Raw genomic sequence first — 72,089 nt, 5'->3', positions numbered from 1 at the left:
CTGGATGCAGCAGTTGTAGCTAAATCCTTTAATTGGGGCCTTCTTGAGTGACCAATTCATACTCTGACAGCACCCCTGTGTCTGGCTGACTCAGCGCAACTTTTTGGCTGTTAAGGATTGGTCTCTTGGGGTGCCCAGTGGCAGCTAGCAGCAAATATTCTGTGGTGGCTAGTAACTCACCAGTTTGGGCTACTTCAGCTCTTTTGTCCATGGAGTTAGTTCTAGGGAGAGCAGCAGACTGATTCTTTGAGCCACTTCTCTTGTCTGTGGATCAAATGTTTTCCCAAGCTAGGAGCCACAGGCACAGTCAAAACTTTGCTAGCCCAAAGTGCAGGTGCAGTCCAGAAGATGGCGCAGCCTCTCTTTGCGCAGTTCAAAGGGCAGCAGGGCAGTCCTTCTTCCGTCTTCTTTCCAATTTCAGTGTGATCTGAGAATCAGGGTGCCAAGGGTGCCATATTCATCCCAGAAAAGTGCCCAGAGAGGGCCACACAGTCACTAGCCAAAGGGCTACCCGGTACCCTCCCTCTGGTAACAGCTTTCCAGCAATGTGATGTACCTAACAATCCCATTGTCTACTATTCTGCCCACTCTCAAGATATTGGCAGCCTTCCTTGGCGGTTAGGAGCCTGATATCCCACACTAACGGTTTGGTACCAGCACACACTAAAGCTGGTTTGGACACTGGTTTTCCCTCTATGTCCCTAGCTCCAGCTGTCTACCTAAACAGAGAGCAACCCCTCAGGGGTGTGAATACCATTTGCCCACCAAATGTGCCTTCCCTGTCAGGTCCGAGAGGAGAGAATCGGCATGCAGCCCGCCTCCTGTATTAAAAATAAAATGCTAAAAAGGCTGGGCCTTGGGATGGAGCCACACAGCTCCCTCCCCTATAGATACAAAAATATAAAAAGCCAGGCCCCAGAGGATGGGGTCCATGGATAAAATCGGCCAGGGAGGGGGGACCACGCGACACTCCTCCCATATTCAAAAAAATTATTAAAAGGACGAGCCCCAGAGGATGGGGTCCCCAGGGCCAAAATCAGCATGCGGAGGGGGACCATGCGGTCCCTTGCCTCATTTGTATATGACTGGGCCCTGGGGTATGAGGTCCCCAGGGCTGAAATCGGCCCAGGGAAGGGGGAGGCATGGCCCCCTCCCCATTTGGCCACATGCCCACACCAGCAGACCCTCTCAGGGACTTACACAGTCACTCCCAGACCCATTTAGAGAAGTATGCACCCCCTCACAAACCCACTCAGACACTCACGCACCCACTAACAGACCTGCTCAGAGTAACACAGCTACTCACAGACCCATTCAAACACTCAAAATCCCACTCACGCACCCAGTGAGACACTTATGCAGCTACTCCCAGACCCATACAGACAGTTACACACCCACTCATACACTCATTGAGACACTCACAGACCCACTCTCACACCCACTGATACACTCATTGACACACTCACAGACCCACTCACACACCCACTCATACACTCGTTGAGACACTCACAGACCCACTCACACACCCACTGATACACTCATTGACACACTCACAGACCCACTCACACACCCACTCATACACTCATTGACACACTCACAGACCCACTCACACACCCACTCATACACTCGTTGAGACACTCACAGACCCACTCACACACCCACTCATACACTCGTTGAGACACTCACAGACCCACTCACACACCCACTGATACACTCATTGACACACTCACAGACCCACTCACACACCCACTGATACACTCATTGACACACTCACAGACCCACTCACACACCCACTCATACACTCATTGACACACTCACAGACCCACTCACACACCCACTCATACACTCGTTGAGACACTCACAGACCCACTCACACACCCACTCATACACTCGTTGAGACACTCACAGACCCACTCACACACCCACTGATACACTCATTGACACACTCACAGACCCACTCACACACCCACTCATACACTCGTTGAGACACTCACAGACCCACTCACACACCCACTGATACACTCATTGACACACTCACAGACCCACTCACACACCCACTCATACACTCATTGACACACTCACAGACCCACTCACACACCCACTCATACACTCGTTGAGACACTCACAGACCCACTCACACACCCACTCATACACTCGTTGAGACACTCACAGACCCACTCACACACCCACTGATACACTCATTGACACACTCACAGACCCACTCACACACCCACTCATACACTCGTTGAGACACTCACAGACCCACTCACACACCCACTCATACACTCGTTGAGACACTCACAGACCCACTCACACACCCACTGATACACTCATTGACACACTCACAGACCCACTCACACACCCACTCATACACTCGTTGAGACACTCACAGACCCACTCACACACCCACTGATACACTCATTGACACACTCACAGACCCACTCACACACCCACTCATACACTCGTTGAGACACTCACAGACCCACTCACACACCCACTGATACACTCATTGAGACACTCACAGACCCACTCACACACCCACTGATACACTCATGCACTCATTACAGGTTACATTTAAGAAATGAAAAAACCTAACAAATTCACTTAATAAAACAAGGTTACAGATATGTTATAGTTAGGAAATGGAAATAAAAAACATTAGACATTCACTACACAAAAAAAGGTTACAAGGACGTTATAGTTAGGCTCAGATTTCATTCATGCAAAACCAGAGAAATTCCGCAGATAGAGTTACCTGAGCTAATGCTAACTTACGCCTCTGCAATGCACTGCTTATAACCTCACATATTACATCACTCATGACATGGTCAGTGACATCACTTGTGATATCATTGATGACATCTCAAATGACATCACTGATGACATCATCCACCAAAATATTCACATACCCACTCACACCCCCATACAAACCACTCACAAACTCATACACATACTCACACAACCACTCCACTCACTCACTCAAACAGGTACTCACACAACCACTCACCCATACAGCTACTAATACAACCATTTACTTACCCATAAGCTACTCACACAGCTTTACACTCACCCATACAGCTACTCACATACCCACTTTCTCACTCATGCTGCCACTCACACACCCACTCATTTACTCATACTACCTCTTAACACAGCTACTCACACACCCATACAAGTACTCATACACCTACTCACATACCCACACAACCACTTCCATACCCATTCACACATCCATACATGTACTCACACAACCACACACTCACCCATACATCATTCAAACAGACAGTTACTCTATAGTACAGCCATTCACACACCAACTCACTTAACCAAACAGCCACTTACTCACACATGCAGACACTAACACAGCCAGTCACTCACTCATACACACATTTAGACACCCATTCACTCACCCGTATAGTCACTTAAATACCCACTAACCCACCTGTACAGCCACTCATGAGCCACTCACTCACACAAACTGTAACTGATGCACCCACTCACTCACCATTATCGTCACACACAGCCACTCACCCGCCCACACACCTACTAACATACCTACTTATACACCCATACAGCCAATCAGACATCCAATCACACATGAAGACAGTCACACAGCGATTCACGTAAACTATGTAAAAAAAAATCACTGATTAGTAGTACACAGGTATATTAATTGGAGTTTTGTGGTACATTAATCTATACATTTTACACACACATAAATGTGAGGAAAACACCCACAATCACTGGATGATGTCATCAGTGAACTTATCAGTGATGTCACTCACCATTTCATGAGTGATGTAATATCTGAGGTCATAAGCTGTGCATTTCTGGAGCGTAATTTATAATTAGCTCAGGTACCTATAACTGCGTAATTTCACTGATTTTGTACAAGCGAAATCTGAGCCTAACTATAACAACCCAGTGTTTCAGAAAGGTAAGGAGCAGTCAGAGGTTTACTTTAAAAAATGTATTAGCATATATTCCATACAGACACATTTCAGTGGTATACCTTCTTCCCTGCTGGGAATGCAGATCATTTATCCTACAGTACCTGATTGGTTTAAATGATGTGACCACCATTCTGATTGGCTATTGTCTCACCAAATGGGAGGACTGTCAAAGTCTTTCTATTTCATTTACTACTGCCATTATGATGGTCTGGTGCTGCTGTGTCATCTGCCATTGTACAGCTTTTGTTAAAGGCTAAATGCACCAACAACCAGTTTATCCCCATGGGCCTATTCAATACAGCCACAGCATGGTGAGCCTGCTCCATAACAAAACATCACAGCTTGTCCACTGGCACCCAGTTCCAGAACCACTCCTCCAAAGGCCATCCCTCTCAGGGGTCTCCACCCCCTCTGGGAAACCAATGAGGCACACGTTGTTTCTTCCATATCACTTCTCCACATAATTTGCTTACTAACTGTAGGACAGCTGTCTTAGACACCAGCTTGGAAACCTGGCACTTGAGAGTCACCATCTCATCCTCAGCTGTTGAGACCCGGACTTCAGCCTCCGTCTCTCTCGGAGAAAGTCCTGACGCAGGAAGGAGACATCAATTAAGACACTGTCCACTTTAGATTCCACTGCCTCTCTAGATTCCTGAAAGGACTTAAGAATGGTTGCCAGGTAAGCATGGTTTTGGGCAGGCATGGCATAAGGGGGTAGCCCCACAACCCCTCAAGTACTCAGCACAGAAGAGGTGTACTGGTTCATCTTGGTCTGGTTTGGTTTCGTCATGGAGGCTTAGCACAACCAAATTCATAGTTGCAAGGTAATTGTCACTGTGGAGGACAGATATACACACTTCCCGGCCTGCTTGCCTCAGGGCATCACTAGCAGCTAGCAGAAATGGAGACAAGATGTACTCCAGGACCGTGCCCCCACAGCTAAGTAGTTCAATGATGAGCCGGTGAGTGGCCCTCTTGCCTCAGGGCAGCACAAGCAGCTGTCCTCAAAAGTATTGGAACCTACCCCAAGGGAGCAAAATCTCTCACACACGATACCTCAAAATACTTTCTGTCACAAACTAGAATAATACACCCACTCCCAAACTCCTGACTACACAAATAATACACACCCTACACCAACTCTACTGCCAAGCTGTCTTTCCTCCCCCACGCCTAACACATATACAGCAACACAGCAACTCTATTTCAATTCCCTCTCATCCATTGGACAATATATAATCTTCAACATGACACATATGATGCACCACCACCCCTAACTCATACACCTTCCACCCTAAACAGACAAAAACAAAATAAACAGCATGCCACTCTTCACAACTTTGCATCTCCATATCTACTGCACAAAAATACTACTCTACAGAAACAATACAGCTCACTCTCAACCACCATCTCCACCACCTAAACATGCAGACCCAACAAAATGCCTTCTGAGCCTGCTGAACGAGGAATACAATACAGAAAACCTATAATCTTGTTATCCGCATACAGCTAATACCAGCAATAAGAACACACCTGCTACAAGTTCACAAAATACTACTCACTCTTCTACAAAACAAAGTCACACCATCACCAAAACACATTCTCTAAACTGCCAACTAATTAATGCTTGATCACTCTCTAAAGAAACAAGCATTACATCTACTGACACATAACCTGACTTACTCTTCATAACTGCATCATGGTTGGCAGATGACATGGCTTCAGTGTTGCTTGAAGCTGTTCCTCTAAGCTCTCAAACTATTACACACAATCATACAGGCAAAGGAGGAGGGGACTTAACTGTTTTATTCAAGCAAACATTAAATATCACTGAAGCTGACAACATCTCCATTCAAGGTTGTGAGGCCCTCTTCAACAGATGCAACCCTACAACATCTTTCGCCTGTAACTTCCTCCTCCTTTACAGATCTCCACCTTGCAAAGCAACATCCCTAGATGCACTTTTAAACATAGTTTCAAACCTGAAAACACTACACTCCAACTCATGCATTCTTGGAGGCTAAAAAGTTGGTGTGAGAAACTGAATATGCCACATCCAAAAACAATCATCGCTGGCCTGGATGCACTGAACCTACATCAGATCATCCACAAACCCGCACACATTTCTTGACACATCCTAGATGTCAATTTTGTAAATACAGAATTAGTTACCTCTCAAACAATGACTCCAGTCACATGGTCACATTAACATTTGCTTGCTTTCCAATATAGTGCAACACAAAGCAACACACCTAAAACCAACTTACATGCATCCACAGTTTCGAACATGGAACAAACTCCACAAGGAACATCCATTACAAATCTAGGCACATTAATTTCCATTCAAAAACTATATGAGTGGCTACAGGAAGCTCTTGATATCCTAATTCCCCTTAGAACAATAAAACAGTACAAAAGAAAACAGGCGCCTTGGAGAAATACCGAGCTAAAAGAGATAAAGCAGCAAATTGGAAAGCTGTAATGCACCTGGCTCAAAACAAACACCAATCAAGGCAAACTTCACCCACGGAAAATAAATATATTATACACGTCAACAATCAAAAAAGCAAATAAAATATACTATTCAGACAGAATTAAAAATGTTAAATGTACAAATAAATAATTCTATTATATTCTGACTGAATTTTGTAAACCAAATCGCCTAGAACTGAATCATCCCATTAGTCAAGAATTCACGGACAAACTGGCAAATCATTACACAATCAAAGCAGACACATTAGATTTCTATTTAAAACAATGGAAAGACACCAGCATCGACCCTGTTCCCAAAAACTTGTATAAGAGTAGGCTAACCCAGCCTCTGCAGTCCAACAAATATCACACATTGAATTCATGGATCTGGTCAAAGCAATCAAGCATGCGGGCAGTCCTTCTGACCCACAAACCTTCAAGAAAATTATTCTAACTACCTCTGCTGCCACACCAGTAAGAAGAATCATTAACAATTGCTTAATTATGTCAATTTTCCCAGAACACCTCAGAAAGTCATACATACGCCCATTACTAAAGAAAACAAACCTGGACCTTCTTACCCCGGCAACTACCGACCCATTACAAATGGAACTTTCCTGGGTTAACTGATAGAAAGTGCGACATTTACCCAGATGTCGCAATTCATTGAAGAGAATGCCATACATTTAGACTTCCAAACAGAATTCCGTCCAGGATGAGGAAACTAATCTGCCCTCATTGGCATCTAGGATGACCTGAAGGACACAGTTGACTGGAATGGGGTTGCTGCACTGCTCTTGGATTTCTCTCTCAGCTACCTTTGACACAGCTCACCATGACAGTCTAATACAAAGACTCTACAAAGCTGGCATAGACGGGACTGCTCTCGAACGGCTCACATCCTACCTTCAAAATATAACAAATGTCCATTCTGCCCCATTCTCATGCAAACCATACTTCACAAGATCTGGGGTCCTTCAATGCCCTATCATCTCTCCTATTCTTTTCAACATCTCCATCAAGTCAATACCCGGACTGATCAATGATTTTCACCTCAAGTGCTACAACTATACAGATGACACACAAATACTCCATAAACTGTAAATCCCCAAAGACATTAGAAACTTACACATTTTCAGTTGCCTCAGAGCCATGGATCAGTTGATGACCTTTAGCCATCTTAAATTGAATGCTTCCAGAACAGAAATACTCACATGTGGCGATTGGAAAAATGATTACCCACTAGCGGCCTGGCTTGTAGACCTGGGAACACTGCCTAAAGTATCTAAGGGAGGAAGAAACCACAGAATAACCATGGACTCCAAGCTATCAATGAATGCCCAAGTGGACAAACTAGCAAGATGAAGCTTAGTTACTATAAAATCTCTGCGATGCATCTTCCCTCATCTGGGATTCCCACAAACGGTCCAGGCTACTATCTCTCTTGTACTGTCTAAACTCAACTAGGCCAATCACTTCTACCACAGATAATTTTTAACAACTATGAAGAGACTACAACAGATTCAAAACTCTGATACCAGACTACTCCTTCATGTCAATCAATCAATCAGGTACATGTTTAGCGTGAATAGTCACCCGTAAGGGACTTAGGGCGCTGGGGAGTAGGGCGGGGTGCAGGTTCCAGTCCATAAAGGAGGAGGTTGATCGAAAGGCCAAGTTCTGAGGTTTCGTGTGAAGATGGGGAGTGGCTGTTCCAGGCTCTGGCCACGAGGAAGGAGAAGGAGTGGCCTCGCAATCTGGTCTTTCTGGCAAGGGGGACCACGTTGTAGGGGTCTGGTTGTAGGGGTCTGATCATAGGGTCCTTTGGGGTGCGTGGAAAGTGAGTTGGCTGTGAAGGTATTCTGGTCCGACGTTGTGGAGGGCTTTGTGTGTGTGGTTGAGGATCTTTAAGTTGATTCTAGCCTCGATGGGGAGCCACTGGGGTGTAAGCAGGTGCTGGGAGAGATGGCAGTGTTTTGGCAGGTTGAGGACCAGTCTTGCGGCGGAGTTCTAGATGAGTTGTATCACCCACAAAGTGATACATGGAACAGGACCTCTCTTTATCAGAAATAAAATCACTAAATGCATTAAACAAAGGAACTTCCGCTTTAGATTGGCACCTTGCCTCAAAACCCCACCATGCAAGAAAAAAACAATAGGAGACACATCCTTTTTTGTTCAAGCAGCCAAACTATGGAACTCTTTACACCCAAGCATAAGATCCACGGATAACTACCTTACCTTCAGAAGACTACTCAAGAGTTGGCTCTTTCCCACATACTCACTTTAATCCAACATAAATGTACAATACATTCCTGTGTATATATGCATTTCTTTGCATTATATGTACGTATCTAGATATGTCTATTCCTTTGTATAAATGTGTATAATAATTATGTATATATATATATATTCAGTAGGTCTGCTTAACAGATGAACATATTGCTTATAGTTATATTATTCTATGTTTAACATGTATATAGGTCATTGCATAAACAAGTAAATTTTTATCATAACTATCTACAATAGTTTCACTATTGAATTATTAAAAGGAAAATAAATAAACAAATTAGGTTAAAGTACAACAACACATAAAAGTCTGAGTTTATTAAATACAATTTAAATCTAGGTATATTACTTTCCTTATACATATATACCTCCCATGTACTTATGCATCTTTATATTTATTACTTAACTCTGAATTCAGCATCTCCAATGATCTATCCTATATCTCACCCTATACCTCTCACAATATATCCTCTAACCCCACTCGTTGACTGATCCCAATTCTAATTTCACTACACGCTCCAATACACTACCCTATTTTTCTCCCTATACCTCTCTCAATATATCCTCTACCCTCACTCTCTGACTCTTCCCAAATCCCATTCTACTACTGTGAGCTCCAAACTAACTCTTTCTAGACTCCTCCCTCTTCTGTCCCTTCTTTCATCATCTCAAACCTCTTTTAATACTCAGAACCTTCAAAAAATCCTGTTTAAACCCTTCCCTCATGTATCCCTCCTAGACTCATCCAATACCTCATCTCTCCTCCATGCCAGATCCTCCCTGGACCTATGTGTGCCGGGTATGCCCGGGCGTGGATCCTGGGCTCACTGTGCCACTGGATTCAAGCTATCATGACTGATGAGGGGAGAAACCCAGAAATTGGTCCTAGGATATTTGTTTCCAGCCCATGGAGGACCTAGCTTGGCAGTTCGGGCTGGACTGTTCCCATGAGGCACAGGGTCAAGACTGAATAGCTCACGCCCAGTCACAGATCTTGGGTGAATCCATTATCGTTCTTTAGCTCACTTTGCCACCTCAGTTCAGACCCAGCTATATGCAAATCAGTCTTGACTCTGTGCCTCATGGAAACAATGCAGCCTGAACTGCCAAGCCAGTAATTCCCTGAACTAGAAAAAAGCATCCTGGGACCTGTTTCTGTATAACACCTCTCATCAGCCAGGATAGCGTGAATCCAGTGGCAAAGTAAGCAAGGGACCCACGGCTGGGTATACCCTGCCAACTTAGGGTTAACAAAGCAAACACAAGGAGATAATGGACGGAGCACCGAAACTTTTCAGGCACTCACCCCCAGTCACAGATCTGGGTTGAATCCATCATTGTTCTTTAGCTCACTTTGCCACCTCAGTTCAGACCCAACTATATGCAAATCAGTCTTGAACCTGTGCCTAATGGGAACAGTCCAGCCTGAGCTGCAAAGCCTGGTCTACACTTAACCAGAAACACGCATCCTGGTACTGGTTTTGGGGTAAGACCACTCATCAGCCAGGCTAGCTTGAATCCAGTGGCAAAGTGAGTCAATACCATAACACAAGGGGATATGAAAATCTATACATTTAAAAAGTAACTTTTCGCTATTGAAAGAGAAAGGAGCAAAGCCATGCTATCCTACAATTCCTCTGCAAAGAAACCTTGTAGTGCAAATTTGTACACAATGATAATGGTCTATGCTTATAAATTCAATACAAGGGCTTAATGCACTTCTGCTGCTATTAATAATTGTGACATCAAATGACAAAACTGCACAAAAAAGGGGCGTATCTATTAGAGGGTTGCTTCACGTTTGCCCCAGGCTACGTGGTACATAGATGACACAAACTTGTGAATCAGACTTTGCATGGCTCTGAGTGACTTAAAACATTTGGGGGCAGATGTAGGTAATCCCAATTTACCTATTCTTAAATTCCGAATTTTACCGATTCGGTATTTAAGAATAGGTAAATGGGATGGTGATCAATTTTCGGTAAAAATTACCGAATCTGTAAGATTCGGTATTTACCGAATCGGTATTTACCGATTTGGTAATTGCCGTTCATTCCTATGGGCCTGGAGGCCCATAGGAATGAATGGCAATTACCGAATCGGTAAATACCGATTTAGTAAAATGGGGGAAACATTCAAGAGTGCCAGGGTGTCACTTTGACATCCTGTTGCACCCCTGAATCGTGGTTGTGTGCAGATGTGGCACGCATACATGCCCTAAGGGCATGTATGTCTGCCACATGGCACAGTTGAAAATGCACAGATTTGCATTTTCAAAGGTATTCGTTATTTACTACCAACTTATAGTTGGTGGTAAATAACGGATCCTTACAGGTGAAAAGCACTCACTTGAGTGCTTCCTACATTTCATATTCGGTAATTTACCGAATCTGTATTAAAGAATTCGGTAAATTACCGAATCTGAAATGTAGCCACCTACATCCCAAATGCCTAATACCGGTCGGTAATGGCCGAAATTCGGTAATTTCGGCCGTTACCGACCGGTATTAGGGTTCCTACATCTGGCCCTTGGAATATCACTGCGCAAACCAAACATCTTTGCCTTAATCTGCATTGGGAAGGTACTCCATGGGCATTGCACAGGTGTCCCCACACAACTTCTGTGGATTTTGACGTATTCTCAGCTTTACAAGAACGTGTAAACCTGGGGATGAGCCAAAACCTTACACTTTTGCAGGAGAGATGGAACAAGTAGAACTATCTCAATTTCTCCTTGTTTTTTTCCTCTTCATACGTGTGCTGCATTCAGCAGTACACACAGACAACGGATTCTTGCACACATACAATCCTGCATGCAAGACAGGAACCCTTGCACCATGGTGCAAGGGTGGCCGCATTGCCGTTGGGCTGCCCAAAGGGCGCCAGCGCCTATGAAAGGACAGATATACGCCCTATTGCCTTAAATGCGCTGCATTCCTGCCCTGTCACGCAGTGCAGCCAGGTGACTTGCTGTGCTGCACTGCGTCACCATCTCATCGATGAGACCCTATATATAGAAATGATGAAAACAGCAAGTGATAACAACATTCAGGATCTCATTGTGAGTTGGGTTATTCGGTCAGGAGGAATAACTCCGGCTGAAATGACTCAAGTCCCCATCTGCAGTGCGTCTGGTTCTAGAATTATCAGGTGTAAAAAGTCTGGACCTGATAGTGCAGGTCCTAGAGATCCTGGGGGCTCATTTTGAAATGGTTTACATCGTGTTTGCACCACAACACCTGGTACATGCGTGATGCAAACCTTAAGTAAGATTGAGGAGTGCTAGAACGCCGCTTTGCGTGACGCTGAGCGGCTCCATAAATCTGGAGTTAGCCGACTCAGTGGGAATCGCTGCGTTGCCTTTCTCTGCCCTGGGAAGGCGTTCCACGCGTGTTGTGCACAAGTCCCCACACATCTCCCATGGTTTTTGACGCATTCACAGATTCACCAGAACCTTTAGACCTAGGAATGCGCCAAAAAGATACGTCTCCCCAGGAGAGGTTAAATGAGGAGAAATATCTGCATCTGGAAGCACACGTATAAAGAGGAATACGACTCTCAGGATTGTTTTTGTACAGGAAGGTGTTATTTCAATCAATCCTGCATTCGACACAGGCACCAGTGCAAGGGTGCCTGTGCAAGGGTGCCTGTGCAAGGGTGCCTGTGCAAGGGTGTCTGTGTTGACAGCTATAAAGTAGCAAGCACAGAGGAGAAGGCAGGAATGTGCCACATTGCACTTTCTATCTGCTGTGCAGCACTGTGTGACACGTTTGTAAATAGGCCCCTGGGGCTTTAAAAGTTGTGATGGGGCTCCCAGCAGAAGAGACACAAGTATGCCCTTCAGCATGCCGACACTTTCCATCTGCTATGAAGAAAATTTCAGTTTTTTATACTAAAACTGTGAAAAATGCAAATCTGAATCTGACCAGATTCTTAAATTTTGGGAAAAACTCATAATAGTTGAGTGCATAAGGGGAGCTTAAGGAGGGCCTAAGGGCAGCCAAAAAAGAAGTGAAATCACTTCTCATGGCTAAATTCACTTAAGTATGAACTACTGTTATAGTGCTACCAAACGTATCTTCTACATAGATCCCTTTGTTGTCTATTGTCCTACTAGGTCTTGGATATTGTACCTATATTTTGCTTGATATATATTGAATGTTTTGTGATGTACCTTATTCCCATGTAGTTGTGTTAGAAAATGTATACCATCACTGACCAGCATGGAACCTATGTTATTTTCTTGGTATTTATGTAACTTTGACACCTACCCTCAAAAGCGCTCTGATACCCGCAAGGGTCTGGTTTGCGCTATATAAAACTTTCAAATAAATAAATAATAAAAGGAAAGGAGCGCGGATTGTGAAGGACACTTTAAACAGGGTATTTGGTAAAATAACTTTTTATTAAGACCTTATAATCAGACGAGAGAGAGTGTGTGTCTGTTTTGTTCTGAGTGAGTGTTTAAAAATCAGAGGTGACAATGCCAGACTGAAAGCTCCTGTACCCCACAGTTTTGTAAGTAATACATTTATTGAGGGGATGGAATGCCCCTGGGAGATATTGACTGGTAATTGAAATATCTCTTCTTCAAAGTCTGACAAACTCATAAAAAGTCCCTAAATTGTTACTGTTTTCTAAAACAATCCATGCATCCCCAGAAGAGCATTTTTTTGTAATTTGTAGTCTGCTGTGGGCATTTCTAGGGTGGCTAGAACTCAAATACAATTACTGTCACTCAGGTTTGGGCAGCATCATCCCTGGTGCAGGGAGTGAACATTCACTGACTGTGGCTTCACCTCTGGGAGTGCACACAGTGCATAAAAGCACCAGGAGCAGGCTGTGCTGAGGTCGAGCAGCTCACACGGTGGTGAGAAGCATTTTCAGGGAGCAGACGAGGTTCTTCAATGCTGCAGTGATGACCCTCTCATCAGCATCCCTTCTTAGCTCAGGCCTGCTCCAAGAACACCAGGTGCCCCCATATCATGAGGACATGGGGTCCAATCATGATGACACTGGCTCCTCTTTGCATCACTAGCAGGACTCAGCAGTTCACGAGCCCGAGGAACCTTTTCTGCTGCTGGGAGGTGAGTACTGACGCATGGGTGCATGAATGTGACAGATACAGTCACGCCCGGATGTGACGTATCAATAGTGACCGCCCACCATCTACTGCACATCAAGAAGGCTGCTGCTGTGGGGTCTAACTGAGTGGCAAACAACTGTCCAGCAGGAACACAGCCCCCATGTTCTGAAGAGTAGAAGTGCTTGTGTTTGTGAACCAGTAAAAGCTGGAGCTAGAGGAGTTGGTATTCTGGGAGGTTTCAGCAGAGATGTGTTTGATAAATGGATGAATGAATGAATGAAAGACCAGTATTTGTATAGCGCACAGCTACTCCGTCCGGAGTGTCCCGGCACTGACAGTTCACATGTGCATTCCTTGTGAGGCTTAGTTTTTAAATAGCCATGTTTTTAGTAGTATTTTAAAGTGGGAGGGAACTGTTAATGCTCTCAGAGTTGCCGGCAGTTTATTCCAGATGTGGGCTACCAGGAAGCCAAAAGATCTGCCACCTCTGCGTGCCAGACGAGCTTTGGGGATGCAGGCCAGGTCGGCAGTGGATGATCTGAGTGTCCTGGTAGGCACTTATCGGCTGACTCGTTTTCTAAGATAAGCGGCGCCTGGTAAAAGATAACCACGGCCTTAAATTTTACCCTTTTGCCTCACTGGGAGCCAGTGTAGGGACTTCAAATGGGGAGGGGCGGGTCATATGTAATCTGGGTTTCAGTTTGAGAATCACCCTTGCTGCTGAATTTTGCACTACCTGCAGATGCTGGAGAAGATATTCTGGCAGATGCAGACAGAGGACATTAGCATAGTCCATTCTGGACGTGATCAGTGCCTGAACCACTGTCCTCCTGGAAACTAGGGGGAGAAGCGGCAAAGACATCTTCAGCATCCGCAGTACTCCAAAACAGGTTCCTACTAGGGCTTCAACTTGGGACCGCATCAAGAGCACGTTTTTGATGTAAATACCAAAGTTTTTACTGTCGATTGGGCAGTGCTAGGGGGAGAGAGATCTGCGGGCCACCACTAACTCCACTTATCCTCCACTGGTTGGCCAAGGAATACGATCTCAGTTTTGTCGGGATTGCACTTCAGCTGGTTCTGATTCGGCCATTTAAAAACATTGGTGAGGCAGGATCTAATTGCATCCCCAATAAATCCTCCCCTTTCTTGCATGAAAAAATCAGCTGTGTATCATCAGCATAAAAGACTATTTTTGCGCCATGTGCCTCTCTACTTATGCTAGTGGTGACATGTACAGATTGAATAGAGTAGGACTTAAAGAGGAGCTCTGTGGAACTCCCATCTCCATCATCATCATCATCAGCATTTGTAGAGCACCTGGTTACACCAACGGTGTATCACCGTGCTGAGCAGAAACTCAGAAATGACACGAGATAGGTAAGAGAGCCCAAGCTGTGATGTTTATGTTTAACATTGTGGCTGAGAATGGAGGGGTCCAGATGATCTGTTCCCTGTTTTCCAAAAAGGATGTAATCCATGCCAGGGCTTTCCCTTCTATGCCAATGTTATTTAATCTGTTTAAGAGCATCCAATGGGACACCATGTCAAATGCTGCCGATAGATCTAACAATGTCAGGATTCTCTTCCCCATCATCCGGCTGGTCTTTGAGGTGTTCAGTCACTTCCAGCAGGGCAGACTCGGAGCTGTAGCTAGCACTAAATTCAGATTGCGTGGGGTGCAGGAGATTGTGTGCCTCCATGTACTCCATAAGTGCTTTACCAAGGGATGCTGCCAAGCATGCTAGCATCCCTTGTCCACATGGGGAACAGCACTGACCCTGGCTGACCTCTGGGAGGGGTTAGTTTTAGGCATGTCAGTAACAGCACTGACCCTCCCTTCTTCTGGAAGGAGTTACATTTTGGGCATGTCAGACTCACTGTTTCTACCTCTTGGAGGAGGCCAAGCTATTTCAAATTATTCCTCTGCTCCCGTTTTGGGATCTGCCCCAAGCCCGCTGTGAAGAGTGGTCCTGTGTATTTGCACATTAAACTGCTTGTAGGTGAAGCCCCCATGCGTGCCTTTTCTTGTCCTTGTAAATACAGCCCCTTCTCGTGCAACCCTCCGCATGAAAGCGGCGAGATATGGGTGTTGCTGTGGGTGTTCCCATGCAACTCCCATGTATTCTGCCGCATTTCCAGATTTATGAGTATTTGTAAACCTGGAAATGCTTCAAAATGCTACGCCACCCCAGGGGTGGCTTATCAAGGCGCAACGAGGAGAGATGTTTCCCTTTCTCCTTGTTGTTTCCTCTTTCTAGGGGAGCTGCATTCTGTAGCACACATTGCAGGAGGAAATCACCTCTTTTCATTTTTTTTCACTATTGCAACTTTGTGGAAGGGGGCATGCCACGGGGTAACATGGGTGTTCACATGCAACCACCAATGGCTTTTGGCACAATTCACTTTGTGCAAACATTGGTTAAGAGTGATTTGTATCTAAAAATACATTTTCTTTTAAGTAGGTATAGTTTTGGAGTAATTTCCATTTTTGCCAATCCTTTCCAACAATGCCTGAGTGCTGTACTGCACAACACATACACAAACCTAGAAAAGTATTAAACTATGTGTTGGTATAGTATTTTGTACTGGATGGTGCAAGGATATGTAGGTTGCCACAAGGGAGACAAAAGTGTGACCCGCAGATGGTGAGTGAAACAGAGGCTTCTCTTAGTAGGTGTGGTGCTGTTCTGCTCCTTTCTTTTATCACAACGCACTTTGGCTTCTGTGCTGTGCGACATCACTTTGTAATGCATTTGCTCCTTGGTGCGGGGGTCCCAGTTATTATGTGAAGTATTCACAGTCCCCCAGCAGCATCATGTGGGCAAAGGGAACCGTATAGCAGAAGATCTGTGCTCGTGCAAACACCGGGCATATCTGCTGCTTGTATGAAGTAGAGTGAACTCAATGTGCGACTCTCGGGCTGATGCACAAAGGGCCTTTGCACCCGTGTTGGAGGCCCTGCGCTCGTTGCGAGACGTCTTTACTGCAGTTACCCATTGTGGCACCCTCCCCATGAGAGCTGAACCCCCGCCACTAGGACTGTGGGGCCATCGCCACGATGCGCCCCCCCCCCCCGCTTCAACTGCGGAACCCCTGCTGCAACTGTAGGGCCTCTGCCATGAGAGCAAGCCTCCCGCTATGACTGCGGGACCTCCTCCATGAGAGCGGGCTCCCCGCTACGACTGCGGACCCCCTGCTATGACTGTGGGGCCTTCGCCACGAGTGCAAGCCCCCGCTTCAACTGCGGAACCCCTGCTGCAACTGCAGGGCCTCTGCCATGAGAGAAGGCTCCCTGATACGATTGTGGGGCCTCCTCCATTAGAGTGGGCCCCCGCTACGACTGCGGGTCCACCGCCATGAAAGCGGGCCCCTGCCATGACTGCAGACCCCTGCTATGACTGCGGGGCCTCTACCACGAGTGCGGAAACGCCCCACGACTGCGAGCCTCCACCATGAGAGCGGGCCCTCCACTATGATTGGAGGGCCTCCGCATGAGAGCAGGCACTCCTCTATGACTGCGGGGTCCCCGCCATGAGTGCAGATGTCCTTTGTGAATCAACCCCTCAGTATTACAGAAATGTCTCTGAACCAGTGCAAAGAATAACATTAAGAAAGATAATGGCAGGACCAATGTTGATCAGACTCCATGCCTAGATTATAAACCTTTTTCCATGTCTGAAGGAGCATTTCATGTTAAAAAGACAAAAAAGGAAACTGATGTTGCTTTCTTTTTTGCTACTGATGCATCAGAAATGAAGTAAGCAAGTATGACTCAGGTGTAGTCCCAACTTTCACATTCCAAAAGTGAGGAGTTTTTTATTTTCTTTATTTTCTTATGATTACGATAGATTAACACACCAAACATAGCTTCAAGCTAATGGATTGTGAATAGTCCCTGGGAGATACCATTTACTTCATTCTCTACTGCACTAGAAGCAAAAAGTGCAAATGTTGTGTAAATTGGCAGCTTGCAGTTTTGTAGGCCTGATGGAGGAGACATTTGCATGTTTTAATCATTACAATAATCTGCAGTGTGTGCAGTAATTGTGTTCTCAGTCCGTCAACAGTGTTAATTAATTTGTTATTGTTTGATGTAGTGCTGATGATGCCAAAGGCCATTTCAAAGCACTCTGCACAGGTGTGAAAAGATCATGTTACAGATGTTTGTTTATCGCAGTTTAAGAGAGGCATGTTGTGGCAGAAAGTGCTGGACACCCCTTCTTTGGGGTCAGGAGGTGGGGTGCACTCAGCTTTGAAGACGTCTTAAGGCCTGTTCAATTGCAGAATCTTTGCTTGAAGTGAATGGGAGGGGCACACAGGCCCCTTAATCAACAGTATGGATGGTCAGTTGCTTAGGGTGATCGACATTACACATCTGGGGCAAGATGTCCTTGCTGCACTGCATTCCATGAAAGGGAGACAGCAGAAATGCACAATATTTACAAAGATGAGAAACGTTTCTGCTGCCTCTCGGCTCTGGTGCACTTGTGGTGCCGAGCTTTAAAGCAGGCACCGTTGAGTCATGCTGCACCAGTGCCTTTGTTGCCGGCAGGCACGTCGCACTTGTGGCTGCCGAGCTCCTGAGCGGGCCCTCCTATATCATGCTGTTATAAAACAGGGGTTAACCCAATTATAGTCAAAGGACCTGGGTATCAAGCGTTATAGTCAACAGTTGGTCCTAGACACTAATTAACCAAATTTGAAATTAGTCTGCTACAATTAGTTTCCTTAGGTCACCTTTTGATTAAATCACTATGATCAACACAGAACAATGCATGAAATATATAACAGCCCCAACATTTATCAATTGGTATAAGAGAACCACACCTGAAACCAATAGGTCTACATAAAGTCCATGAGACTTTCTTATTTAATATACAATTTCACAATCACAATTTATAAAATACAGTTATATACAAAAGGTTTCAATATCAATACCGTGCACAGAAAAGAGTGAGAATAAGTGCTCATGTGATTGATCAAAGGGATCAAGAAAGAAGAGTGAGAAATGATTTATATACAAGAATGGTGAGCCTGCCCTAACTCAACGGCTTGCAAACATTTTTTAACTCTTTTTCGCTGGCGTATTAATGAAAAAGTCCTCCCATATTTCTTATTTTGCACCAATTGGCAAAGGAAAAAGGGGGGGAGGGAGGGGAAAGGGGAAATTGCAGGTGCAGGCTCACTCCTATATCATGCTGCACGGGTGCCTTCGTTACCGACAGGAACATCGCACATGTGACTGCCGAGCTCCAAAGCAGACACCCATACGTCATGCTGCACGGGTGCCTTCGTTGCACAGGCAGGAACCTCGCACTTGTGGTGCCGAGCTCCCAAGCAGGCACCGTTGATCCATGCTTCAAGGGTGCCTTCATTGCAGGAACGAACGTCGCACTTGTGGCTGCCGAGCTCCAGAGCGGCCACCCTTGATCCATGCTGCACGGGTGCCTGCGTTGCAGAATGGAACATCGCACTTGTGGTTTCTGAGATCCAGAGCGGGCACCGATGATCCATGCTGCACGGGTGCCTTCATTGCAGGCAGGAACGCTTCACTTGTGGCTGCTGAGCTCCAGAGCGGGCCCCTCACGTCATGCTGCACGGGTGCCTTCGTTGCCAGCAGGAACATCGCACTTGTGGCTGCTGAGCTCCTGAGCGGGTTCCTCACGTCATGCTGCACGGGTGCCTTCGTTGCCGGCAGGAACATCGCACTTGTGGCTGCTGAGCTCCTGAGCGGGTTCCTCACGTCATGCTGCACGGGTGCCTTCTTTGCCGGCAGGAACATCGCACTTGTGGCTGCTGAGCTCCTGAGCGGGTTCCTCACGTCATGCTGCATGGGTGCCTTCGTTACCGGCAGGAACATCGCACTTGTGGCTGCCAAGCTCCAGAACGGGCCCCGTACGTCATGCTGCATGGGAGCCTTCGTTTCAGGAAGGAACGTCGCACTTGTGGCTGCCGAGCTCCAGAGCGGGCCCCTCACGTCATGCTGCACGGGTGCCTTCGTTGCCGGCAGGAACGCCGCACTTGTGGCTGCTGAGCTCCAGAGCGGGCACCCTTGAGCCATGCTGCATGGGTGCCTTCGTTGCTGGTAGGAACGCTGCACGTGTGGCTGCGAACTCCAGAGCGGGCACCCTTGTGCCATGCTGCACGGGTGCCTTCATCGCAAGGAGGAACGTCACACTTGTGGCTGCCGAGCTCCAGAGTGGGCCCATACGTCATGCTGCACGGGTGCCTTCGTTGCACAAGCAGGAACCTCGCACTTGTGGTGCCGAGCTCCCAAGCAGGCACCGTTGATCCATGCTTCACTGGTGCCTTCATTGCAGGAACGAGCGTCGCACTTGTGGCTGCCGAGCTCCAGAGCGGCCACCCTTGAGCCATGCTGCACGGGTGCCAGCTTTGCAGAATGGAACATCGCACTTATGGCTGCTGAGCTTCAGAGCGGGCACCGATGATCCATGCTGCACGGGTGCCTTCATTGCAGGCAGGAACGCTTCACTTGTGGCTGCTGAGCTCCAGAGCGGGCCCCTCACGTCATGCTGCACGGGTGCCTTCGTTGCCGGCAGGAACATCGCACTTGTGGCTGCTGAGCTCCTGAGCCGGTTCCTCACGTCATGCTGCACGGGTGCCTTCGTTGCCGGCAGGAACATCGCCTTTGTGGCTGCTGAGCTCCTGAGCGGGTTCCTCACGTCATGCTGCACGGGTGCCTTCGTTTCCGGCAGGAACATCGCACTTGTGGCTGCTGAGCTCCAGAACGGGCCCCTCACGTCATGCTGCACGGGTGCCTTCGTTGCCGACAGGAACATCGCACTTGTGGCTGCTGAGCTCCTGAGCGGGTTCCTCACGTCATGCTGCACGGGTGCCTTCGTTGCCGGTAGGAACATCGCACTTGTGGCTGCTGAGCTCCAGAGTGGGCCCCTCACGTCATGCTGCACGGGTGCCTTCGTTGCCGGCAGGAACATCACACTTGTGGCTGCTGAGCTCCTGAGCGGGTTCCTCACGTCATGCTACACGGGTGCCTTAGTTGCCGGCAGGAACGCCGCACTTGTGGCTGCCAAGCTCCAGAACGGGCCCGTACGTCATGCTGCATGGGTGCCTTTGTTGCAGGAAGGAACGTCGCACTTGTGGCTGCCGAGCTCCAGAGCGGGCCCCTCACGTCATGCTGCACGGGTGCCTTCGTTGCCGGCAGGAACGCCGCACTTGTGGCTGCTGAGCTCCAGAGCGGGCACCCTTGAGCCATACTGCATGGGTGCCTTCGTTGCTGGTAGGAACGCTGCACTTGTGGCTGCGAGCTCCAGAGCGGGCACCCTTGTGCCATGCTGCACGGGTGCCTTCATTGCAAGGAGGAACGTCACACTTGTGGCTGCCGAGCTCCAGAGTGGGCCCGTACGTCATGCTGCACGGGTGCCTTCGTTGCCGGCAGGAACGCCACACTTGTGGCTGCTGAGCTCCAGAACGGGCCCCGTACGTCATGCTGCACGGGTGCTTTCATTGCCGGCAGGATCGGTCTTCAGATGTTGCAGCGATGTATCAATGATGTCATGAGCATGAATCTGATATAATGTGTGAGGTTATTTGGTTTGCATGGTTAGCGCATGAGTTATAATTACTTAAGAGCATGAATTATACTTACTAGCAATGAATATAACTGGTGAATTTCAGTGTTTCTGTTCGTTTTAATATGGTATGTTTTAATTGACAATTTCACCCAAATAAAATGTCTCTTTAACCTTTGTTTTTTTCAGTGATTTTCTAAGCTTTTTTTAACGTAAAGTAAAATATTACGCAATTTCTAACTATAAAGTCAGCTTAACCTTTCGTTTTTCAGTGGATTTCTATATTTATGTTAATGTAAAGTAAGATGTCTATCGCTGTGGTGTGTGGTTAGGCGCAGTGCCATTTACCGTACATTTTTACCACAAAGGGTGCGTAAATATGCAAATCTCAACATAACATAACATAACAAGTTGTGTAATGGTATAATTTTAGGAAGCGGAATGTGTAATTCCTAAATTACATGAATTTCATCAGCCTAATTTAAATTTCACTTAGGTCTAAATTTGAGTAATACTATCCTTATTGACACCTATTTGAAGGATCCACATATGTTGGAATTCCTCGGTGGTGTCATGTAAAGCTCTTTCAGTAAAGTATTGATGTCTAGGGATGATGGGTGTTTTGTCCTCTCTCAATTTCTTGACAAAGGTGGTCTTCGAAGGATCTCTTTTTGGCTTGTTTCAGTTTAGTCCATTAACGGAGGTGTGCTGCATTTTGTTTAAGCTTTTTCTCTAGTAGCTATACTGAGTTGGATTCTAGTTGAATTTGATCTTGACATGCTAAATTTGGAAAATTAAATATTAGTCTATAGAGTTTGTCCTGGGCCTGGTTCAGCCAGCGGTTTAATTTTCCAGTAAATGCTCCCAGCCATTAGGTTAGGTTTGGTAAAAAAAATCACCTTTAATAGTCTGAGCTGTGGTTTTAGGGATATTCCCTGCAGTTGTGTCACCTTAGCAAGCACACATGGTAGACTTGCTGCTATTTTATTTTATTTTAAGAGTTTTATATAGTGCTGGCCAGACCTGAGGGTATCGGAGTGCTTTACAACATACATATCAAGAAAATCACACAGTAACGCAGTAGTACACATATTGGCTTATGGCGCTTCGAAGATCTGAGTGCGCTGTACAGCATTAAGACAAGGAAGTCAGTTATAATTCTAGCAGTGTGCACTTTGGCTCAAACTGACCTCCTTCAGGGAGGGGGGATAGAGGGAGGGGTCCGGTGGCTTGGCGAAGATAGAAGTCTTGGGGGCCCATTATGATGACGGGCGGACTTAGTACGCCCGCCATCATATCGGGACTCGGGACCGCCCGCCATAAGGGTGGGGGTCCCGATCAGGGGATTAGGATGCGCCAGCCACACAGGCGGGCGCATCCTGTATGGTTACCATTGCGACGAACGGAGCAGAAATCTCCGCCCGCCGCAATGTTAAAAGTGCACGCTGTGCTTTTCAAAGCGCAACATGACAGTCAACGCGCGGTGCCTGCCATGTTGCACTTTGAAATGCGGGGGGTACCATAGGTACCCCCCATGTGCAACCCCCCAAGCCAGGGACTCCCAGGGGGCCCGCAACGGGCCCCTGCAGGGAGTCTCCGCATGCCTTTCCGTGGCGGCATTGCAGCCACGGAAATGCATTGTTGAAAGCCCATTGGAATATGGCGGGCGGTTTCTAACAGACACCGCCACCATGTTACTCATTTTCCGCCCCGGCCGCAAGGCGACCGGGGCGGAAAGCATGCGGGCGGTGTTTCTCACCGCGAGGTCCCCCCCCGCCATACTAATATGGCGGGGGGGAATTGGGCTGTGGATGTCGGGTGGATTTCCTCCGCCAGGCTGGCGGTGGCTACCGCCAGCCTGGCGGAGGAAATCCGCCCGACATCCTAATGGACCCCTAGATGTCAAAGTATCGGAATTCTGCCATGTGCCAGCTTGTGTGCTCCGGCCGCAGCTATCGATTCGGGAGCGAACAATTGAGAAAGAGGTCTTTGCGCTGCCTTTAAATTTTTAAAAGGATGGGGTAGTCCTAATATGGACTGGAATGGAATGGCAGCTTTTGGGCGCACTTCCAGAGAAGGAACGGTCTATTTTGCTTATGAGTTTTCGGCAGGATGAAGAGAAGTGCATTTGAACTCCTGAGGGTCCGTGTCTGACCGGCTTTCTTAAGTTTGGAGGCTAGTTTGACAGGTTCCCCTGTGTGCAGGGCTTTGTGCGTGTGGCAGGCAGTTCTGAAGTTGGCACGCATTTCGAGTATGAGCCATTTTAGCTCTCTGAGTGCGGGTGAGATGTGATCGTATTTCTTTACTCCTGCGATCATTCAGACTGCTGCATTGATCGTTGTTCTGATGAGAGCTAAGTGGGATTTAGCTGTACCTGTGAGGGCTGCATTCCCGTAGTCGAGTCTGGACAGCACCAGTGATTGAGTAGCTTGTTTGAGGTCCTTGGGCGGGATAAAGCGGCTAAAGCGGTGATAATTTTAACGCTGTTCTTGATAATATGCCCCCTATATTTTCCGTCCACTAAGCTGTGAAAATCGTCATTTCCCTTGTTGACATATATCAAAGGTTGATAGATGAGGTACTGCACCGTCTTGAGTCATCATATTCCATGTCTGAATTTGTAGGTCGGTAATTTTGTGGGTTTAATTTGAATGATGATCCTTTTTAAATTGTTTGTTAGGAATAGTGGGTTAGGTTTTTGCTGTTGGGTAATGTGAATGTGGGAGTTTTCGTAGCAAGGGCTTCTGACAGCCATAGCAAGTCTTGGCTGACTGTTTTAACATTTGATGACTGCAACATCTATCTACCTGGTTATTAACATTAATTGAGATTGATTTATTTTCATCCGCAAACAAAAGGGATCCAAGTTCTGATTTGACCATCCCTGATCTTCAAGTTTCTATGGTATGGGCGTCAATTTGTTCCTCTCCTGTGGAATTTTGGTTTCGCAGTCATATGAGGCAGGACTTTGGAGTAAATTGATTCCTTGGGTGGTTCACAGTGGATCTTTGATGCTTTAGAGAACATTTGTAGCTTTGACAATGACATTCATTTACCTATTGGGAAAAAAAACATTAATATGTTGCATTACAGCTAAGCTCCTACCTTGGAACTGGGAAACCAGGTTCACATCTTGGTGGAGGCGCAGCATAATGCGATTCCGGACAGATCCCTCAATCTCCTCTTGCCTAAAAAATGAATGCGATCTTCTGGATGTTACTGGTATTCAAATAAAAGCCCCACAATTCGTTTGGGTCGAGTTTTTGCCATGCAACACTGCAAAAATTAAATTAGAAAAGTGCCATTGCACATACAAATTGTAGCATGAGTCATGGTAAATTATTATTTTTAGAAAAAATGGCAACCTATTGTTACTGAGTAAAGCACCAGTTAGACAAGTTGAAATGTATTATATTTGTCAAACTTTCTATTTCTTGGCCATCCACTTATAAGTTGAGGCCAAGAGGACTGCTACTCTCCCACCAAGGTTATACATACAGCTTTGACATAAGGAATGATGAATATTCCAATGTTATATTAGTCATACATGTTTATTTTGACATAGGATACCACAAACAAAGGTCGACGCGTTTCGAACCGGACCCTTTGTCCGATTCTCATCAGGACCACATAGAAAATCTGAAAGAGGAAAAACAAAATATTCCCTTACAATCAAAGTCTTATTCGATAATTGCATTGAAACAGAAATGCACAACCACCATGAGCATATTGAGACCCCTACCTTAGTTTTTTAATTGGTATGCCAAAATGTTTTTCAAAGACTCTCCTCAGTGAAAAAAGATGAACAACGTGCACATCTGTGAAGAGGGGTTAATCACAGATTAGTTTCGGACTTGTTAGTGTCTACTTCATGCAGCTGCGAAATAATAAAGCAAGTTGCTTAAATGAAAGCACTCGAGTGTTGCTGTTGTTCAGGCAAAAAGATGGTTAAAGCTGTGGTATCCTATGTCAAAATAAACTTGTATGACTAATGTGTTGAGGCGAATTGTACACTTAGCATTGGGAGTTAGGGGATTACTTTGCTTCAAAAATCAGACTTACCCCTTTTTAATTTTGTATATCATACAATTGAGAATACCCCATTGGTTTGATATAGGTTCTATTTATTTATATTGATTTTTCTCTTTTTTGTGTTACATGTTGTTTTTGTGTGAGTTTGAAGGTTTGATTGTCAAATGTGAGTATGAATTGAGTCTGGTTACGTCTCAGGTGACGAGTATGAAAGAGGTTGCTTGATTTTGTCTACTCAATTATAATTTTGTGCACGTCTGTCCCCAAAAGGTGTTTAGGTGTCACACATATTTAAAAACAGTTTTGTACTTTGTGTTTGTCGAAAAAGTTCTTGAAAATAAAATATAAGATGATGGATTAATTCCAAACACGGCTAAAAATTCATTTTCGATTATTGTGCTGCAGCATAGGGAAACCCACTTCCAAGGGCCTAGGACTGGATTGGTACCACTTGGCAGGGTTGGACTGAGATGGTAGAGGCTCAGGTATTGGTTTGTGAATTGCAGGCAGGCTTTAATGTCCCTGAGACTGCAGAACAGGAGGCAAGTAGACAAGTCCTTGGAGTCACCCTGGTTTCAAGTGGTGTATGTCCAGTCCTTTTCATCCAAGCAGAGAGGGCAGGAGGCAGCAGGCAGGTCAGCACAGCAGAAAATAAATTCTTCCAGACCAGCAGTCTAGCATAGCGGCAGCCCTTCAGCAGCACAGCAGTCCTTCTTCTTACCAGAGCATCCACAGATCCAGAAGTATACTGATTTGGTGGGGTCAGAAGTCCAAATCATATACCCAGTAGTGCCTTTGAAGTGGGGTAGATTTCAAACCTGTGCTTTGGCGTGCACTCAGGTCCTCCTTATCCTGTCCTGGCTCCAGACATACTACAGGGGTATGCAGCTATTTGTGTGGCAATAGTCACTACCCTTTCAGGGGCACTGTCAGCTCTTCCCTCCCTTCTTGCCCAGGATGACCTGCCAAGATGAAGGAAATGGCCCTGTTAGGGTCATCCGGGTCACTCACGACCACATCTCAGCCTTCCATACCAAATGAGGAGTTGGTCAGACAGTAGAGAATATAACCCAAATATCTATTTCTTGAGGTACACTCAGACTGGATCCCAATTTGCCCATTCGCTAGGAATGTGGCAGGGGGACTGGCATCAGCAAGCATAATGATACATTATGTACACTTCGAAATCAATGGGAGCACGCACACCATGGAATTTTCCAAAGAGATGCAGCTGGACAGTAAATTACAAAGGAGTATGTTTCGATTCTGAGGCCGGGCACACATTATCTACTATTCAAGTTCACTCTGCCTGTACCCACCACTAGACGAGTAGGAGAAGGCCTACATCTAAAAGGAAAGGTATGCGTCAATAAGAACAGTGCATTCATTAGTGTAGCAAAACTCACCTCTGAAGAAACATAACATAGAGAAGGCCATTTCTTGGAAATGGCAAAGGATTCGTTTTGATTGTAAATCAAAACGGCAGCCATACACAATGCAAAAGCCTATTTTTCTATTCTAACAGACCCTCCTTTTAGCATAAGCTAAACATTTTGTATAATAGCAAAATACAAGTAATTCAATATTCAACGGTTTTAGGCACACTCCATGTCTTCAGCCTCAGGAAGTGAAACAGTGAGGATGGAAAAAGGCCTAAAAAATACCCTCATCTATTTGCATGAGGTCCTCTACTTTCTTTTGAATCATAATTGTTGCATAAGTATCATGAATCGATATTTTCTTATGAGCGAGAGGGGTGGTGCAATAAGAGCAACAAAAGGGGAGACACTGGACCACGACACAGCAAGAGATCAAAATGGAAATTAAATAAATCACCTTCTCAAGGATCAAACCCCAACTACCAAAAAGTGACCAACTCCAGTTCCCCTCCATTCCTTTAGCGTTTTCTAGGAAGTCTAAAATGTGTTGGGTAATGTTCTTTTCCATATTGCTGATCCTGACTGCACACTGGTGTCCTAATACTGTGCACACACCACCACTCTTAGCTAGCATGAAATCAACAGTATATCTAGTCTGTTTAAAATATATCTGCATACTTTCCAATTGGGTGGTGATGTCACGCAAAGCTGCTACTGTGGAATTAGACAGTAGCTGCAGCTTACATCCAAAAGATTCTCTAGCTCTTTCACCCGTGGCCATTGCAGTACCGCCGAAGGTAATAATGGAGGAGAGAATATATCCAACGGTAATACCATCACTATAATTATTGACTTCCAAGTCTGTCACTCCATCACAGAACTCTGCCATCAATGTTCTTTTTACCCATATTATACTTGGCTTACTGTACTTACATGGCACGCCTAGAGGGAGCACCATCACTAGCGGAACATCATCTGTGCCATTATAAACATTGGAGTAAGTACATCAGATAAAATAAAAAAAATCCTGGGTGAGCACAAAGTGGTGCTTCATAATCTACTGGAGCATATCTGATATTCATTCCAAAAGTCCTCGGTTCCTTACTTTTTCACTGAAGACATTGTATGTTTGAACAACACTATCCCGGAACAATTAATATACATAAATGCATCAGTACTATTTATTATCGGACAACAGGCAGGTGACTGTGAAATCTTGGTGGTGCCAGCACACTAAGGAAAGGTTATGTTATTTCATATACAAATTATCACAATACATAATATTGTTCTACCCCGGATATCCCCTTCCTTGTGGCTTCCTGTAATACAAACATAGGCCAGGATACCCTATGCCAAACTCACCCCTTACCTCTACGATTTGGGCTGGGGGCGGTATACATATAATTGACAAGTGACAATGGATAAGCAGTCCAAAACTTGTAACAGATTCGGTGGCATAACAAGCTGCACCGTCTCCCAAAAATCTTTTAGGTGCTTCTGTAAATACATTACTCTGGGCTGTCCTTTTTGTGCAGACTTGGGAAACAACCTTATTCTTAGTACATGACGGCACATCATGATCATGTTCCAAAACCCCTGACACCCCACCCTGTATCAATAGCAGCAGAAACACAAGAATTGCACATAATATATTTTTCTTGGTAGACCAAAATATACATGTGTGAACAAGAGGAATCACTGGCTGCTTTTCATCATCAACCATTCTGCCAAAGGGATGCATATTAAATGATGAAGCAAGGAGAATATACAAGTTCCCAGTGTCCGTCAGAGCCTCACTGGTACAGGCTCCAATTGTCCATCAAAACGTTGGCGCTCTTGAGCACCGGCGGTGGGGCTTGCTCTGTCCTAAGCACATGTTCTCACGTCGACTAGGATATTGTAACCCCAAGGGGATACTTTCAATCTATCAGGTCCAAAGTTCAAACAGTGCACAAATCTCACCTCACCCTAATCTAACTCCATTGGTACTATAACTAAGTATACCCTAATTTACACAGTCCATCCCTAACCAATCTGATTTCTCTTTTGGCCCACCGTTCCTCAGCGGAGGGCGCAGATTGTACATAGTGACTCCAGGCTCAGATGTATCAGCAAGAAGGGGCTCCTGGATAGCACTTCATAATTTTCCTAATCCATTTTGGACCAGGTCAGCCTGGTGTCGCTGAAGGGGACCATCGCACACTCAGAGTCCCCTACTCCATCCCTCACCCATTGATCGTAGGGCAAGGGTAGAGGTATCCTGTGACAATGAGTCACGTGCACCCAGTTCTTACGGCCAGCGACCTTTACTGCTGTGTGTGTTGATAGGAGGACCTGCTCCGTTCCCTTCCACCACGGCTCCAAACTCTTCTTCCGCTGGAAGTTCCTTACCAGCATGAAATCAATAGGCTGAAAATCGTGTACGGGCCGCTCTGCTATAACTGGCAGGGCCTCATGGACCTGTTGGTAAATAGAATGCAAACTTTCACTTAACTGAGCAAGGTAGTCTACTAACAACTGGTACTCAATATCAGAAAACCGCTAAGGGTGTGGGACACTCCAGATATTTGCCAGGCATCCAAATACGACCTTGTACGGGTGCAATCCTGTTCTAGAATGAGCTATTGTTCTTCTCATCAAAAGAGCTAATGGTAAAGCATCTGGCCACTGTAACCCTGATGTCTCCTGAATGTTTGCCAGTTTCACTTTGAGAGTACCATTGTACTTCTCAACCAAACTGACTGTGTTTGCATTGGCAGCATGACACTGTTGCTGCATAGACCTTCACAAATCAATTGAATCACTTTGGCATTAAATTGACTTCCTTTATCACTCCAGATCAAACAGGGGGGCAGCTAAAATGAGGAAACGACTCCTTCATGAGTATCTTTGCAGTAGTAATGGCTCTATTGTCTTTGGTAGGATAAACCTCAACACATTTACTAAATGACCACCAAGACATACTTCAAATTATTGCACCTATCTACTTCTATGTAATCCATTTGAAGGACCTCAAAAGGAAAAGTGCTTGGTGCAAATAATTACCGGGTGGTGTAGGGGTACCTTTTCCAGGATTGTGCATCAAGCACACCATGCTGTACTTCACTAAATGTGTGTCAGAAGACCAAACAACTTCCACAGGAGTTGACAATGGTCCCAACGCCCCTCCACTATGACCCCCACCAGCACGACAAATCCTGGTGATGACAACAGCAGGGGAGAAAGGGGAAGTGGAAAGAAAGAGAGACTGCCTTGGAAGATATGTTCACTGGACACCTCCTGCGCCACAGCTTCACAGTATCGGATTAACTTTTCTGCATCTGCATGGGGAAGAAACAGAGTCATGCAACAACACACCACAACATACCATCTATATGTCTGTTACTTAACTAAACACATTCCTACCCCACTGTTCAAGGCAATGCTTCTCTCTTAGTAGAAGAGATATTCACTATTAAAGTCTCTTGCAATATCTCATGTGCAGTTGTATTCGATTTTCCTATGTCAGTTTTGTAGAGAGATTGGTTGCACAAAGTCTTGTGAATGTCTTTAAGAAAACGGCAAAACAGCCTTCTAGCTCCTTGCTGTGAGTTCATTTAGTCATGACTAAAACTTATTGAATTCAAATAATCATACCTTGGCTTCCTGCTGAAATTCGCTGGTGCAGGCTTACCCAAATATTATTTATCTTCTCCTGAAGTGGATTCTTTCTTGTGCAGAACCTAGACACAAGATAAGGAATTAGTCCCTAGTCAAATATTCTTCAGAAAACAGAAAATAAACGTTAATGCTCGCTCGCAGAGAGAACGCCTAAATATTCCCTCAAATGCGCCTTAACGCTAAAGAAATACTCAGTCCTTGTCGCACATTAATAGGTTCACCGCGACACTGGTACCAAAAGACAGAAAGAAATATTGCTCTCCAAACTCCGAATAACGAAGGCATTCTCCTTGCGCCTCTCAAATCTTCCTCAGAAGCCTGTTCGAGCGTGAGATTCAGTGCCACTTATGCTACAGTTGAAGTGCGCTTTTTCTTGCCGAAACAAGCGCGCTTGAATCTCCTGGCTCTCGCGCGCTGGAAAGACTAGAGCGCAGACCCAGGATTGTCATAGTAGGTCTTTTGACTGTCTCAGCTGCCATTTGCAGTTTCTTAAGTATGCTGGTTAACAGTCTTCTGCTCGAAGCATGTTGCCTTTTCCAGTGTGGATATTTTACTGATGCCTGATAATGTTTTCAGACCTTCCTGTCATTACCACGCATACTAGCATCACCACCTGGGACCTGACGATGTGCAGCTGTTTTTGAAATGTTATCATTCTGCCATGCAGGGTATAATAACTTGCAGATATCCATAGCACTGATATGAGTCGGACCATGGGCCATTGTGACTATAGGAAGAACATATGCATCTGGCAACATCCATCTCTGCTTCCCTGACTTATCAATCAAACATCTTTCATCATTCAATTGTGCGTACTTTCCTGTCACACTGCTAAGTCCTCTATTGTAGCCTCAGTTTGTATCTGAAGGTATCCTCAAACATGGTAACTTCAGGCACCCACCTAGCGGGACCTGCTACGAACATTCTTTTCATTTTAGTTTGGGCTGTTTCCTTAGCTGTCTGATCAGCAGAAGTATTTCTCCTTCGTTCATCATCAGTGACTTTCCGGTAGCCACTACACTTTACTATAGCCATTTTCTTAGCGAGTGTCCAAACAGACAAAAGCCTCTATATGAGGTGCACATGGAAAATTTTTGTGCCATGTGAAGTAAGGAACCCTCTCTCAGCCCATAGTTGCCCAAAGTTATGCGCGATGCCAAAAGCATACTGGCTGTCAGTATAAATATTGACAACTAGTCCCTCACTCAATTCGCAAGCTCGTATTAAAGCAACAAGCTAAGCAGCTTGGGCCGACTGATTAGGAACTCATGATGTCTCAACTACTATACACAGTGTGGTGATAGCATAGGCAGCAGTTGTAGTACCATCTGGTAATTTAAAACAAGAGCCATCGGCATATAATTCCCTTAGTGGGTCAGATAAGGGAACATCAGTTAAGTCTACCCGTCCTTTCGTCTCATCTTCCATCGGAAGATACAGTCATGTTTATCAATCTCATCACTCTCAGAAGGGAGGGGCAGTAATGTGGCTGTATTCAGAGTGGCACTTCCTTTAATCATAATATGTTTAGCGAACAATGTTAATTCATAGGCAGTCTGACATGGACTGGTGAGGGGCTGTATCTTTGTCTTATTCAAAAGTGTATCCACAGCATGAGGTACCATGACTGTGAGATCAGTTTCAAGTATGAGTCCAGCTGATTGTCTTATTGAGGCGGCCCGCACCACAACTGCTCTTAGACAGCTCAGGAGGGGTCTTGCAACAGGATCAAGAACAGCAGATAAATAGGCACATAGCCGTTGCTTATCTCCATATTTTTTAGTTAAAACAGAAAGCGTGCAACCAGCCATCTCATAGAAGAACAACACAAACGGCTTGCGATAGTCAGGGTTGCCAAGTACTGGAGCTGAACAAAGAGAAGTATTCAAGTGCTCAAAAGACTGCTGACATTCAGGCGTTCAAGACAGGGTCTCATGCACATCTTCAGTGGTTAGTGCAAGCAAGGGTTTGATTAGTAAGGAGTAATTAGGTATGCACTGCCTACAGTAGGAAGTTATACCTATGAAAGTGCGCACATCTTTCTGAGTCTGTGGGATGGGCATTTTAATAATAGTACTGATGCGCTCAGGGGTCAGTATCCAACACTCCTTCGACAGTAAGTGACCTAAGTAGGTTACCTCCTGTCGACAAAACTAAAATTTAGAAAGAGACACCTTATGTCCATGTTGGGCCAAATGCAACAACAATTTAACTGGACTGTCTCTACAACCCTGCTCGGTATCAGAAGCAATGAGCAGGTCGTCAAAATACTGCACCAATACAATTTCAATTTTCAATTTCAAAAAGCTTTATTCGACTTTTACAGCCATAAAAGCAATGTGCAAATCAGCAAATGCAATTAAATATAAAAATCACAGGTATGAAAACCAGTAAATCATTAAAAGGACTACGTTGCATCCCCATCAAAAATACAGGTGATGGAATGGTTAAAAAACATCAAGTTAAAAAGATATAACATTTAAATGTGTGCATATTACAACATTATAAAAGATCAATATTTTTGTTCAAATACTCTGAGCAATGAGGCGAGCCCTCAGAATCCATGCCCAGCCTAAATATTTTGCCATAGCTAGTGCAATAGGTAATGATGTATCAGTATGCAAGATGCGTTCGGCTTCCACAGCCACCCTTGTCCCCAGGAACCTACAAATTGGTAACAGCCAGGCCCGGCCCGGAGCTATATAGGCATCACAAACAAAAAGAATATGAGCCGTAGACTTGTTAAAAGATCTACACCCTGGGCACCTTTTAAGAGATTGGGCTGACCATTTAGTGGTAAACAGTCTCACCTGGAGCGTTCCCACCCTGAACTGAAAGTGCAGTTTACGGTCGATGGGAAGTTAGAGTTTACAGGATCAATCCACAGCAAAATCAACCCCAGCTCTCCTAATAGGTTACGATTCTTACGAACTACCCACAACCATTTGATACGATGTAATGTATCACCCCTAATGATTTCTAAGAAACCCTGGTGCATAGCCTGCAAGCTCAGGTGTAGATCATAGTCTCCTCCAGTACAGAAGGGGACGCAATTTGGCCATTGCTGCAATAGGTTTCTTACCTAGATCAAATAAAAGAGGACACATGGGGGTACTCTGGGGAAGTCTAGAAATGTTTCTTAGAAACCTATTTTCAGAAATAGTAATAGCTAGGAGGTTCTCGCATCCCCAAACTTCTGAACCATATAGTGCAGAACTAACAGTTTTCAAATTATAAATTTCATGGGCTGGGCTAATGAGTTTAAAATGAGAGAGTTTATGCTCCTGACAGAGAGCCCCCGAGATCTGTCTAAGTTTGAGCGATGCTAAATCAATTTGACTATCCCACTTCATACTTGCTAGAAAGTTCACTCCTAAATAAGTGAACTCATTTACTAAGTCTAGTGGACCATCCTTCATGTTAAAACCCCTAAGATTTGCCTTACGGGCATTGAATGCCATTAGCTTCGTCTTAGACACGTTGACCTCCCAGCCCCTCTGACAGCAAAAAGTCCTCAAAGACTTTTAGTGCCTTCTGGAGCCCGCTAGGGGTCTTGGAAAGGATCAACGTGTCGTCGGCAATTATCAGAATTGGTACTTTTTCCCCAGCAAGTGAGGGGGCGTCTGTTGGTATTGCACTCATACAATCAGCTATCCTGTTAATATATAACAAAAATAGCGTAGGGGCCATCACGCATCCCTGTCTCACACCGCATTCCACCGGGAACAATTCAGTAACTTTCCCCTGCCCCCCCATCTAATTTGGGCATTATTATCTTCGTGGAGCCTTCTAATCAGAATTAAAAGGTCCAGGGGAAGCCCAAGCTGTTTCAAAACTAGCCATAATTTCCAGCGGGGAACTAGATCAAATGCTGCTCTTAGATCTACAAAGGCGGCGTTAGACTACCCTTGCCTAAAGTCACTGTCTTCCAGTAAATTAAAGTGAATCTGAAAACCTGGTCGATTGTGCTTATTGCACCAATACATTGCCCGAGGGAAGCAAAACGGAATCAAATTGAGACTTTAAAGCATGACTGTAAATACTTGGAAATCTCAGGATGGCCCTGAGGAGATTGGCAGAACCTAAAATGTCTGCCAGCTAGCGTAAAGCCAAACAAGAACCTGCTATCTGGATGAAATGCATTTTTCAAGTCAATAACAGAGAAGAATTTAGCCATTGAAGGAATCCTTATCAAAAGAAAGTGGTAATGTCAGGGACCACTGAAAACTGGTGAAGCACTATTTTATTAACTTTGCGCAAATCAATCACAAAATGATAAACATCTTCATGATAGTCAGGAGAACCTGAGGGTGTCCGTCTCCTCAACCACTCCCTTCGTAATCAAATCCTGAATATTTTGCAATAAGACTCGCTCTCCTGCATGTGGTATTTTATACTGAGGGATACAGGGCAAAATAGCACCATCCTTAACATGTATTGAAACTGGCGGTATCTGCAGCAGTCCCACATCTGTATCACCTGTCACCCACAAAGTGGGTGGCACATCAGCAAATTCAACAGGAAGCGCATCTAAGGACCGACACTGTTTAGCATGTACTACAACTGGTGCCATTGTCATATAGACACCTGGCAGGCAACAATAAATAGTAGCATGCAGTTTCTTCGACAAATCCAACCCCATCAAATTTTCACCACAATTAGATGTCAGCAAGAATGGCAAATCCACAGTGAAAGGACCAAAAGTCAATGCAAGTGGTCTTGAAATGGGGCTTACAACCAGTTTCCCAGACAAAACTATTAAAGTGTTATTATGCCCCGAAAAAGCCTCCGCAGGGACCATATTTTGAGAAACATAACTTTTTGTCACATCTGTGTCCTCCAAAAATTCCTTAGTCGTACCTTGCAGTTCCGCTGTTACATAAGGACCACACTTGTCCACAGGTATCGGAACTGGTCCCCCACTCGGTCCCTGGCCGTCCTAGTGGTAAGACATCCCTGTGACTTCCTCCATATCATAATCATCATGATAGTACTGTCCATCCCGAGAGTCATCAAAATAATTAATATCAGAACCACCCTGTGAGGCTGCAGCATACTGTGCCCTATCAGCCCACCAGCTCCATGACCTCGTCCACGAGAGCCTTGTCTGCTAGGGACCGCTACCTTCTGCAAAAGCACAGGACACTTGATACACCAATCTCCCTTCCCCTTATGGTACGCACACTGATTTGGCACCAAAGAGGTAGTATTTGGCTGCCTACTAGTGTGTGGAAGCTGTTTGGCAGGACCACCACGTCCTCTGCCATTCCCTCTAAAAGCCTGATGCAACAACACTTTTGTTTTTAAATCTTTATGCTTTTTCTCTGTCCTCTCCTTCTCCATAGTTGTGTGTGTGTACCTGCCTCCAAATATCAACCTGAACCAGCAAACCAAAAAACATTTCAATATCAGCAAGACAAGGGTCATTACATTGGAAGAGGCAGCTTCAGTCAATTCCTTATAATATGCATTAGTATTTTTTTTCTAGGGTAAGGCAAATGAATCTTAAGAGATAAAACTTCACTTCTTTTCCATGGCGTATAAACCCATTGCTCCTGAAAATGGGCAGCCTCTCTCAGTCTAGAAATATTACAACAGTCAACCATTAATACCGGCAATTCTGAATGATATATAGGATGAACCTCCCGCATCGGAACCTGACACACTGATCTAGGACTTTTCTCATGTAGTCTTCCCCTATAAGCTACTATTGTCGTAATATTAGCAAAAACCTCTTCTGACCCCATTTCACTAATATACACCCGATCTCTGATGTCACATGAAATTTGAGGTGCTTCTGTTTCAAAGTACTGTTGACAAAGACCAATTAAAGTAGCACACATGTTTAAGGGTATGCTGCTTTATAAAGGGCTCCAAATCTCTCACAGTCGCCCAGATATCCTCTACACTATAAATATGATTATGGACCCACAGTGCAGCTTGGTTAGCTATTACCTGTTTCTCATCACCTCCCACATCAGATCGCACTAACGGTCCCATGTGCTCCTTAGATTTCGTCCAATCACTATTCTCAAACCCACGTACCAGTATCCCGCTACTTACTAATGTCAGGGGACAAAAATCCATAATAGTGGGAGTAGCAACAGAATTAACAGGCACTATCACCACTGGTTGTTGTGTCACAGGAGAAAGAGCTGGCGAAAGGGACGCTGAGACAATAGGTGTGACCAGGGTGCTAACAGTCACAGTTGCCACAGACGGCAAAGAAACAGAAGGAAGAGGAGGAGCTGAAGCCACAGTTGTTGAAATAACAGCAGTAGATACTGGGACAGAGACAGTGGACGCAACTGTAATGGGTGGCTGTGATGGCACTGTAACAGTGGGATATATTCTTTGTTGGGCATATGGAGGCGGGAATTGAGTATTTAACCATTCTTCCACAAAAGTGTTATCTTCTTCCTGAACCACGAATCATTTATCAATGTGTAATCAAAACCATCTATCTGCACATTCAACACCATTTTCCTATTTTCCCTATCATATGCTTCAGCTTTCTGAGTCAATGTCTGCATTTTCCCTTTCGGGGCATCTTTTTCTGCCTTCAATAGCCTCTGTTTAGCTGTTTTCTGCCAAACATAGACTACCTACTTCATCTCTTGAACAGCTGTTCTTGTAAATACTCAATCTTTTGTTCATCGAATGGCCACTGCAACTCGGCTTTGTATCTCATATATTTGTGCCATAATGTACTAAACATAATAGGGCCAAGGCTATGCTTCACATACATATCAACATTTGGAGTGCCATCTGCAGAACAACAGCAACAGCACAAAGAAAACAGTTTACTAAACCCAGGCATTCTCAAAAGACAACAAGTTTACTATTTTATGCCTGTCACAGCAATTGCAAATGCTTTTATCCAAAAGACAGTCCTTAGACAGTACCAAATACAAACCAAAATGGTACCATATCCACAAAGAACCAAAACAATCTCACCTGATATATGCAGGTCAAACAAATTAATTCTCCACTCCCTATTCTTCAGACCAAAAAGGTCAGATCCAAGGGCTTTGCCATTCAGGACTCCAGTTGGGATGACAACTGGGCGAGGAACCATCCGGCAAGGCAGAAGGGGCAGCTGCGAGTACCGGGAACTATATGTGCAGGAATGCTTGATCCACCCGTCAGACCCGATGATGGCCTTGCCCTCCCCGTCAGCGGAAGGAGATGGGTCACTCATCCGAAGGAGTCCCTGTTTGGGTGCCAACTAAAAAAGATGGCTCGATTAGGGTCATCCGGGCCACTCACGACCACTTCTCACCCTTCCATACCAAATGAAGAGTCGGTCAGACAGTTGAGAATACAAACCAAATATATATTTATTTAGGTACACTTAGACTGGAGCCCAATCTGCCCATTTGCTAGGAGTGCTGCAGAGGGACTGACATCAGCAAGCATAACAATACATTATGTACACTTCGAAAGCAATGAGGGCACACCTACCATGGAATTTATCAAAGAGATGCAGCTGGACAGTAAATTACAAAGAAGTAAGTTTCAATTCTGAGGCTGAGCACACAATATCTAATATTCAATGCCGCTCTGCCTGTACCCACCACTAGACAAGTGCGAGAAGGCCTACATCTAAAAGGAAACGTATATGTTAATAAGAACAGTGTATTCATTAGTGTAGCAAAACTCAGCCCTCAAGAAACATAACCTAGAGAAGGCCGTTTCTCGGAAATGGCAAAGGATTACTTTTGATTATAATTGAAAATGGCGACCCTACACAAAATGGTGCTGTGAATGTTAACCTTACATAAAAAAATGCAAAAGCCTATTTTTCTATTCTAACAAAGATGTGAATGGCCCTTGAGGCACACCTCAACTCTCTTTGTATGTGACTGTCCAGAGGGAATGCAAAAAGCCCAGTTGTCACCTATGCTATGTGTATTGGAGACACGCAGGGGCACAGAGGGTTTAATTGCAAAAAAATGCCAGATTTGTAAAAGTGGCTTTTTTAAAGTTGCAATCACAAATCCTTCTTTACCATTAAACATGATTTATTATTACAAGTCCATAGGAAGCAAACACAACAGTCCTACTTCTTCTCAATCAGGAATTCCACTAAATGTATTAAGGAATCCCTAATGTTTTCCAATGAGAGGGGTAGGCCTCACAGAACTGAAAAACGAATATCAGAATTTGTTTACTACCAGGACATGTAAAACTGAAATATAGATGCCCTGCCTTTTAGTTACACTGCACCCTGCCTTATGGGCTACCTAGCGCCTACTTTAGGGATGACGTATATGTATTAAACAGGGAGTTTAAGGCTTAGCAAGGGGCGATAAATGCCATGTCAGCTTAGCAGTCAAACTGCATGTACAGGCTTTGCAGTGGTGGGCCTGAGACATGTTTAGAGGGCTACTTAAGTGGGTGGCTCAATCAGTGCTGTAGTCCCACTAATGGTATTTAATTTACAGGCCCTAGGCACATATTGTACACTGTATTAGGGTCTTAAAAGTAAATTAAATATATGAATTTTGGATACACCAGTATTACTCTGTTCTAGGGGAGTGAGCACATGCAGTTTAGCAGTGGTTAGCTGTGGTAAAGAGCCCATAGTCCTAAGGCTAACAAAAAGAGATCAGCAGAATGTGAGGCAACCAGGTAAAAGTTTTGGTGCAAGACCCCCCTATGGCTCACAAGTATAATATGTCTAAAAAGCCAAAATCCGAAACTTGGGGAAATTTTGACTAAAAACTGCTCTGAAAATCGAGAGGAGACTGGAACCAACCTGCTTGTGTATCTGCCCAAGGTGTGTCGCAGGTTGACCGGACTTCGCAGCAGCTCCCCCTATTCATCAGTCCTTTGCCAAATGGGTATCCAGCCTCAGTGAACTCTCCCACTGGAGAATTTCGACTTCCAAAAAAGAGACAAAATATGAACGTAAAATCTTAACCATGACTTTTTCCAGCGACTCCCTGATGATGACGACTCCTACTCAGACATTGCCTGCAGACTTGCCCAGCTCAACTTCTACCTTCTCAGAGATTTTGCCTTCAAATGTCTTCCAAGTCCAAAGGTAAGCGCCGACCAGACCAAAACCACTGCTTTCATCCGACTTGCGCTCCATTGCGATCTCCATTTTTCTTTTATTTTCACCCGATCTCATGTGACTAGATGCCTGCGGTTGGCTCTTAAATATATTAGCTGCTAGTTTTTACCTTACATTTAAAAAAATCATAACTTTGGTTCTACTGAATGGTTTATTTTTGTTCATTTTGGTGACAAATAATTATTTAAAAGTAACTCTAATTTTTCTAAACTGATGTGAGATTTTCCTTTTGTTTTGTTTTCCCTTTACTACTACTGCTACACAAAGGCTTTACATATTGCCTCTACGCTATGCCTGACTGTGTTTGTTCCAAGGTACTAAAGGGTTAAGTACAGGTTAATTAAGTGACTTTAGTGGTTCACCCTAACAGGAAATGTGACTGTTGCTTGAGAAGGGTTAACATTTCACCCAAGCAACAAAACTATTTCTTGCATTGACCATTTGAACCCACTGCACTTGTTTCAACCAACAGTGTCTCTTCCTCATCTGCCTCGATGTTCCATTTACTCAGTAGGAAGCACCACTCTGGTATGGTGAATTTCTGTAGAATCATTTCCAGAAGGTCAGTGAGAAAAGCTCCTGTCAATTTATTTAGATGGTCCTTGACTGCCACTTAAGTGAAGCAGGATGGGGTCAGTGGTGCATTTCATGAACAGGCAATGCTTGAAGCATTCTAGTTGTATCCATTAGTTTCTTGGCCTCAGCTCAACATGAACTATGAGGGAGTCGCCGAACTAGTTGGTGACGTCTCTGAAGTGAAGGACATAACTGAAGCTGAAAAAGATTGTAGTTGATAGGTGTTCTCAGTCAATTCTTATTGTTCGGAAGTTATTGATCTTTTCTCTGATGCTGAAAACCTACTGTGGCTTATTTGATGGATATTCAAAAGACTATAGTTGGAAAGGGTACTCCCAAATGATGGGACACTCTGGTATTCCATCTTTTCAGCGCTCCAAAGCACCATATTTCCAAATTGAGTTCCTACAGTTGGCAATTTTGTGGACTATTAATCACACAAATAAATCAGGGTTTTAGGCAAACGTTCTTCATTTCTCCTGTATGTAATAAAGTACAGTGCTGAAGTCAAACAGCTTACACAAGTGTTGCTTTGGTCTTTGACTCCTCTCTTGTCCCGGAGCTTCCAAAAGCAACCAGAAATAAAGTGAGGGATCGTAGGTGTTCCATTCATCTTGGCCTGGATTCAAGAAAAGTTTAAGAACCTGTGAGTCCCATCTAGAAAACAAATAAAGAAAAACAGTGTTCATATTTGACCTCAAACTAATCTACGGGGATGTTTACCTCAAAGTAACCCCATTAACCTCAAAGTGTTTATTCACTATGAATTACTCAGCAGTGATTAAGAAATATGAACAACAAACGGTTGCTAGTGCAAATGTTGTGATAGCTGAGACTGTAAATATATTCAACTTTCCATCTACCTAATGCAACATGTTAATCAAACTCTCTGCTACAACGGCTCTTTTGTGTATAATACTGGAAGTTAAAATACTTATCTGTGAAGCAACTGCAAGTTCCAAATCTCTTAATCTCTTTCTTTTTAAGGTAAAATGATATTGCTATGGAAAGAAGATATACCATTAAATCCAACCTGACAGAATTCATTCTACTTGGATTTCCCTCCTCGCCGGGCCTACAATATCTGCTCTTCATGGCTTTCTTAGTCGCCTACCTGGTGACGCTGACCGAGAACTTTATCATCATCATCGTGATACGTCTCAACAGCCACCTCCAGAAACCCATGTACCACTTCCTTGGGAGCCTCTCGGTGCTGGAGATCTGCTATGTTACAGTGACCATCCCCAACCTGTTGGCCAACTTTCTCAGTGAGGACAAGAGGATTTCCTTCCACTCATGCATGGCACAGCTCTATATCTTCATTTCTTTGGCTTGTACTGAGTGCATCCTCCTCGCTGTGATGGCCTTCGACAGATATGTAGCCATCTGTAACCCGCTTCGCTACTCATCCATCATGACGGTTCAGCTCTGCCTTCAGCTGTCAGTGGGGTCATTTGTCGGTGGGTTCTCCATTGCATTGATAAAGGTGTCCTTCATATCCAGCTTATCCTTCTGTGGTCCCAACGTGTTGAATCACTTCTTCTGTGACATCTCACCTTTGTTAAACCTGGCCTGCACTGACAGGTCCATGGCTGAGCTTGTGGATTTTGTTCTCGCCATTGTGGTGATCCTTATTCCACTGTTACTGATCATCATCTCGTACTTCTTCATCCTTATAGCAGTGATGAGAATTCCAACATCTGGTGGGCGAAGGAAAGCCTTCTCCACCTGTGCCTCCCACTTCACTGTAGTCATAATCTTCTACGCGACCACACTCTTCATCTACGCAAGGCCGAGGAAGATATCCTCTTCAGAGAGCACCAAGCTGGTTTGTGTCCTGTACTCAGTCATTACACCCCTGCTCAACCCCCTGATCTACTGCCTTCGGAACAGTGAGATGAAGGCAGCCCTACAGAAGTGGGGGAGATGGAAACAAGCTGTGGAGTTCTAAACAGAAGTTGCTGGAATTTAGAACTGATCCAGTGGTGTTTCTTTAGGCAGAATACAAGAAAGCAATCAGTTGTTCTAAGGATTGTGCTACCCATATTTAATTCAAATGTCTTCAACTAATCCAAAAATGATGCTTTAGGATGTGAATGTTCACTGTAGCAGCAAAGTTGCCACATACATGCCTGCACTGTGCATCGAATGAGATGTGATTTAAATGTTTTAATTGAAGACAGCCTGAAAGGAGAAAAGCTGTCAGTTCCTACATGAACCTCTTATCATTGAACTACAGATGAATTGAAGCAGATAGGTCTGCATATGTGGTAAGCCACAGGAGTGTCTCATATTCAGGTGCATCTTTGCCAGTTTGAGAGTTCTCTAAGCTGAATCACTGGAACTCACCTGTTGATTGTCAAAATGTACAGTTTTCAAAATATATATTGTTTCATAATCCCAACAACTAGAGGGACAATAAGGAGAAAAGCATTAGAAAATATTTCATGGCAAATATTATGTAGTTTTAATACTGTAATATAGGATACTTCATAAAAGTGGCGTGTCGAACGCCAATCCAACTAAAAGAAATAAATAACAGTCCATGTCATAAAACACAGCAGTGGGTCAATTATTGTGCTGTAGCTTTCACATGGGAACTTGTCCATCCACTTGAATTATTCTCAAATGTATACCCTCAACCCATAGTGATGGCCATCATGTGAGGGCAGGTGGTATCCGGTTGAGTGTTCTGCTGGTGGACATCACACTGGCTCAGCCATCTGACATGCTAATAACAATGAATAGAATGAACAACAATCATTATGTAGAGATTTACAAGGGTAAGCCTAAAGAAAGCAGATGAGATCAGGATAAAATATGTGCAGAAGGAATACATGTGTACGAAGAGTTGGGCTGATGATGGAGGGCAGTACCTTGACTGAGTGATATCTCTACCTAAAAGTTAAGTTGAGAAGGTGATGAGTCTTAAAACATGATGTAAAGGCTGTTCATTTCCCATCAGCAAAGGTTCTTAGAATAAGTAATGTGTGAATAATCCCATCACATCCAGGCAATACTCTACCTAGATCCTGGAGTCCATCATCAATCCGAGGTGGATGTCTGCATGGGTGAAGAGCAGAAGGAACACAGAGCATTGCACTATAGTTGTGATAAATGCCCTGAACCAGGTTCTAGGTCAATTCTTACAGAATGTCCGAGACAGATGGCATCGCTGTAGAGAGACCCCTATCCGGTGGCTTGTGTCTAGGAGTTTACCAAGGGCGGGAGAGGTGCAATGTCACTAAACACTAATCTAGGCAACAACAGTGAACTGTTTATACACTTCAAAGGATCTAGGGTTAATGGGTGTGTTGATATTTCTATGCCCAACAGACCATGATTAGCAGTGGTATTTGGCTATGTGCCACACATATCCTAGGACAGATATTAATGTTTCTGTTGGATGGTCGCATGGAATCAGTGGTATACTCACATATTGCACTATAATAGCCTTTGACCTCACCTATCGATAGTTACTGCTAGGGCAATTGACTCAGTCCCCAGAGTTAGCAGCTGGGTGTGGGAAGACATTTACTTTAGCATACTGTAAATATTGCTGAAGTTTCTAAGGCCCTAAGGGACTACATAGAGTAGTGCAATACCTCAGTGACCCCCTAATCAAGTACATTAGAGTGAACTAAAATAAAGGTGGTTACAGATAAACTCTTGACTGTGGCCCTAGCAGCTACAATAGAGTTTAATCTAATGCAATTTGCCCAAGAGAAGGAACTGGCAGGGACAGAAGCTAGACACTAATTATCATGATCCAGGGCAGGCCACAGGGCAGCCTCTAGGGCTGGCTGATGGTTAATTGGTTTATGAGATGTGTGACAAAACACTCAAGTTGCTAGCATCAACCTAAAGGCACCGCAAAACAGAGACTCCATTTCTATGGTCGGAAAGGACCTTCACTGTGGTAGCTATAGGGAAATGGCAAGGTTCTACAGCAGGAGTAGAATCCCCCAGAAGCAGTTTCATAGATCAGTGTTTCCCAAACTGTAGATCATGACGCACAGCTGGGTCGCAAGCCTATATGTGATGGCTCACGAAAGTCCAAGCAATAAATAAAGATGTCTTTAAATTCTGTGTTTATCTTCTTCATGTGCTGCACATCAAAGACAGAGGTCATAGGTCAGGCTATGTAATGTTAAAGATTATTGCATATTTTTTTAACAAAGCCCTTCATATAAAAAAAACTCCAAATACCTAGAAACCAAACTATCAAGAGCAGGAAGAGGCCTGGCACTGGGAAGCTCCAACTCTCTTCTTCTCATTCTGCAAAATTTGAAGAAGAAATCATCCCAGGCATGCTCCAGCTCAGGAAATGCCCCAGGATCTGGAACTCACACACTAAGGATCTCCGTTGCAACCCGTCTTTTCCTTCCTTCAAACGGAAACCCAAATCTCTACTGCTCAACAACTACTTCAGCACAAGCTGCTTTACACTTACCTCATTGACTCAATTCATCTAGAAGGTTGCATAACTCTATCAGTCTCTCTTCTGTCTCCTATTGATTGATATCCCAGTTATATACCTTTGTGACTCTTATCCACTTATTTCTGTCTTGTTTCAAACTTTTGATTCATTTGAACCCCCTCTCATACCTCTTGTAAACCTACTAGCACAAATCGTTAAGCAGTCTGATGCCGTTGAGTCTAGCTAGCGCTATATAAAACCCAATAAATACGTAAATATGCTTTACCTTCTCAAACCGATTTGAGTTCATATATTAACTCATGAAAGATTATGTAGAAAATCTACACTTTGGGAAAACCCTTATTCACATGAGTTGTTGAATTTTCAAAGGTCAATTTATGGTATTTAGCATCAACACACAGAATCCTTGTTTCAAGATCACAAGCCATGATGATGTCCTTGCCTGAATTGATGTGTTGGTCTCACTTCATGCCACCATGAGCCCTAGGCTGGCTCGGTTACTATGCCTCTGACATGAGGCCATGGTCTTTCTCCCATACATCAGTCTGTCAACAAAAAATAACAGTGTTAATGCAGGTGCACCAGAACTGAAATTCAAATAATACAGAGGATTTTCCGGTGTCTCTGCAGGACATACTTCTGCATAGACAACGCAGGCTTGAATGAAGACTGTAATACTTACTATTTCTCAAATTACGCATTTTTATTTGTGAAAGTTTGTAAGAACTTAGGGTATGTTGTTCTAGACAAATTATGATGTAATGTTTAAGCTTAAGGTACTGATTATGGAGTGGGTAAGATTATTTCACGCACACACACTTATATCAACCATAAAACTCACACACTCAGGGGTATATTTTAAAGAAGTGGCGGAGTGAGGCGTCAGCTGTCATGGCTTAACGGCTCACTATCCACTTCAGAAACACAAGGCTGCACCATATTTACAAGGATATGGTGCAGCCTTGCCTTTCTCCCTGCGCTGGTACACTTAGCAGTGTAACACCATGACAGGCACCCTTTCACCATAGTGCAAGAGTGTCTGTCTGCAGGAAAAGATTGTTTCAGTACATTAGGGTCTCCCTTACTGCACATAAACAATCTTGAAATGCCAATTTGTCACTTCTATGTGTTCTGCTCAATGCAGCACACATGGAAGTTAATAAATATCATTTTTTAAAGGATTGTGTATGTGCAGGAAGGGTCACCTTCCTGGACATAATCAATCCAAGACATTTTGCTTTTAGCATGTGTGCTGCCCAAGGCAGCACACATGGAACAAGCAAAAACAAAGAGAAATAAAGCATTTCTCATTGTTTCTGCTGTTTAAGCCCAGGTTTTTCCTGGTCTTAATTTTTGCTCAGCTCCTAATTACACCGTCCTTGTAAATAGGTTACAGCGTCAAAATTAATGGATTTAGCGGTGGAACGCCCACCGCAACACCCATTTCCGTTCCCTTTCACTCTAGGCATAGCGTGAAAGGGGCCTTATTTACTAGGCAGCGTTAAGCCACGTTAAGTGGCTTAACACAGCCTTGTAAATAACACATAACCCCTATCACCATGGAAACGTCACAAAAAGTGATGTTCCCGTGGTGATAGGGGCTTGTACATATGCCCCCAATACCTTATCAAGAAACTTGTGGTACCCGAGGAAGAACCTAGGAGTCTTATATGAACTGCCTGCTTACAGTAATAGGACATAATGAAACGAATACGGGTATGTTATGAATAACACATATAAGAACATTACAGTGCAAATTGGTATCATGTACTGATATTCAAATGTACAGACCAATGTAAAAATTCCATTATTAGTGAATTAGACAGATTAGATTTCTTATTCTTTTTACTTTGAAGGCCTTGTCTGCAATTAATACAAACCAACCAATGGGTTGTATAATGTCCCGTGTTGTTTGACTTTGCAAAATTGAGTTCCTTCTTTTATCCCTTATAAACTTTGAGTAAGTATAAATGTATATCACTCCTAATCAATATTATATGTTTCTGCCATGCCACGTTAATTTACACAAAAGATCAGATTAACCAAGTTTTGATATAAAGTGTCAGCAATGTAATGACTAAATTGAAATCATCTGAAATCCATTATATCCACAAATAGGTTGTGTAGTTTTTTCCTCTCATTGCCCCAATGCAGTTCCCCTTACCCCATAGTGGAAGGGTGTCTGCATTGATGACTGTATAGTTTATGTGCAGGATGCGGTGCCTCTATGTATTTGTGCTACAGAAAGGATGGCACATGCAAAGAGACAATATAAAAGTTACAAATAATAATGTCTCCTTGTTACATCAGCCTCAGGTATGCACAGTACTTTGTGGAAAATCCATGTCTTGAAGTCGTTATGCATTTAGCATTACATCCAAATACCTGGGTGGGTGGATGCAAACACCCAGGCAACACCCATTGAAAACCTATCTAATGCAAAGTAGTGAAACGCAGCAAAGTGTGTTGTGTTGTGTACCATTTGTGTTTAAATCAATGCAACTAGCCTTTTCTATTCCAATTCAAATAACGCACATGTTTTTTAATTGGCTCACCATTTTCAAAACTACATAAACTCAATGCAGAAACTTTGTAGACTGGGGCCCTAACTTATTTTTGTGTTGCTCTATGTTGTCATTTTATGAGTAGCAAAAACATTCTACAAATATTTTCATTTTCATAATTTGCCTTAACATGTTAATGTAAAACTTGAAACTGTGCTGAGTTCTGTAACAAAATAGAAAATATTCAGAAGTACAGATACATATTAATGTTTTTTATTTACATACATATAATGAATGAGAAAATACTAAACTAACCTAATAATACACATAAAATTATAGCCTATCTAAAACTACAAAATGTAAAAACTACTTTCTAAAATCTAAATCTAAGAACAATAATACTAAAACAATAAAATACCTAACACTCCATTGTAAAATATTACCTAAACCTAATGAACACTAAAATCTAAAAACACATGCAACACTAAGCTAAAGATTCACCCATATATATACTACTAAACACATGCTATAACATTAAACCATTGCTTCTAAAACATGCATATAAAATATCCTACTTGTGTACACAAAAAGGTAAACTATCTAAAATATCCTATTCTAAAATCATGTTAAAATATGCTAAGATAAAAATATTTAAAATCAGAATAAAATTTAAAATAAGTGTAAAATAACCATTTTGACATAGGCCCAATCTAAGTTCTTATATTTGCTGCCAAATTTTATAGTTTGCAAAATGAATATTACTTGTAGTACACTCCTGGATGTTGGTGGTTGCCAATCCTGTTTTAGAATGCTGTTGCGAAGGTTGGGTTGCTCCTGTTGTAGATGTGGTGGATAGTGATTACAAGTCATCTCTCATTCAGAATTACCAGATGTCTAGAGGGAACACAATATGCGTAGAAATCAATACTCACTTCATGAACCAGAAAATTGCACATGCTCCACACTAGATTTCACACTGTGGCTAGGGTAATGTACACCAAATACAAGACATAAACAATAAACACAGGGTCCTATCAAACTACTTCCCATTCAAGTTTTGATATAACTGCCTGAAATTCAGAAATACCCACCTGGAGGGTTCTAGTGGCATTTCTGCAAGATACAGCATTCAGACAGACACTGCAGAATAGAATACCGTAGTACTTAAAAAAGAAGGGTAATAGTTCAAGTAGCCTGGGACGCCATGACTGCTGTAATGAAGGGGAGGTAAGCCAATGCAACCCATAGTACAAAAGACATTGCTAAAAAAACAACATAAAAGAACAGCAGCTGGTGTCTATATAGTCATGACACCGACTGATAATAAAACAGACAGCAGGATCAGTCTTCTACGAAAACTTCAAATCTCAACCCCCTTCCGCTGACAGCATGAGCTTGCTCACACCCACAAACACAAACCCTGAACATCTGCTCACCCAGTGGGTCCCTCTCACAACTCAAGACACAATCTCCATCATGTACTCCTTGGACTCTGGAGCACCCATGGACCCTTATCCCAACCACATCTTTAACCTCAGGAGGAAGACAATTGGCAACGAGCCCAGGAAAGTCCTAAACACCTCTATCACCTCGGCCTCCTTCGTTAAGATCTGAAAACACACTGAAGTGAGTCCTCTCCTGAAGAAACCTTCCGCTGACCCACCAGAACCCAAGAACTACTGACCCATCCCCTGCTCCCCTTTCCAGCAATGGCTCTCAAGAAGGAAATCAACCAGCAACTCACTGAACCCCTGGACCACAACAACCTCCTGCCCCCCTGATCAATCTGGATTCTGAGCCAACCACAGCACAGAGACAGCCCTGATTGCAGCCATTGATGACATCAGACCCGTCCTGGACTGCAGTAAAACAGCAGCCCTCATCCTCTTGGATCTGAGAACTATCTTAGAAACTGTCTCAAATCACATCTTCCACCACTTTGAAATCCAGGGGGACACCCTCAAATACATCGCCTCATACTTCACTGGAAGACCCCAGGGAATCTGTCTCCCACTGTTCACCCCTGAACCCAAGGGGACCATCTGTGGCATCCACCAAGGATTGTCCCTCACCTCACCTCGCCCTCTTCAACATGTACACGGGCCGCCCCGGTTTACACCATCAAATCACATGGACTCATCATCATCTCCTACACCGATGACACCCAACTCATCCTCTTGCTGTCAAAAGACCCCTCCACTACCAGGGCCAACTGGATGAAGGACAACTGTCTCAAGATCAACACAGACAATAAGGAAGTCCTTATCTTTGGGAATAACACTTCACCATGGAATGGTGCATTGTGATCAGTTGAACTTGACCCATTCCCCAGCCCAACAGACCACTCCTGTAACCTCTGCATCTTCATAGATAGCAAACTATCTATAAAGAAACAGGGAAATGCAGCCTCCTCTGCCTGGTTCTACACCCTACACATGTTCTACTAGATATTCAGCTGTCTCTCTGTCAACACCCAAAGGAATATCACACATGCACTTGTCACCAACAGGCAGGACTACATGGTCACTCTGTACATAGGAATCACCACACGCCTCCTGAGGAGGCTACATATAATATAAAACTCAGTGGCAAGTCTCATCTTCACCCTCCTCAAAGTGATTCATATCACATCACACCTAAGGAAACTACTGTGGCTCCCAATCCAGAAGATATGGGTCACAAATTGCTTTACGTACCTAGGAGCCACACATACAAAGCTCTGCACAATGAAGAACCAGGATACATCAACAAATGCATGACCTTCCACCAACAAACCAGACTCCCATGTTCCACCTCTTTCTTTCTTGTAGAGACTCCCCAGATCCGCTGAAGCAGCGGAGGATGCTTCTTGGTAGCCAAAGCTTGGACCGTCCTTCCACTGCACCTCAGGATTCCTCATTGCTCCAGAAATTGAGGAAAGGACTCAAAACCTGGCGGTGTGAATGAACAGTCACCACAAAGTAGTTAGCTACTCCTGCGCCTTGAGAATCTCACAGGTGATTTGCCGCAATCTATAAATCTCTGATTGATTGATTAATTGAGAAGTTGAGAGGAGACCTAATACAAAGCATTGTGGAAAAAGAGGTGCTGCACAACACGCAGTTTATACGGACCCTACATAGAGACAGTGACAGACTTGGCAAGATGCTGGCATGGCTTCTTAAACGTGAAATGATCCAGTTGACATTACAGCAAATCATAATGACCATAGTGCAGTGGTAAATATGCAAGAGCACATTAACATGGCATTCCTTCTTTTTTTTACAAAAAAACTGTACAGGAGACTTCCTACTCAGGGAAGTGGAACCGGAATATCCAATACTAGCCACACAAACAGTATGAAACTTAACACACAACCAGTGTGGCTTACTTCAAGACCCCATAACTCTAGCTGAAATTAAGGCAGCTATAAAACAATTTAACATTTCCAAAGCGCCAGGCCCTGATGGGCTAGAGACTGACTCAGGCATACTCTTAAGACCGAATTGACAAACTATTACAGGTTCATCAAAAAGCACTGGCAAGGGAAGAATTGCCTTAAACCATGAGAGGATCAGTATCATAGTGTTATTAAAGTGGGGTAGAAATCAGTTGGAGTGTTGAGACTACAGACCATTGTCCATATTAAACACTGATTAAAGGAGATTGGGAAACTCCTGGCTAAGAGGCTTAATATGGTATTTAGGAGCCTATTCCACTTAGACCAAATATTTTCATGCCAAATAGATGCACCACACTGAATATTTTGAAGAGAACAGGGAAGCTGAACTGGCGCTACTCTCAGATACAGAAAAAAAACGATCAATACCATCAGTATTTGCTCCCATGGGATATAGTTACGAATAATATTGGTGGTGAACTGAAAAGAGGTAACAGACAGGGATGCCCGCTGTCATCCCTGTTGTTTGCTGTGACTATTGAGCCGCCGGCCTGTCAAATCGGACAGACAGCGAATGAATGAAAGATCCAGACTTGGATCCAGACTCATGTAGTATCTTTGTATGCTGATGATCTGCTGGTATATTTGATTAGCCCAAGGGATTCCCTAAGGATATTGATGGTTAAGCTGGAACAGTTTAGGAGTCAGGTGGGTTTACATGCTATAAGCCAACATCAGTCCTGTTTCCGATGGGGGTGGGAGCAGACCCCTCGTGGCAAGCTAATCTATCCAACATTCCATGCGTCACAGACTCCTTTGGGTACCTAGGCTAATGGAGACAGAATCAGAAGGTAGATGGCTTCAACTAAACCCGAAGAGACTGCTTGCCGACATTCAAAGAAACAGAATATTGGCAGATGCTACCTCTGTCTATGAAGGACAACATGGCCCTGGTGCACAAATTAAAGATGTTACTTTTCATTTCAAATATTTTTTATTGGTTGTTTTTAGGGAGGAAAACCAGAAATAGAAAAACAGAAATACAGTGGTACATGTAGAACAACATAGTATCATTAACTGTATACATCGAAATACACAGTAATTCACATTGATGTGATAAACATTTAATGAGTCATGGAGTCCTATTGACCCTAAAATGTTATCAGGTTGCGTGCAGAGAGCTGTCTGCATATTAGGAAATGCAAACTGTGCCTTATCTAAAGAACACAGGCAGTCTATCCTCATAAGACTAGATCCCAAACTAGGGGAGCTGCCAACTACATAGATGGGCCAGATTTGTCACTGAAGCATACCCATTATTTTGTCCTTGGAGACTACAATCTTCATGTAGATGTTGCAGCATGCACAAGGGCCAGATATCTCTTGGATTCTATGCTTGGCATGAGCCTTTCTCAGCAGGTACAGGGCTCCATACATTTGGCTGGCCACACTCTCGATCTCCAATTTTCTAATCATCCTGGTTTAACTACCCTTCCTCCTTTACCTCTGACCTGGTCGGACCATTCCCTGATCCCTTTTAAGCTGACTCTGCCCCAGTCATCTGATATCCCTTTGAAAGTCAGGGACCAGGGTAGAAAATGGCACAAGGTTACCTGCGATGCCCTAGAACCCATCTTTGCTAACCTGATAAGACAGCCCTCTAATGATCTGAACACAGGCGTTTCCAATTTTAATACTTGTCTGTCCTCCTCTATCGACCTCATTGCTCCAATGCTACCTTTAGCTTCCTTGAGATCTAAGCCCTCAGCTCCTTGGTTCTCCACGGCTCTACATGAGGAAAGGAGCAAATGTAAAAAATAGGAATGCAGTTGGCAACTGACGTATCATTATGTTGCCAAGGCTACCTATAGAGCCGCCATAAAACAATTCCACAAACTCAAGCGTGCCACTATGAGGAATTATTTTGTCGATAAGATCAATGCTGCTGAAAACTTGTCAAAAACTCTGTTTAATATCATTAAGGAATTCTCTAACCCTCCCGCCTTGGCATGACCGATCCCCCCTAGTCAAAATCTCTGTGACGGTCCTTCAAATTTCTTTCATGATAAAATCACTAGTATTTCTTCCACTTTTAATCAGGATTGCGCTCTCCCTTCGCTTGATTCCAAGGCCTCCCTAGAAGAGGTATTTGTCTCATTCTAAAGCCTATCTATGGAATCTGCTCCGATATTGCTGCAGGATTGTAAATCAGATTCTCCACTTGACCCTGCTCCGGCACTGGTGTTAAGCATGCTTGCTCCCCTCGTGATTGGCCCGCTTCTTTCAATTTGGAACACATCCCTACTCTCAGGTCAGTTCCCTACCTCATGGAAGCAGGCCATGCTAATTCCAATCCTGAAGAAGGTTGACGCTGACCCCTCATTGTTCAGCAACTATCGGCCCATTTCGCTCCTCCCTAAGCTAGCGAAAATCCTAGAGAAAGTTGTTCAAGAGCCACTAGCCGACTATCTTGAATATAGACAACTCCACCATGACACTCAGTCCGGTTTTAGACCGGGTTTTAGCACAGAGACTGCACTACTTGAGGTGTCTGAGACCATTTGAGAATGCGTGAATGCAGGCGAGGAGGCCATGCTGGTCCTCCTCGACCTGTCCGCGGCTTTCGATACCATCTCTCATGATATTCTAATGGATAGATTGTTCAATCTTGGTATACGGGGTTCTCCTCTGGTGCAGATCTTTTCTGATGGGCAGATCACAGCAGGTCTTTTTCCGGCCTTTTGTCTCTGAAGAAAAACCTCTTCTCTGTGGAGTTCCGCAGGGCTCAGCATTAAGCCCCCTTTTCATTAATATCTATCTCACTCCTCTGGCAGAAGTAGTCGAATCATGGGGGGTCAGAGTGATCTCTTATGCTGATGATACTCAGCTTGTGTTTTCCTTCGGAGATCACTCTGACGGCAGCCTGGCCAACTTTAGATGCTGCCTTATTAACATCTCCTCTTGGATGACTTCTAACACCCTCAAGCTCCATACGGATAAGACCAAGGTCTTATTTTTCAATCAAAGCACTTCACCTCCTTCTTCATTGTGGTGCCCATCAGAGCCTAACCCTCCTTCCGGTACCAGTGAAATCAGCTCGTAATTTGGGCTTCCTATTTGACAATGACCTGTCCTGTAAGACTCAAATTAACAAGGTCGCCTCAGCTGGCTTCGGTAAACTCCACATGATTAGGAGAATTCTACCTTTTCTTCCCTGGACTCGCGCAGGACCGTCATACATGCCTTAATCATTTCACATCTAGATTATTCCAACAGCTTGTATGTGGGAACTCGAGTTTATTTGATTAAGCGATTGCAGATTGTGCAGAATGCCACAGCTAGGCTGATGTGCAACATCCCTTTTCACCATTCCATCACCCCTTACCTGATGAAACTGCACTGGCTGCCAGTTACCTACCGCATTCAATTCAAAGCGTTGGTCTTGGCCTTCAGGGCCCTTAATGGCCGTGGCCGGGCTATCTTAGAAATAGGCTTACGCCCGTTCAGTCAACCCGAGCTCTCAGATCTAATCATCTTCGCCTCCTCCGCTCCCCTCGCTTTCAGCGGTCTAGAACGGGGGGTAGAGCCTTTGCTGTGGTGACTGCAAAACTGTGGAACAGCCTTCCATTGGGTCTACGGCTGATTACATCTGAAACACTGTTTCAAAGCAATTTGAAAACCTGGCAGTTTTCCAAACTCTAGCCGCTCCTGATCTTCCGGTTGTTTTGTGTACGTAGCCCCGGGACACCCCCGTTGGGGGTAGCTGCGCACTTTACAAGCTTCAAAATAAAAAATAAATAAATCCAACTTTGTTCAAGCTTTCATGGCACTAATTAAGGAATAGTCCTCATTAAAGAGAGTCTTCACCCCCAGAGGTTTTGGCTGGGCTGCCGTGGCTGAATGCTCGTCCTGCCCCATCTCTCCTATAGCCCCAAGGAGACCATGGTCGAAGGAAAGCTGACTGATTGGACCAGAAGAGCTACACCCCCATCCTGGAACAAGTATCAGAGGGGACACTCAGGAACAGGTTTAGTCCCAGGAAAAGTGTGTCAGGTAAGGATTCTGTATTCTTCCCTATCAAGACTAGGGGTCTGAAAAGCAGAATGCCTGCACAGATGGAGGGAAATCTCATCCAATGCATGGGTTATCCAGAAGATACAGAGATTTCATAGAAGGTTTAGGGGTACTCCCCATTAACCAACATGACTAAATTATAAGGATGCAATACAAGAATTCTTCTTTCAATCAGGAGCTTTCCTAAGCAACCTCTTTGAGGTAAAAAAAAGGCAAGAGTGTGACAAACATAAGGAACTAACATTTCAACATGGAAGGCATGTTTTTGGAGGGAAGTTCTCAAATAGGGCTCCTGGATAATATGCTTGGATATGAAGGATGCTTATCTGACAATTCCGGTATCCCCTACGCCACAACCCCCATCACAAGATCATTTTACAATGCATTTGAAAACATCAGGTATTCTAATTCAAAGTCCTTCCCCTTGGTTTATCATCAGCTCTGTGAAGTTTTTCCCAACTTATCTAGGCTGAGGAGGCATGTCTTAGTTCTTTTGATTGCAGACTCGAAATCTAGATCTAGATCTAATCCTGATTACAGATGCACAGCAAGTACTTCTAGGGCATGTTCATATGGCAGTATTCCTGGTGGAGGATTTAGATAGACTCCATAATAAACATGGAGAAGTCAGACATACACTTCAAACAATGCATGAAATTCTTAGGTTCTACTATAGACTCCAAGGCCACCTCCTTGGAGCTATCACCTCAAAAAATCTCATCCGCTCAATTTACCAGATAGTAGGACTTCTATCCTTCTCAATTAAGGTGATGTTCTCAAGACCCCTGCATAACAGGACATGCACAGGGCCACTTTTTGAAGACTTGCAGGGACTTAGGTGAAGTTAATCATGCAGGGCCATTTCATAAGCCAACAGCCCTGGGTAGGAGTCTGTTGGTTTTGGGCCTCACCTCTGAATCCCACATGCCAGGATCACCTGAGTGATACTGTAATTACAGTAACACGAATGTCCTGTCCAGGCTGGTACCAATGGGACTTATTTAGTTTTCAACAACATTAGTGCCATTTAGAAGCAGGTAGACATTGGGTGCATGTAATACCAGTTAAGGCAGTGTCCCTAGGCACAGAGTGAACTGGGCAGGCTCAGTCGGAAGTTACACCAATATTTCAATAGTTCTTGTGAACAATGAAAGGGTGGGACTAACCTATGAACACAGTGTTTTGTTGCCCATGGAACAGCAGGTATTTTGGTTGCTGCCAGCCCAGACTCCACTAGTGAGTCAAAAGATGACTGCAGCTACATCGAATACTTGTATTTTTCAGGTTGATGGCGACAAGATGTCTTCATGGCTAGACACAGACACTCACCTACTCCACCTATGTGTGAATCAGGGGAGCAATGCAAAAGTGGTATTTTAAATAGAATATTGTGTTGTAATATCTTCTTACAAAAATATCATAGCCAAAATGTCAACTACCACCATGTTGTGAACGTAAATATACCTAGGTAATCATAGGCTTACTTTTCCAAACTCCATATATATTTACCTTGATGATTTCATCTAATTTCAAGGTATTAATGATTGAAAACCTATACTTACATATATGTACTTACCTTCTGGATATCCTAACTACAATTTTTTGTAGGGTGATATTTTTGTACTGTATAATCTCGCATACAACCTACACTTTCAATATTTACACACATATTATTATTATTATTATTATTATTATTATTATTATTATTATTATGAAGTGTAAGGAGGGGGAGGTTTAAGAAGAGATAAAAGAGAGGAGAACATGAGAGGAGAGAATAATCCCAAATAAGCAAACACTTTTGTAGCATATTTTCAATTAATTTTTATGCTGACTTTGTTGTCAAACTTTATATTTCTTTAGCAGACTGCTCCCAGGTTGTAAAATGAAAAAAACATATTTATGTTATTTTCAGACTCCTAGACTCGGTGATTTAGTGGTTAGAGTACAAGTCCCAGTGCACCTCATTTTATGAAGAAGATGAAAGGCTGTCCCTAGCCACATGTATGTCCCAGAGGTGAGCCACAGTGTATAAGATGTGGCTCTTCCACAGTGTCTGTTCAGCCAGCAGATGACTAACAGGAGAGATCACCACATTTACCAAATATCACCTGATATGCAAGACTCTTCCTGGATGGAAGGTGGGGTCTGTAACAGCACAAGGTACCCTACCTTTGTGTTCTTTGCTGACAGCTCTATGGACATCTATACCATAATTTACCGTAAAAGGCTCAGAGTCTAGAAGTCTTGGTCTAGCTTTGGCTGTCAACCAAGAATGGGGTTGGAAATCTTGACCTACATAATATGACTTTGTTTGAGTTTTTTTCTTTAAATGTATTTATTTAAAATAGGGTGTGGCTCCCAATCTGCAGCGTATTTCCTCAATCAGTTGCATTTGCATGTCTGATGGTTAACCGACATATGGAGCCCATAAACAGAGGATGATCGGTGGGTGCTGAAGTCACAACTTTCAAAAAATGTATGTTACTAAATCTGGTAGTTTCACCAGAAGTGTCTTCCCCCACATCTGTTTTCCCTTCAATTGTATGTCTGTGTAATTCCTCACCCCTTCTGGTCCAGTAAGCTCCCTCCCAAATTTTGTTCTGCAAAAGCATTTTTGTTCTCTTTAAACTATCTTAGCTAGCCATCAGTTCAAATTGACAATAACATTTTGCCAGATTTAATGAAGTGCTTTATGATTATCATGTTTCAGCAATAGCTATGATTATTGGAAGCTGAAATATTATTTTTACTTACTCTCTCAGCATCAGGGCACTGGTTTTGTTTACTGTTACACAGTGACGTTCTTAATGATGTAATTTCAGATGTCATCAGAAATGTTATCAATAACATCATGATACATGTCAACAGGGGCGGCTGCTCCATGAGAGGAGAGGAAGGAAAGAAGTAAAGTTTATTTAATCTTAGGTATATAAAACCATAGCATTTACATTACTTTTAATAAAACATCCTTATCATAAAATAATTCCAAATATTGGCTTTAGGATAAGAACATATAATTCACCATCTATGTGATTCTTCATGTCTGGCTATGCATAGATTATTTAAAAACATAATATTTATAAAGTAAGAGCTATTGTTACCTGTATAAAAATAGGACTATTGCAGCTGTTTCAAGAGCCTGTATCTTTTTTTTAAAGTGCAAATGTGAAACAGAAATGCATAAAATAAATGTTCACGTTTTATTACCATCCATATTTAGATATGGTTGACATAGGTATGTTATAACCATTGATCACAAACCAGGCATGCAATATGTTGGCTAATTTCTCTTTATTGTCGAGAAGTCATCATTTCTTTACTGCAGTTTTAACTAACTTTTTAAAAGCAGCTGGAGAAGGGGAATTTGCAAATTGTGCTTGGTTTCCTCGTTCTTTGATTGTTCAATACAAGTAAAGTGTTGTACCCTTACACACAGGTGGACACGGGTATCCAGGTAGAGTTTAGTAGACTTCTTTATTGGTTCCAAGTAAATATGTACATCAGTCCTTATTCATGTTGTCAGCCATCTCTCCAGCCCCACCAGGAGCAGCCTCCCCGCTGCTCAGCCCATCTCCAAGTCACCACTCATCCACCCAGGCACCCAGGCATTCCATTCATCACAGTCACACCAACATTCCAATACAATCTCTCACTCTGGCTGAGCAGCTAGGTGACAGCTCAGCTGGATTACATACAATGACACCTAAGAGGATATAACATAAAGTCTGACTGGTGTGATTTTTATGTATCTCCTGCCACAGAGCTTGGCATAATTGACTTAAGGAGGCTGACCTTATTCTATTCCAGGCTTAATGTAGGCACCTTTCTTCACTGTTAATTGATTAATGAGACCAAACTCCAGTACTTCACTACCATATGTAACGTCAGAAACAGTCTTGCTACAAGAACTTTCAAATGCAGTGCATAGCTTAAATCGTCTGAAGTTCTCTGTAGGGTACGGAATATCTGAGTTAAGGAAACAGCTTCTCTCTTTAAATACTCCTATGCTATTTGAAAGTTGCCCTATCGTCAAAAAGAACTACAAGATATCTGTAAGTTGTTGTCTGCTCAGCAAGTTGCAGCACAAGAACCATTTATGGCTTTCATTTATTTTGCCACTTACCTCGATAATCTTTGTTTTCATTAAGCTGACCATCATGACTTTAGTTTACGAATATATGCAAAGCCGGTCTAAATGTCGCTGGAGGCCGATTTGCTTCTGGCTGATCAATCGCATCTAATACGTTCAATATGACCATAGATCCTATTTTGGGTGCATGAGAATTTACTACATCCAGTTTGATTGAGAGGTCAGCTAAGAACTGGTTGAATACATATGGAGCAAGAACACAGCCCTCCTTCAGGGCTAGATTTGTCACTATATTCCTTGATAGAATAGGTCCATTGCAAATACTTACCCTCTCCCAAGTGTTTGTGTATAACAGCTTGGTTGCTTTTAAAACAGGGTCTGGGATACCCCAGGGTGATAGCTTTTGCCTCAAAAGGTTACGGCTCACACAATCAAAAGAAGACTTTTAAAAAAATGTATAAATTTAAATATTTTTTATTAACAGTCATCGGCATACAAGCGATAAGAGCAACAGTTCAATATTTAGAGTGGGCATGACAGAATACAGCAATAATCATTCACATTACACACAGTTAGGAGAAATCATGGTGAAAGCAGGTCATCTAAGGCAATATGCTGAGGAAGGACACAATTATCTCCTCGGTATGAGTTCCAAGGCATCCATAGTCGAGACCACTTTTTTGGGCAGCCACGAGCAATACTGTCTTTTCACGGAACATGGACAAGTCCATACTTGACTTCCAGTCTGCTAGTGTTGGCGGTGCTATCGCCCCCCCAAGCCTGGGCGATGTTCCGTTTTGCTAGCTTGAACACCAGGATGGCCCATTGTGTCTGGTGTGTGTTTAGATCGGTCGGTTCTCATATGTTCAGCAAACATCTACATGCTTCTGGGTAGATAGGAACTGCAAGGACCGCCCCCACTACTTCATGTATCTCCTTCCAGTAGGACTGAATGTATGTGCACTCCCAGATGATGTGCATAAAGGTACCCGTGTGTCCACATCGCCTACGACATTCCCCTGTTGCAGCCCTTCCTATATGTACCATTCATTGCCCCGTCATATATACCCTATGCAGGATTTTGAACTGCACAAGTCGTAGTCATGCTGGAATCACGACAACCCAGAGGGAGGATACCGCTTCCTGCCACTCCTCATCATCCATCTCAATCCTGTCCGCCACCCATTTTTGCCGTAACAGTGAAAGGGGGTCCTCCATGTTATATATTAGTTTGTTATAGATCAGTGAAATGGTCTTTTCCGGGAGGTGGCCATCTAATATTCTATCCTCCAATGGGGAGGACTCCGGAGGGGAGGTACCAGGTGGGAGGACTGAGCGTAAGGCATGGCGTACCTGTGTTTAATGAAAAAGCTTGTGTTGGATTTGAAGGGCAGCAAATGTTTTAATTTCTCCCTTCTCCCAGAGGTCTTTAATCTGCGAAATGCCAATCATGTTCCACCTGTTAAACCCTTTTGTCGTCCCAAAAGAAGATTTATAATCCATGTAGCATAAATTAAGCACCTGTTTCTAATGTTTAAGTTGATCCATTATTAGTGATACAGTCAATAAGTTGTTTCTGTGCCTGTTCCGTAAGAGAATCCTGTTTGGTTATGGGGTACGATCTTATTATCCTTTTCCCATTCCAGCAGATCACTAAGTAGCAGACTGGCAAAATATTTAGCCTGAACGTCTTGGAAGGTAATTTAGTGATAATTTTTCAGCTGTTGTCTATTGCCATCCTTGAAGATTGGATTGATTGTTGATCCCCTCCATGAGTCAATAATCATCAGTTGCTGAGGTGCACAGATATATACCGAAGTTAATATACTTGCCCAAAGCACTTCATTTGAAAAGAGTTTGCAGAAGCCTGTTCGGACCAGGGTCCCCATCCTTCAGACCTCTTTTTATTACTTTGCCTATTTGATCTTACGAGAATTGATAGGGGTCCTGTTCCTGTGAGCACAACAGATTTCTTTTTCCATGACTCTGTGTGTATGGATACAATTTGGTTAACTTAATGGAGGGTTGAAAGTGCTCTGTCAAGAACTTTACCCAGATTGCTTCTGTCAGATTGGAGCCATTCGGACTGTTACATAATTGCCAGAAATGTCTTCTTAGAGAGAAATAAAACCTTAACCCAAAAAACTGTGTTTTCCCTTTGATTTTTCCCCCACGTTGTATTTCTGTAGTTTTTTTTACACTATTTGAAATTCTGCAAAACTCTAGATTTTCTGCAAATTTCTTGGCCAGTCTCCAAGATCGGCTCAGTTCTAAGAGCTCAAAATTAAAATGTTCCTTTGTTCATCTGAGTTGGATTTCTTTCTAATTGGCCATGCACACATGATAATTTGGTGATTGTTAATTATGTTCCCAGTGAAGGACTACCTTACTAATGCATTATGTGAATCTTTACTACAGCACTCATTTGCTACCATTTCAGCAATATATTTTGTTCTTACTTATGTGTGCTTTTAGTAGATGGTTGAAGTTCCTTCTCCGGGTAAGAATGTACTTTTAAGTGGAGACGCCTTTGGACACAAACTCATATTATCTGTTGACCATGATCACTTTTTTTGTCTTCAGTACTCTGAAATATGTCATTTGGAGAGTTGCTAACATATAATCTAGAATATAATTTGAAGACTTGGTATAATAGATCCATTCCGGAAGCGTCTCACTGATATCTACAGTTGAGAATTATTAAGCTGAGACATTCAAAATATTGTATTAGTGCAATTGCCTTTGCATCACTCTATCTTTTGTTTGTTTCATACGTAGCCTGTGTTAGTACAGACTACATATAGTCATGTATAGTCATGATGATTTATTTGCTCATCTAGCAGAAATTATTTCAACAATTTCAGATTGAATTCCCCTGTTATTCCCCTGTTATTAGAATATTTGGAAGTAGACCTTCTTTGAAGCTTTCAAGAATTACTTTCAGGAGCTCAGATACCATTGATGTCCTTGTCCTTAAACTCAGTGACACTTAAAGATTACCCAGAAAAAGAGGATTTGTTTTTTTATGCCACTTTGTAAGTCTTAATATTGAGATGTTTTCATCTTGCGTATCAATAAGTTCTAGTTGTGTCTGTAGGGCAATTGCTACAAATGTGGCCAAACCTCCCTTTGGGCATCCCACTTTGTTTACTTTTCTAGCTAGGTAGAAAAAAAACCTATGTAGCCATTTATTATGAATGGTTGTAATGCCCATGTCTCTTGCAAACATATATGATTATTTTTCAGGAGTTCCATAAGATTTGTATCCTGACGTTTGGTTAGTGCACCATGGATATTCCAACAGCAAATTGTTAACTCATATTTTGTTAGCAATTTGGGATTTGTCTATTTTGTAGGCCTTCTGATATCATAAGCAGTTCTTCCCATGCAAGGCATCGGTTAGCCAGCCTATATTCAGCTTCACCTTTCCAGTTTCATCTAGTGTTATCTTGTTTTTTTCTCAGGGGGATGATGTGTACTCCCTACCGGGTTTGTCAGAATTGAGTATGGCTCTCTTGTGTTTCCATGAATATTTATTATTGATACCAGATTTACTGAGGCAAATGGTGCTGGATAGGCGGGTAAAGGGACCATCTCAACCTGGATACCCCAGGACTTGTCTTTTTCTTGAACTACCATTTTATGCCCTCGTGTCAAGGGTTAATTTTTGAATTTTATTATCTCACGAGCATATAAATTCAATAATTTTTATTTCCACTAAGGACATTTTTACTAGGGAGGGCACTGCCTGAAGAAGTTTACGAATTTGTCCTCTATTCATAATATCATGCCTTCCTCTAGATTGGTATTTAGGCGTAAACATATTTTGTAATGGTCAATTGCCATTGCATATTGGACTGGTTAACTTGTGGTCTTCCATATCCTTTTTTTCCCAGCGGAATTGTCCACATAGATTTTATGTTTTAGGTTGGTCCAGTTTCCGCCTGGTCAGACTTACCCTACCCTTGTCACCACTTCTGTGCCGTGACCTTGTGTCTTGTTGCATTCTTTTAGGGCAGTGTCTCCTTATGGTCTTTTTCTTTGCCGAGTTGATTATTTTTAATGATGGCCTCTTTGTGTGGCACTGATATTACTTGATCTATCTCCCAATCTCAACAGGGCCTTGAGACCCTAACGAGCAAGAAGTGTGCTTTACAAACCCCTGATGGATTGTTTAAATCCAGATTTGTTACATGTATGTTCATCTTTTTTTGTATTTCTTGTGTTTTGTTGAGGATCAGGAAAGGCTTTATAGTTTTTTACAAAGGGTTTATCCTTATTTTTGGGTTCTACGTCCTCTTGCGTTATTGTGATTGTATTGCTTTGCTGATTTTTTTAATTGAAGCCCTGCACAAATCCTCTACTTGCTCTTTGTTTAATCCTTGCTTTATGCATTTTTGTCTTTTGTTTCCTAGAATTTTTTGGGTTCTGAGAAAATTAGACACATTTTTTTAGATTAATTGATTTCCTGCACTGATTGTGGGGAAACAAAAGACACAGGTTGTAGGTGAGATGTATAAAATGAAAGAGAATATGTCTCAGAAAAACTCAGAAATCCCTTAGACAAGCCAACTCAATCAATATTACTTTCTGCCTGCCCCGTTCCTCTCCCTAATGGCATCCGTCCATCAACCTTACTATGCAGGTATTCTTTGGAAAATTCACTAAGGATCCTAAAAAGGTAATAGAAAGAACCAGGTATGTGTACGAAGATAAACTACTTGACGTGATTGGTCCTCTTATGAGACTATTGTAAATTGCTGAAGAAGCGGGCTGGAAAACAAATCATTGGATCCAGAATTATTTTCCAACTTTACTCAAAAGGAAATTTGTTAATCTAAAGAAGCCAATGCAGAAATTTGTCATGAGAGGTGTAACTGTATTTTGTTGAAAACTGATCAGAAACTGTGAGTCATGGGGGCATGTTATCAAGGAATGCCGTTCCTTGATAATATGCCCCCCGGTGAGTTGTAAGGCTGGCTCACATGCTAAAGTCTATTGTTTGATGACTATTTTATTAAAGAAGTCAGCAAATATGTTACCTTCTTTAAACAAAGTGTTTTTACGAGGGCTGGTGGGAGCAGAATCGCTTCTAATGGCAGTTTCAGCTCATGATTCAATTTCTACAGAGGTTCCTACCACTCAGTTCAGTCCTCAGTTCTACTATCAGTGAAGCAGAGGCTTCAGAGGTAGATTCTCCAGGTGTAAAAAGGGGATCTGATGTTAATTTTAAAATGTGGATTCTGGCCACCTTCTTTCGCGTGGTCAACTTCCAAAGTTTCTGAATGCACGGAATTCCATAACAAAAGATCTATGGGTTCAATCAACAGTTCCAGGATATGTAATAAAATTGTATGCCCCTTATTTCAACTAGGGGTGGGCGAAGAATTCCGCTGCGCTGGTAGAGTTTTCTGAGTTTTGCCCACACCACGCTCCATGAGGAGCTCCATGAGGAGTTCAGAAAAACTCAGCAAAGTGACACAGAGTTTTCTCTCTTGACCAGCTGACCAACAGTAAGTGGCAAGTGTTTACAAGAAAAAATATTGTGCTAGACCTCCTTCTGGTGAGATTTCTCATTGTGGACAGTGGCGGCAGGTGGCGACTGCTTACACTGAGAAGTCTGCCACTAGCATTGAGGAAGCTGCCGCTCGAGTATAATGTCTAGTCGAGCAGCAGAAAACAGCAGCGTCCTCTGGCGGGACACGTAGTGCTGTTCTCACTGATTTTGGAGCATGGGACAAAACCCTGGCACTAAAAATCACTGTGAGCAACTTGACTTAATAGACTCTGCGACTGGCGGAATTCCGCAGAGTGCGGCAGAGGTATTCTGCCACTTCCCGGACTTCCGCTGAGTAAAACTCTGTTTACTCCACCCACACTTAATTTCAACCCTTCCTGCCTCATCCACTATGTTTCTCTCAAAACGTAAGCCTCATATCATTGCAAGAAGTTAATACTTTACTTTTCAAAGGAGCTATTTAACCACCTGTTCCCAATCCTTCAAGTTTCTTAAGGAATTTGTTTGTAGACTAAAAGAAACACAAAAAGATGTGTCCTGTATTAAACCTCAAACAGTTCAACCAATTTGTATGTTATTCTAATTCCCAAATGAATGAATGAATACATTTATTGCGTGGTTACTCAAAACTATTACATTAAAAACAAGATACAAAAGAGAGCGACATTTTTTAAAAGGATAGACATTTTAAAAGAAAAACTGTGTAGTTAAAATCTGAGGGGCTAAAGGTCCATAGTCTTTCAGTCCAACATAGGTTTTTTTTTAAGCTTAGCCAATGGCTGTGTGTGCTCCACTTGAGCTAATCGATTGGTGCAAGGTGTTACGTGACCTCGACACAGATGCTTATCTGGTCGCTTAACAGGGAGTGGACATCAACTTCATGCGGGTCTGTTGGATGAATTTGCCAAACATAGCCATCTGCTTCACTATGTTCAGTGTATACAGTTGATGGACTGCCTCCTTTACAGTTTGCGTACCCAGTTGTAACAAGATGGGCCTGAGATAAAGTCTGCGAGCTAAGCGCAGAGCCGGGCAGCAAAGTAGGAGGTGGGCCAAAGTCTCACGTTTATATTTGCAGAGCCGGCACTCCATGATCTCCGTTCTTGTCGACTCAGTGGTGTATAATTCTTTGTGGGGTAGAGGGCGTAGACTGAATGCTAAAATCCTGTGTAAGGCTTGACGACCCACGGCCTGCGTGAGGTGAAGTTTAGGGTTGTCCTCTGTGTGTGGGAGGCTTTGGGACTCGTGGAAGCCTCTTTTTGCCAGCGATTCCAAGTCCAAGGTGCGAGAGCAACGACAAACTTGCGTTTTTATTATACTTTTGATGGTACTTGATTGTCTCGGGGTCCCAGTTCTCTAGTGCTAGTTTCAGAAGGTCTTTGGCCGCGGCGAGGGTGGCTGACCAAGGGTTGCTAAGTTCCAAGAAGATACTTTAAGACTGCCTTCATTGTGTTCTCTTGTGCCGCTGTTGTGAGATAGACGTATTTACTCAGAGAAGCCATCTCTTCCAGTTTTTGTTGGTTCAAGTTGAATTCTAGACGCACTAGAGTGTTCCTGGTGCAGGCAGGTAGATGGAATAGCTTTTTATGTGCAGTACAGTGGATTTCTTCTAGATCTTTAGCTAGTTTTCCAGGAAACGCCTGTTGTGCGTAATTAAAGGATGGCATTCATTTTGCCCTCAAAACTCTTTGAATGGCCGTTGTTATGGGGCTATGTAGAGTGGCGTGTAGCTTGCAGAGGGAGTAAGTGATGCTTTTCCCTTTGGTTTGGATTCTGTGGAGATGGACTCCTGGGCGGCCTGTTTCGCTAAACCAGACTCCCAAGTAATTGTAATGCTGTGTGCAGTCCAGAGTCAGCTGGCCAAGCCTCCATTTTGCTAGTTTTTTTGGAGGTAATGCCCGAAAATTACTATTTTGGATTTGGATGGGTTGGCCACCAGCTTACTTTTAACATTATAAGTTGCCAGAGCCGTTAGTGCTTTTTTTAAGCCTATTTTAGTGTGATCTAGGAGTACCAGGTCGTCAGTGTATTGCATTAGTTGGATCTTAGTGCCCCCAATCCTAGCTGTTGCTAGCGTGGCTCCAGTGTAATTCCCCAAGGGAAACGTTTGTGTAATCAAGAGATGCACTCCTTCAAGAAGACTGGTTGCGTGACATAGATTCACAAGATGCCTATATGACATATCCCATACACAAGAATTACAAGAAATAGCCACGGTTTAAGTAGGACTACCAGTTTGCTTATCTTCCTTTAAGACTAACTTATGCACCTTGGTGCTTTTTGAAGGTATTAAAAACTGTGGTTGTCTTACAAAGAGCCCAAGGTGTCAGAATAATAATTTACTAAGGCAACATTTTGATTATTGTTCAAAGCGCATCTTCAGCTCATTATAATATATTAATAACAATCTCCCTACATAAATCTCCAGGATTCAGATTCAATTTGGAAAAATCTGCTCTAATTGCAGGGTTTCCTGTGAATTCTCAAATATCAATCTAACAACTGCCTCGGTAGAACGTTAAAGCTGTTCGAAGTGAGATTTAATCAGTTCTGTAAAAGTTCACAATCTCTTGGAGTGTACTAGGGCGGATAGTGGGTCTTTGTCATCTTTAAAGAGGCAATCTTTCCAAGTGCCCTCCATCACAGAGCCTAACAAAGACTAAAGGCCTCCAAAAGGCCTATCCTACAGATATGTAACACCGGTTAGATCATTTGGAAGCTTAGAACAGAACAGCTATTTTTGTTTCTGCCTCAGATCTTGTATTACTGTCAGATGCAAGCCAAGTCTAGTGTTAACAATCCTGTGTGGACTTCTCAGGTTTAGATCCCAACTCTAATGGAGCTATGTAACAACTTTCTAATTCTCATCCTTTCCTCTCACAACCTCCTACACAACCCCCAAGGATTGCATCACAATCTGATTTCTAAGCATTCCCTCACTCTTACAGGCTGAAGGTACTTGGGTCATATGGAGAACTCAAGTGATTTTGCCAGTAGCTGCACGATTCATTAAATAATCCTGGTCACCAGACTCTTCCAAAGTTTATCATTCCATATGGTCACTCTAAGTTAGTGGGTGCGTGGAAAGGAATTTAAATCCTTTTTCAGCAGCATTTATTTTATGCTATGCTATGCTATGTCATGTTGTGTTGTGTTGTACTACGCGACATTACATTACGTTACATTATGTTATGTTATGTCATGTTCTGTTGTGCTTTACGACATTACATTACGTTATGTTAAATTATGTTATGTGATGCTATGTTATGTTATGCTATGTTATGTTATGTTATGCTGTTATGTTATGTTCTGCTATGTTATGTTATGCTTTGTTATTTTATGCTATGTTCTGCTATGTTATGTTATGTTATGGTATGTTATGGTATGCTATGCTATGTAATGCTATGTTATGCTATGGTTTGGTATACTATGGTATGTTCTGTTATGCTATGCTGTGTTATGCTATGTTATGTTATGTTATGTTATGCAATGTATGTTATGTTATGGCATGTTATGCTATGTTATGCTAAGTTATGTTATGCTATGTTATGCTAAGTTATGTTATGCTATGTTATGTTATGTTATGCTATGCTATGGTATGTTATGCTATGTCATGGTATGTTATGCTATCCTTTGTTATGTTGTCAATCTATGCTATGTTATGCAATTCTATGTTATGTTATGTCATGTTATGTTATGCTATGTTATGTTATGCTATGTTATGTTATGCTATGGTATGTTATATTATGTTATGCTACGTTATTCTACATTATGTTATCTTACGTTATGGTATGTTATCTTATGCTATGCTATGTTATGTTATGTAATGTTATGTTATGGTATGTTATGCTATGTTATGCTATGTTATGTTATTTTATGGTATGTTATGTTATGCTATGCTATGTTATGTTATGTAATGTTATGCTATGCTATGTTATACTACATTATGTTATCTTATGTTATGGTATGTTATGGTATGCTATGCTATGTTATGCTATGTTATTCTATGTTATGCTTTGCTATTTTATGTTATGTTATGGTATGTTATATCATGTTATGTTATGTATGCAGATGTAACAATGGTTGTTAATTTTCAGGCAACTTTAGAAAGCTATGGTAAGTCATATCGAGCTGTTAATGCAAGTAGTGAACAACAAAAAAAACCTCTGAAACAATTGCTTAGAAAATCTTTAAAATATAAACAAGTGATTGATCAAGAAGATACAATCAAGTGAACCAATTAAAATTAAAAAAATGAAATCAAAGCAATTTAAATTAAAGGTGTGCTGCAGTTATAATGTAAAAGATTTTTTTCATTAAAGTAAGTGTACAATCTTTAGTATCAATTTCATAAATATTTCAAAATAAGTACCATAATTTTGTTTTTGATGTATGCTCTTTTTCAAAACAAAACTCACAGATATTACCAAACAATTGAATACAATTTTCACATATGGTCACAATGTATTCATAAATCAACAAGGTTTCAAAGCATTTCTGAAAGTGTTTCTGAGAAAAGACCTTGCATTATTGTAAACAGCCATTCAACCAATTCCGGAATATCCTATGGGGCTGACTAAGAGTTTGGTGGGCCATAGGACTGGAGAACCAATGGTGACGGTGATCCCACCATGAAAAGGGTAGTGGAATGGCAACAAAGGGAAAAGGCTGCCTGGCAGAATTGGGTCTGGGGGCACGTGGAGTGTCCCCCCCCGATCTGCACCCCCCCCTCTTCCTGTACAGTATGCCAGGTGGTCTCACCACAGGTTTGGTGGTCCCACAGCGGACAGAGCCAAAGTCGTAATCAGGCCCCATGTTGAGGAAACATGCATAAAGGTTGATGTGGGGGAACAAGATGAACCTCTTGATTTGCTACTGGGTCAAAATCATAAGACCATATGCAGGATAGAGGTATTTGAGTTAGACCTTTAAGTCTGAACAATACCAAACGTTTCTTGGGCATAGATTGTGGGTGTGACTCTGAATGAAATGCAAATCTTATGAGTAATGAATCAGCAGGCGTATCAAAATCCCCTAGATGGATGTAGTAGCATATAAATCAGCTAACTACAAGTAGCACATAAAAGGTAAAAGCACTGTGATGGATACAATAGCTGGCAAGCATAGGAACATTTAAACAACTAAAGTGTGAATATTTTGTATTCAAGGCAAAAGTTAGGCTTTTCTTAATACTATTTTATTGGAATAGGAGCATTTGATTATTTTTTTATTCTGTTCAATAACATGAAGTTTTCCAGCATATTACATATATCACATTGTTATACCATTGGCGATCATCAGCAGGGAACCCACAGTCAGATTCACAATTCCAACTAAGATCAATGTTATACAGTTGGTGAGGATCAGCAAGAAAGTCAACAGTCAGTTTCACATTTCCAACAAATAACAAGCAGAAGGATAATGCTTCCAATGCCTAAACCTAATCATGCCACATGATATGGGGTCTCGTATGTTAGACCTCGGTGTGGTACATGGGCGCCCCATATTCACATTCCACTCTCCCCAAATCTTCTCCCCGTTTTGTGGGTATCTCTTACTTTCATACACAGATCTCTCAGCTACCATGCACATCTGGAGTATTACTGAAAGATTGACATGATATTCATTAGTCTGAGGATGGAAGATCTTGGGGAGGCCACATGGAGGAGAACATCGTCAGCATATATGGAGATTCTGTCCTCCCAACCCTTTGTCCAACGTAGGGCTCGGATAATGGGGTCCTACCTGACCCATGCCGCCAAGGGTTCAAAATTCAAAGCAAATATTAGGGGAGATAGGGGCAAGCCCTGCTGTGTTCCTCGATGGAGGGGGAAAATCCTAGACACTCTACCTTTCACCACCACGCGTGGCAGAGTCTGTGAATAGAGTAGTCACAACCAGGATTCAATTTCTGGGCTAAAGTCTATGTGTAGAAGTACAGCAAAGTGATACATCACGCCATGGTATCAAAGGCCATGCGAGCGTCATGAGACAGGATTGTTGAATCTTCCCAACCCAAAACTCCATGGAGTCGGCGCAGGTTTAACACCGTATTGTGACCGGGGATAAACCCTGATTGGTTTTGATTGACCAATTTCAACATTAGCGGGGACAAATGGAGGGCCAAGAGTTTGGCCAGAATCTTCACTTCATTTAATAAGGAGATAGGCCTGTAAGAGGTGCATTGTTACAGTGGTCTGCCCTCTCTATGTATTATAACCACCAAGGTGAGTCTCTGTTCCTTTGACTCCAGAATGCCTCACATGAGCACCTCTATCAAGGTGTGTCTATCCGTCCAATGTCCCACAATCAGTGAGAGAGAATGATCTCTGATTACCGCCTTGCAGGCTTCCCAAGCGTCAATGATGAGGTGACTGAATGCTCATTTTCCTTGAAATAGTGGGTTGTTTGAGTTAGGAGTTTCTCCCATATTATTGGAAGTTTGAAGAACTAGGGAATTGTAAAGATTGTGCCTTCACCCATGGGGTACCCCAACAGTATCTTTCCCATAGAGGGGAGTGATCATATATGACCCTTGTCATCTGTCGCATGTCCCGGAAATTCGTCAGGGAGGAGTCTGTTGAAATAAGAAGATCGATGCAGGACATAGGACCAACATGGGCCACTGGGTGAAATGTAAAGTGTTGTGTAGATGGATTGAGACCCCTACAGACATCCATCATTCCTAGCGCTGCTATAAAGTCTGCTAGTTGTGTTTTAGAAGGGAAAGTCTGCCTGGGGTAGTAGCGGTACCTGTTATCACAGACTTTATATAAAAATTCTTTCCCAACAGGAACTCACCCTCTGGTATCTGGAGCATGAGCACACCTGTATCCGGAAGAGTGACATTATGTAAGGCTGGAGTTACATAGACAAATATGATATTGAGTTTCTCCCCTTCTCACGTGCCTGTCAAAGCTGCAAATCTACCCCTTTTGTCCATCCAGGTCTTATCAATAGAAAGTGGAAATCTTTTTCTAAGAAGAATACTCGTTCCACTAGAGCTTGAGTTGTACCCCGCATGGCCCACTATCGGTTATGAGCCTTACATGTGTTGCCCAAGAGATGTGTCTCTTACAATAGGATGACATACAGGGAGTGCCTGTTGATATGTTGAAGCACTACCCCTCTTTTAATTTTGTCCCCAACTAGGATTACATTCCAGGATAAGAGGCGGAGTAACTGGATACTTGTATCTGTTCCTGCGTTTTCATTTATCTACGTAGGGCGTTCCCCTTTCCCCTGTCATCATGTCCCTTAGGACTATTGTTTGGCATCTATGTTAAACCCACCAACAATATCAGAGCTTGCAATGTAGCATGCCTATACCTCAGATGCAGTAACAAGGAGAATACATCCTGAAGACTCTGGAGATTGAGTACCCTCCCCTCACCTCTTCAGTACACTCTTCCATAGCCTAGCAATGATTTGAATTAACATAACCAAAGACAAAAAAGGAGAAGAAGAAGAAGAAGAAGACGAAGAAGAAGAAAAAGAAGAAAAAGAAGAAGAAGAAGAAGAAGAAGAAGAAGAGGGAGAAGAAGAAGAAGAAGAAGAAGAAGAAGAAGAAGAAGAAGAAGAAGAAGAAGAAGAAGAGGAAGAAGAAGAAAAAGAAGAAAAGAAGAAGAAGAAGAAGAAGAAGAAGAAGAAGAAGAAGAAGAAAAAGAAGAAGAAGAAGAAGAAGAAGAAGAAGAAGGAGAAGAAGAAGAAGAAGAAGAAGAAGAAGAAGAAGAAGAAGAAGAAGAAGAAGAAGAAGAAGAAGAAGAAGAAGAACCCCCACTCTGCACTCCTGCATTATGGACCTAAAACTGTACACCCCCCCAACTCTGCAGATTGCCTGTCGTCCCAACCCAACATGTTACGCTTAGGTGGTTGTAGGCCTTCCTCCCTGCCTACCACACATCCCCATACCTACTATAATGTCTAGCGCCATCAAGGTTATTAACATAGATTCTGATTTCCTTATCTTTTACAGATTAAAAAACTCCAGCCCTTCCT

General features: G+C 43.1%; 1 protein-coding gene across 1 annotated transcript; it reads left to right on the top strand.

Annotated features, from left to right (window-relative positions):
- Positions 1–41,088: 41,088 nt before the first annotated feature.
- Positions 41,089–46,728, top strand: LOC144798587 (olfactory receptor 6B3-like). Its single transcript, XM_078669542.1, has 2 exons — positions 41,089–42,029; positions 46,698–46,728. Exons 1-2 carry the CDS (start codon positions 41,089–41,091, stop codon positions 46,726–46,728), a joined length of 972 nt encoding a protein of 323 aa, XP_078525668.1.
- Positions 46,729–72,089: the final 25,361 nt, after the last annotated feature.

Source organism: Lissotriton helveticus, chromosome 12 (assembly GCF_964261635.1).
Source record: "Lissotriton helveticus chromosome 12, aLisHel1.1, whole genome shotgun sequence".
In the NCBI taxonomy this organism is placed as follows: Eukaryota; Metazoa; Chordata; class Amphibia; order Caudata; family Salamandridae; genus Lissotriton; species Lissotriton helveticus.
This window is presented reverse-complemented; position numbering and strand designations above follow the sequence as displayed.

What these genes read in the sequence shown, in the direction of transcription:
- LOC144798587 (XM_078669542.1), top strand. Translation starts at nt 41,089, where the DNA reads ATGGAAAGAAGATATACCATTAAATCCAACCTGACAGAATTCATTCTA. An exon ending in AGATGGAAACAAGCTGTGGA is followed by an intron (nt 42,030 to 46,697) that starts GTTCTAAACAGA and finishes CTTACCCCATAG; the next exon opens with TGGAAGGGTGTCTGCATTGA.